General features: G+C 42.1%; 3 protein-coding genes across 4 annotated transcripts; 1 reads left to right on the top strand and 2 right to left on the bottom strand.

Moving 5' to 3' along the window:
- Nucleotides 1-519: 519 nt before the first annotated feature.
- On the bottom strand, nt 520-7,657 carry polr1f (RNA polymerase I subunit F). The gene is made up of 4 exons (XM_034241096.1): nt 7,338-7,657; nt 6,472-6,613; nt 5,932-6,140; nt 520-1,771 (listed from the first exon to the last, which is right to left on the bottom strand). Exons 1-4 carry the CDS (start codon nt 7,637-7,639, stop codon nt 1,348-1,350), a joined length of 1,077 nt encoding a protein of 358 aa, XP_034096987.1. The 5' UTR covers nt 7,640-7,657; the 3' UTR covers nt 520-1,347.
- Nucleotides 7,658-11,247: 3,590 nt separating this feature from the next.
- LOC117562999 (transmembrane protein 196) lies at nt 11,248-25,768 on the bottom strand. 2 transcript variants are annotated; one of them, XM_034241098.1, is made up of 6 exons: nt 25,709-25,768; nt 17,187-17,425; nt 15,089-15,145; nt 13,103-13,238; nt 12,361-12,479; nt 11,248-12,105 (listed from the first exon to the last, which is right to left on the bottom strand). In XM_034241098.1, exons 2-6 carry the CDS (start codon nt 17,349-17,351, stop codon nt 12,034-12,036), a joined length of 549 nt encoding a protein of 182 aa, XP_034096989.1. In that variant the 5' UTR covers nt 17,352-17,425; nt 25,709-25,768; the 3' UTR covers nt 11,248-12,033. The 2 variants fall into 2 exon arrangements, with proteins under 2 accessions (XP_034096989.1, XP_034096988.1); XM_034241097.1 differs by lacking the exon at nt 25,709-25,768 and having other exon boundaries at nt 17,187-17,720.
- LOC117562878 lies at nt 23,084-24,297 on the top strand. Its single transcript, XM_034240824.1, has 3 exons — nt 23,084-23,182; nt 23,456-23,656; nt 23,851-24,297. Exons 1-3 carry the CDS (start codon nt 23,084-23,086, stop codon nt 24,295-24,297), a joined length of 747 nt encoding a protein of 248 aa, XP_034096715.1.
- Nucleotides 25,769-72,089: the final 46,321 nt, after the last annotated feature.

Here is a 72,089-nt window from a genome sequence, read left to right on the forward strand (position 1 = left end):
GGGGTGACGTCACGCTTCGCCAAACTGCATTGTGGGAGCGAAGCGTAGCTTTGCTCGCTGCAAAAGTTGAGCAATGTTCAACTTTTGAAGCTTCGGCGGAAGCGTCAGCCAATCGAATCATATGCCAGTACAAGCTCTAGCCAATCAAACCACGTGCTTGTGTGTCCGGGGCGGGAGATTCATGTGATTGATTGTTGGTCGAGTTTCAGCCCCCCCTGCCGGCAAGCTTCAACGCACGCCGCTGTGTGGACAGGCCATTACAAGACTCGCGTCTTGTGCTGCATTCACTTGCACATTAGAGATTTTCTCTCATAAATGTCCGATGAGAAACAATTTTTCTTTCAAAACAAAGCTGCCAACTGGGGTGGCAAGGCATTTTTCTGAGGTGGCAGCTGCCACCCCGTAGAACCGCCACTGCATATTGGTAACCGTTATCGTGACAGGGATGTACTTTTGTCCCAATCAATGTTTTCTGAATCAAACATTGTGATTGTTAATAAAAAGAAAATGGAAGCAGGGTTAACTTTTCAAAATATAGAACTCTTTAATCAGGATTGGTTATGAATATTTAACATTTATTTTGGTTTCAGTTACAACAATGGAAGGTAAACACACATTTTTGACTGAACAGTTTTGTTCTTTAAAAAGCGTGAATATTTGAGTAAAAAGCTTTGTCCTTAGACCGCAGCTGTAATTCAAGACAAACTTTTCAAAAGAGGCACATTAGACAAAAGAAAAGTTGAGTGCCTTAAACTGAGCTCAGCAGTCTGAGGAGTTGCTCAGCAGTCTGAGGAGTTGCTCAGCAGTCTGAGGAGTTGCTCAGCAGTCTGAGGAGTTGCTCAGCAGTCTGAGGAGTTGATGAGCCCTGCTTCAGTATCCAAGCAGGAGAAATTGTACCAAAGTAAGCAATGATATTCATATGTTTGTTCCCTATTTGGCTCTGTAAATCCAATATACAAGGCCTTTTTACTCTCAGATCCATGTTAAGACAGTGGGAGTTGTTGAGGTATCACTCCTGTTGGTGCCCCAGTGTTGCAGTATGAAGCAGTGTTGCTCCCTCCTCAGGCTGTATGAGTGAGTTGCAGTCTGATAGAGACAGACCCGTCGTCTAAGCTTTTAAAAATGTTCAACATGTGATTGTAGAATGGCTTTTTTAAGCAAGTTGGTCTGCAATTTTTTTTAAGGAGTTTAAAGGAACCAACCAGAGATCTTGCTTGCTAAAATGGTTGGTCATTCCTTAAGGCACGTCTGTATATTCTCCCAGAACCGTTGTTGTCATTAATGTTGTCTGAATTATTACACACAATCGACCTGATTTCCAAACAGTGGAAACATTTTCAGACAATGTTATATTTTTCTCTTCTTCTTGGATTTGGGTGCTTCTTCACTTAAGCTGGATGGGACATCTGTGTCAGTTTCAAGTTTCCTCTTCGTGCTCGGCTTGTCACTAAGGTAACCGCTCGAGTCACTGCCGTTGACCTCCATGCGAGAGAGCTCAACCTCCACCTCCTCTTCTTTCAAATGTTTTTTCTTTTTCTTCTTCTTCTTTTTCTCACCAGCTTTATTGCCATTTTCTTCGTTCATTGTTCCGTTCAGCTCTGCTGTTGTGTCTTGGCAGGAGGGTGTGGTCATCTCCTCTTTGACTTTGTCCTTCTTTTTCTTCTTCGGGGTGTCTTCAGGAGACTCCTCCATGGGTTCTGGTTCAGGTTCTGGCTGGTCTGCAGGGACGCCGGACTCTGAACTCTCAGCCATAGCCAGCAGCTCTTGAACCCTGAAACACAGTCAATCAATCAAGAGTTTAATTACACCTTTCAAAAGCACTTTACAACCAGTAAAAAAATTCACGTGGGTAGTAAAAAAAAGACGCATCCCCACGAGCATAAAAAAAAACTGGTTTTATAACATTGCAACTTAAATATCTTTTGTCGCTTGAAGACATCACCGTGGACCCTAGAATCCAAATGGATGTGGCAGACTTATTATAATCATGTACCTCTTTTGACAGTCTTTGTTCTAGGGCTGTGCGATTATGGCAAAAATCATAATCACGATTATTTGGGTCAATAATTGATATCACGATTATTTTGACGATTATTCATTGACCATTTATTGAACTTTAAAACAAATAATATTTTACCAATAAACAAGATCAAATATGTTGGAGCGCACTTCCAAAACCATACTAAACATATATTATTAATATGATAAATAAAAATAAATTAGACCAAAATAAATGAAATCAAACATGTTGCAGTGCACTGTCACAACCTACTGAAAACTCCTTAACATATAGCCAACATTTTGGTAAAACATATTCAACATATTCCACTCAGTTAAACGTTGAAGGCTGGCCAACCGTCATGGTCCAGAAGTAACAGGAAATAAATGTTGAACTACAATTTAAGACCAAATAAAAATGTTTAGGCCACCATGGCAAATGCTGGTAGGGCTGCTCATGTCATCTCTTAAAGATTGTTCGCAAGAAACACCAGCCTGTTTACATGGTCTGGTTTTAGAGATGAGCGCAGGCAGGTGACGATATTGCCACCTGTACTGAAGACCCTCAGCCACGCCCCGACACATGGGGTGACGCCGGCCAATCACAAAGCTTTGATGCGTTCAAGTGCATTATTCTGGCACAGGAAGATTATGTTACAGGACATTAACGATAAAACTGAATATTGTTGTTCTATTTTTAGACACATCTCGCGATCGACTGGTTGGGCACCCCTGGGCTAGACCATAGGTCTGTTGTGGTAGCAAAGTAGTCAGCTGAAGCCACATCTCTCTCAACTTCCCCACGGCATTTGTCATATAGCGCAGGCAGCGCAGACCTGCTGAAATAATACCGAGACGGCATCGCGTAACGCTTGTCCAACGTGTTGACAAGTTGCTTAAAGCCCTGGTTGCTAACAGTGCTAACTGGGCACATATCTTTAGCGATGTGAAATGTAATGGCACCTGTAATATCTCTGTGTCTCTGCGAGCTCGTCGCGTAGGCCGTTGCTCTGTACAATGCGTCCTGAATCGATGACTGTGATGATGTGGTGGATGAAGTCGAGCGGGCATCTGCTTTTTGTTGTATTACTGCCCGGTCGTATTGCACTTTGTGGTTGTATTTCAGCTGATTAAAGAGATTGGTTGTGTTAGCGTGTGGTGCCAACACAACCTGGTAACAAATCCTGCACTGTACTTTGTTTTGCTCCACGTCGGACTCCTGAAAGCCAAAGTACTTCCAAATAGTGGAAATAGTTGTACCCTTCTTTTAAACGAGTTGCTGCTCTTGATCTGACATCTTCGCTCGCGCTGAACACTCACAACACATGTCACTCCCACGTGGCCGAGTGGGCTTTCAGAGAGGGGCGAAAGCGCACCCAGCAAAAATAATCGTATTTTGTCAATTATGCTGTTTTCATAATCGTCGCAAACCATAATCGTAATCGCGATTAATTGCACAGCCCTACTTTGTTCCTCAACCACTTCTTCGCTATTACACGTGAGGATGACAAGCAGCAAACTTTCGACTCATGATACTGACAGGAGTAGCAGTCAAGTACTTTTCCCTTTTAGTTCCTGGGATTTTGCGTTCACACCAAAAAGAGAACTTAGTTCATGAGAACTTTTCACCCCTTTTCAGTCCCTGCTAGAGAGCAGGTACTTTCCTGGGGAGAAAAAAAGTTCCCATTTCTGATTGGCTGGGTGAATTGCAAACCACGTCCTGTAAAACTCGGAAAGGTGTTGTGAAGCCGCCATTGTATTTGCTGGCATTAGCATTAGCCCAGCGCACCAACAGAGAGAGACTAACTCATGGCAATACAAAAAAAAACATGGGAGCGGTGGAGTGATGTGGAGGTGTCGGCGTTCTGGCGATTTACTCGAAAGTGCAACATGCACCAGGGCTCGACATTAACGACTGCCCGATGGCCCGGGGCCATCTAGTATTTAGCTCGGGCAATGAAGCCTCACCTGCTGGTTGCCCGATCGGGCAATCTATTATGCCAGTATCATGCAGCTCACGGATCCAGTAATGAGTGACCCGACAGTAAAACTAAACATATCTATAACTAGTTTAGGTAGTTTGAGAGCTAATTAAAATAGCTACGTGTGATATTCTAACCTGAAGTGTGTGTTTTGTCCGCTCACCGCTGCATGTGATTATGCAGAGCTGCGTGTCGACTCGTCAGCAGCAGCTGATCTCTCTCTCCCGTCAGATTAGACTTCACTCGCGTTTATGTCCATATCGATCAGATCCAGCTAGTTCTAGCTAATGATATGACTACCTGCTTATTAAAAGACACCTAAACAATAAGTGTCACTATGCAACCGGGTGAGGCCGCAAAGTATAGCGCAGCATTATGCATTTGTTTACATGCCCACCGGAACCCCGAGGCATTACCAACAGATCAACGCACAATCAACCCATACAGGACATCTCTTTCTCCACATGAAGTGTTAGACATTATAATGGACTATTCTTGTCTGTCACATACTCTTCTTGTCTGTCACATAAGTGGCGCAACTGAAGCGGTATTGCGCTAAAGGGAAATTATTTTTGACCGGACATTTTGATCGGAGAGATTTAGATTTACCGGCTAACGGGAACTCTGACGTCGCCATTTTGTGTGCTTTGCGGATGCGCTCGGCTCCTCTCGACTGCTGCTCCGGTCTGCTCGGTCAGCTTCCGGATGAGGAGGCATTCGTTCGACCAACTTACAGTAGATAACATTACAAACATTTTTAACAGGGGCCATAATAGTGTAAATAATGTTTGTTTTGGCAGTTATAACTGAATGTCATGTTTTCTACTTTTTTACATCTGGGAAGGCATTTGCCTTCATCAGATGGAAAGTGTCTTGACCAACAACTTAAGTATTTATTTTAGCTATGCAGGGCATGCAAGCAAGCAAACACAAACAAGAACAAACAAACAAGTGAAATGAAGAATAAAATTGAAATTGTACAATATAATATTGTGGTGGTTCATCTTATAATTCAGTCTAGAGAATGCACCAGACAGCATCTAAGACCTGCACAAATCTAAATGTTCTAGGGGGACGGAGGCCCCCCAAACCCTTCGTGCGTCATTTCGTCCGCGCGCATTTTTCAGGGCAATCTCTATTGGGCTCAGGGCCATCTGTAAATTAGATTAGATGCACCCATACGCCGCAGGACATCGTGTTGAAGAAAAGACGCCGCCTTGAGATGTGAATATGTCAATAACTGCAGACTATCATTATGATGACAACGTATGCTTCGTCTCGTGTTGGCAGATATTGTAAATAAAGCTAAAGTTAGCTCGACTTTGGATAAGCTACATTAAAGGTGGGGTAGGTAAGTTTGAGAAACCGGCTCGAGATACACTTTTTGTTATATTACATGGAATGCTCTTAACATCCCGATAGCAATGAATACATTAAGTGCTTTGACAAAAAATCCATTAAAAAACTTCATCTGTAGAAGCCGTAGTACTGTAAAAAGCACGACCAATCATCTGAGCCGGCCCGGCTAAAATAGCTGGATGGCCTACCTGCCTGTCAGCCTTCCATCTGTGCACAAACTTATCTCGTGCCCTCATTGGTCATGTGTGCGTTCGTGTGTGTTGGAGGAGGGGCTCTGTAAGGAAGTGGCAGATTTTTTCCAGCTGTGTATTTTCAAATTCTAGCGATCTCGAGCTGGTTTCTCCAAAATTACCTACCCCACCTTTACTATATCTCAATCAGCCAAAAACTTGAATTTGTTGTTTGACACTTATTTTAGGTCGTGTTAGATAAAAGCGTCAGCTAAATGAAATGTTATATTGTTAGTGTGAGTGAAATGCGTGTCCGAGATTTCTTCATATGTAGAATTGAGCAAATTAGGTTTGCAGCTATGTATCAAAAGAGAACCCTGATTAGTTTTCTTTCACTGTAACAGCCACCTTTGCACTCTTACCTGGTCCTGTTCAGTCGTCCTCTGATCAGCAGCACCCCCATCATGTCAGCGTCGAGTGCGGTCACTTCAAACTCCAGTTCTGCTCCAATTCTCGGCCCTGCGTCCCGCCACGTCTCCACGGAAACCAGGTTAGGTCTGGGTATGCTGGCGTTAAAGCAGCCGTGCACAAGGCAGCCCACATGGCTTACTCCTAGCTTGTTGACGTTACCCTGGGAAGAGAAACACAGTAGGAATTAAATGACATGCAACAAATGTGGCCAGAGGTAAAGTTCTGCATGGGGTTAGTAGATTGTCTGCCATATTGTTTTAGTTTTTCCAGATTAATGCAATAATAATAATAATATGTTCCCCCAAAGCAAGTACATCACACATTTCTGTTATATAGTCCCCTGAATATTTAAACTAACCAATGGACTGCACTGCTTATATATTTTCTTTACACAGAGATTGTAAGAATGTGTCCACATGCCAAAACTGAGGATCACTGGAAGATACTGTGAATAAAAAACATCTGCTTAGAGCAGTACATGTAAATCTTACCAGCAGTGTTTGTCCTTTTTCGGGCTGAAAGAGAATAAAGTTGGCCTCTATGTTCATGTGGATGTAGCCGCTGTCATCGTAGATGCTTCCATGATGTCCCAATATGCTGATGTTCTCATAAGCCAGGGGTACTCCCTCCAGACTGCACAGGTAAAACAAGACAAGCTGAATTAGTTTCATACACAAAAATACATTATGAACTTGATTGTTAGACTGAACAGGTGTGATGTGTTCAAGATGTCCCCTTTCACTTATACACACAGTTGAATAATCAATATGTCTGATGTGTGTGTATTTGTCTTTAAGTTAATACAACCAAAATCTTGTAAACGGATGTGAGAAGGACTGCAACCCACCAGACTACTCTATTTACAGTCATGCTGAGATCCTGGATTTGTTTGTGGAAAGTAAGCGACTCAATTTCACTTTCCACTATTTTACATTAAATGGGCAGCTTTATTAACTAGTTTTATTGGAGATCAATGTTTACACACAAAAGGTGAAGCATTGATATTTCAAATAAACTAGTTGTAAAGTAAAGTAGTTAAATAGGCTTCATGGACGCAACAAGTGCTTTTACTTTTAATACTTTAAGTATTAGTTCAGTATTAGTAGCTACGTTTATTTGAGTAACATGTCGAAACAATAATCCACAACTGTCAGAACCAAGCTTTGACTCCAAGTTATTATCAATGACACAGGGAGGTAAACACGTTGCCACTAACTGCAAACCTCAATTGTTAACTAGACATGGGAAGGCTACGCAGACAGTAGAGACAGGCTACACCTTTCATGATGATAGCAATGGCTAGCATGTCGACAGAGCTGAAGGAGTTATGTTGCTAAACCGTGTCAGGTGTTGTTACCTCTGAGAGAACTTGAGCAGCTCTCCCTCCAGCTCCTCCTGGATGCCGGTCCTCTTCTTGCTCAGGTACATGGGCGGCAGTGCGATGTGTCTCCGGTGCGTGTTCATCACCAGGCACGAGTACGGTGCTGACAGCAGCTCCACGGCGGCGGAGAACGACGGGATTGCGCACGAGAGCGCGCCCCCGTCTCTGCCCGGTGCCGAGGAATCTGCGGCCGGCTGGACTTCAGCGCTACTGGCGCTTATTTCACTGGATATTTTCACATGTTGTGAGTCGTCTTCTGCATGCTCCAATTTCGCCATGCTGTTTGTGATACCGGAAGAGGAAGGCACGCAATTTCCGCTTTAATGAAGGCTCGAAAGTCAAAATATGCCTTTACATTGCCACCTGGTGGACAGGAGGTGAAATTACAATTGGAAATTATATTTTTTAAATAAGATTGATAGCCTTATTATGACTACTGAATTTGTATTTCAATTACATCACATTTTCATTTCAGTTTTGCATAATGTCATAATAGCATAGAAACAAGTAGCCTACAAATATTAACATATTAACATAGAACTAGAAAATGCAATTCCTGAAGAAATTGCTAGTGGGAATGCTTTATGCTGAAAAGCTGACGCTAAACTGCTATGCTGAAATGTAATGTGTAAGAAGAAAGTGAAGAATTTAGATTATACATGAACACTGGGGGCTTGAATGTGTGATGAGAGAAGAAAAGAAAGTAAAAAGGCTTGGAAAAGCAGCAGAATATTTGAACTGCAACCTTTTGAACTAACTTGATAGTGAATGATCTGTCGCCATGCCAACGGCATTTGATGACATCCCATAATACGCTTAGATGCGTTGATGGCTGCATCGTTACCAAACCTGTGAAGTTTTGGGCCGTTTGGAGCATTTTCACTGAAGTTAAAGCATTGTGTTGCCATGGCAACGGCATTTGAAGAAATCTCAAAACTGGCCTGTAGATGTCTTCATGGCTGGACTGTTAGCACACATGTGAAGTTTGAGCACTTTTTAAATATTTTCATAGGAGTTATAGCGACATCGTCTTTTATGGCGAGGGATGCATTTCCATGGAAACGGCATATGATGAAACCCCATAATTGACGTAGAGCTGTTGAGGGCTGGACCGTTAACCATTATCTGAAGTGTGGTGCTGTTTTGACCCTTTTCATAGGCGTTACGACAACATCGTGTTTTATGGCGAGGGATGCGTTTCCTTAGAAACGGCAAATGGTGAGATGTCAGATTTGACGTAGAGCTGTTGAGGCATGGAGAGGTGATATACAGGTGAAGATTGCGGTGAATATTTGTGTAACACATCACATTTGTGATGTGTTACACAAATAATGTCAGAAAGATGTGTAACATTTTAAAGTTGGAATGAGGTTTCTGAGTGAAAATATGAAGGAGCAATTAGCAGTTGAAGAAGGAGCAGTTAGCAGTTGAAGTTGCATGAAGATTGTTGAAATCTGAAGAGTTCTCCATTGACTTCCATGTTAAAAATGGGATGTATCTCTGGAATTATGAAAGTTATGAATGATAAAAGTAATAGCCATTGATTCCCGTTTGAACGGAGTTTCTGCGATGTTCAATGTGGGAGAAGAAGCAGCGCAAAATAACCCGGCGGAATAATAAAGAATTTCGTGCGTAGCATAACAGATAGTTGGAATGCTGTATCAGCATTCCCACTAAATTACAGGAAAATTAGATGAGATAAGATTAAACATGATAAATAACAAAGCACAAATACACCAACCAATTGGTATACAAAACAATGCATCCACTTAAATATCTTGTAGTAAACCATAGGACTCCACCTTTTATCACATTTCAAATGTTGTAACCCCAGAGATACGTTATCTGCTCCATCTCATAGATATTGTAGGAGCCATTTTATGGGTGTTGTTGGTGTCTCAGTTTACTTTAATTTATATGTATAGTGCAATATTATTTAGAACACTTGGTGGCGGGGTTTAGCTGCACCAGGTGTATAAAGGGGTCACAGGTGACAGGAAATGACGAGGACACAGGAGGAAGAGCATACCGATTCTACCAACCCGGCAGATGCTCATACCTTTGACACAGTATAACTAAACCTTGGTATGTAAAGCAATAAAACATCATTCTAAACTGCAGCAAAAGACCGGAAATGCATCTGTTTGTGTCTGCGTCAGGATCACTCTAAACCCTCCTGTGAAGTAATGGCAATAGGATATAGGACATTAGAACATTAAAATTGCCATTACAGATATCCTGGATTATTTGATGCCACAAGTTAAGTAAGAAGTAAAATGATTAAACTTATTTTTACATCTTTAATATGCATGTCAACTAATATACAATGTGACATGTTGCTTTCACATGTTGTAAAATGGAAATATGTTAATAATATGAATGCCCTGGAATTGTATTTACCGACCATAAGTTAGCAAAAGGCACAAACACTGTTCCTACACAGCGGACAGTGTGCAACTTTTTCAAGGCCAGTGAAAGCCCCAGGTTGACAGTATGGAAATTGGTTTGTGATTCAGACAGAAAAGCTTGGACCAGCATAGTGTTAATGTTCACACTGCAAGGAGAATGGGAGGTACAGCAGTTAAGTCTGTCTTTTATTCCTGTATTAAAAAAAAGCATGGTAACCTTTTGATTACTGACAGGCATCTTTCATGTTGTGTAAAACCCCTGAGTATGATGCCTTTTCCCAGCATCATGCCCTTCATTATGTAAAACTGCAGGGCGTGCACCAGGGTTGCTGGTTCCTGGCAGGGTTGCTGTTAAGCTGTTCATCTGATAAGAGACGGGTTAGGGTTATTGATTCTGTATCCTGTTCTCACCTGCCATGGCATATTCAGATCATTAGGGTGACCTAAGGTGTCAATTAGGTCATGCACACACGCACACACACACACACACACACACACACACACACACACACACACACACACACACACACACACACACACACACACACACACACACACACACACACACACACACACACACACACACAGTGTGTTCTAGTGTTACTGTTTTCTGACAGAGCAGCACCCCAGGATGTCACATGATTCAGCATATCACACACGCACGCAATTTTTATCGTGCGCGCACACACACACACACACACAGTGTGTTCTAGTGTTACTGTTTTCTGACAGAGCAGCACCCCAGGATATCACATGATTCAGCATATCACACACGCACGCAAGGTTTATCACACACACACACACACACACACACACACACACACACACACACACACACACACACACTTTCTTGCACTCCTGCTTATTGTCTCAGTGATAAATTGTGACGTGGTTTCTTAGTCAGCAAGAGCTCCCAGTAGCTACAGTATGTGAGCTATATTTAAAACACACACATGCACAAACACACACAAGACAAACACCATAATGAGGTATTGAGCAGCCATGATGTTGCCAGAGTAATTGCGTATCTTCATTAAAGGTCACAGCTGTGTGTCTGTCTGTTTGACTGTATATGATACTGTTAAGTATTGCTTGAGAGGTGCTATTAAAGAGATTTACCTCATCGCTTAGCTTTACGATGACTATGTAAACCTTGAGCAGAGCCAAATCCACCTCTGAGCTCCCATAGGAATGAAGAGACTCCCTAAATCTTGCTCCTCATTGATCACAAGTGACAGCCTGATGTGCAGGTTGTCAGTAATATTGTACACTTGGTTTTAAAGATTTATTACATTTATTTAATGGAAATTAAACATTTAGTGCATTGATTAGAATGCTGTCAGGGGGCAACTTGTTATGTGATAACTCAAAACACCTGCATATTGACAGAAATGTGCAAAAATCCTTAGGCTTGTTCAATCTAATAAATATTTTGGGATCACAAGACTAAACTCATTTTGCTGCATCTTGTGTGTTTGTGTGTTTTTTGTGTCTGTGTGTAAATTAATCTGAATCTCAATTAAACTGACATAATCCATGCAAGATAAACCATCACTCAGATTAGTCATACTTTAATTCACTTTTTATAAGAAGCATTTATAAAAATATGTTTGATTTGTGGTTACAGCTAGAGTCCTGATATATATATATATATATATAAGCATGGATATACAATACAGTACACTGTGCATCACCGTATTTCATATCAAAGCATTCCTAATCAGACGATACATACGGTTTACTGTAAGCTATCTCAAGGTCTGCATTCCATAAACCCATAACAAGACACAGAGAGAATAAAGACATTGAGACTGAAATAGCAGTGGCTATTCAACTGAATCACTTGCATGCTTGGTTTGTGCTCATTACTTTGAGGGCATCTCATTGGATAAAATCTATCCTTCAAACTCGTTACTTTAAAGGTCAGATACCGAACGCCGAGGTTCGTCACCTGAATTATGACCCTAACAGCAGCTCTCCATCCCGGCTTTGGTTTGAGTTGATCAAAGGGGGTTTGAACCTGTGTTTGCATAATCATTCAGAGGCTCAAACACCTTCCTCCTGTTGTCAGAATGTTCTTCTATTAAACAGGTGGCAGAAAAAAGGCGTCCAAGTTGAGAGACCTGGACTCACTCCCTGCGGTCAAGATGTAGTTACTGCTTATGCCGCAGGATGTGTGGAAAAAACGACATGCAGTATTTTTCATCTGAGAGCACAGCGAGCGATTCATGAACCGTCTCTGTGTCGTCTTTGGTGATAGGTCGTCATGGTGATGCTTGGTTGTGTCCGTTGTAGGAGATCTGAGGGATGCCGTTACTGGAGTTGTCCAGGATCTCCTGTTAGGGAGACACACAGACACACTTGGTCACTACAAAGTAACTTTTATTTTTATTTTGGTGGTCACTGTGGACAAAAAGGGGTATTGTTTCCAAGCACTACAGTGTCTTATGAAAACTTCTACCGCTTCCTCAGCATGGTCTGACAGATCCAGCAGGTTCAGGCGGAGCAGTGAGACAAAGATCTGCTTAGTATTGGCCATGAAACATACACTGTTAGCATACGGTTGACAAGCTGACCAATTAGAAGCTCACCTTCTCGGTCATCTCGTGCGAGTGGTGCAGCGAGTGCTCCCTCTCCAGGAACATCCTCTGCTGCTCAGAGCTGGCCAGGCGACAGGTGAGCCACGTGGATAAGGTACAGGAAGAGATCCCTGGACAAGACAGGAAAAGGGAAACAATGGAAGATATCTTTATTCTATATGAAAGAGTTTTTTTTCCTCATGTTTCATGTTTTATCCATTGACATTTCTTACCAGCTATTGGATGCATTGCTGGGAAATTAGGTACAGAGCTGTATGTCACCCTCACGTGATCCCTTCATTTTATACAGTGGAAATAACAGGTATTTTATTATGTATGCTGTTGTAATTTGTGCAAATAAGCAAATGTTTACAAAAGCAAATGTAATAAACTTGCACACCAAATTAAGATGGTGAACATGGTAAACATTATGCCAGTTTGAAATCAGCATTTTAGCATTGTCACTGCTGTTTCATTACTGTAAGCCCACCCTTAACTGTTTTATGTGGAGAAAGAGATGACAACGCCACTTCCTGTGACAGTGGTGGAGCTATGATGTCTGATAGTAACAGGTTGGAGTTATTTAACAGTGCTAATAGGTGGCATATTAAAAGCTGCTTTACCCTTCAGTAAAACCTTTGAATATACATATAAACCCCTCAAACAAATATACTTACTAACAACATCCCTTCATTATGATAGCATACTTGTCACATGAAGAAGACATTAACAATTGTGTTATGTTATATTATACCCAGACAGGCCAGCGTCATGGCAGCCAGATGGATGGAGTGCATGGAGTCTGGTCGTTTGTTCAGAGCCCGGACAAACTGGAAGTTGAGGATCCCACCAATCAGACCACAGATACAGCATGCCGAAAATAGGATCATCTGGGGAACAGGGAGAATGGTTTATGTCAATGCAAATGGCAGAATTGATATCTTCTCCACAAAACTGTAAACAAACTGACAAAAAGGGATGAGATGGGAGATATACAAGCTACCATTGAGATTCATCTCCATCATTTTCTGTTTTGGACGACGGCTGCTCTGATGAGTAATGCGTATCAGTCAAAATAAATCAAATTTCCTATTAGAAAATTGGATGGCTCTCAAAGCATACTGTCTCTTCCAGAAATATTGCACAGCTTGTAAATATGCTTGCATCACTCACTTGTTTTTGTGTTTGTGTTTGTGTGTCTGATTTGTGTGTGTTAGACAGTACGTGAGATTTTCCTTTCAGTGTCTAATAAATCACATTTTATGGATTACCTTAGAAAAAAGCAGTTGGAAAATTCAAACTCAGTAAGAGAATCAAATTTCCCTCCCACCAGGATGTGATGGGAGAATGACTGCAGTCGCTTTGCAATCAGAATAATAAAATACAATCGATTCACTTCTACTTCCTGTTTATTGTGCAGGCATGCTTGTGTTTGTGTGTGTGTTGTGTCAGGAGTTCAGGTTCTCTTATTGCTCCCAGTAGAGATGCCTTTAGTGCCTTTAACCACATGGAAAAAGGCTTCTCCAATTTCAGTCATTACTCTGTAAAGTGTGGAAAGCGGCTGGCAGGACTCCGGAGCAAAACCAACATAATGCAATCATCACCCCGCAGGCAAACAAGGAAGGAGGAGATGGAGAGAGTCAGAGCATCGAAACGACCGGGGAGGATGAGATTGGACAGAGAAGGTGGAGAGATGAGAGCGATGAAAAAGGGAAAGTCACGAGGAGGCGACAGAGACAATAGGCAGGGATGGATAGGGTGAGACAGAGGGAGAGAAAGGTTGAGGGATGTCTCTGTTACAGCAGATTGTGCTGACATTGATCCATCATTAGTGCCCTCCCTGTAGGAGAGGCACAGAGAGGCTGCGATGGGATCACTATGTATAAAAGATGGAGGGAACGACAGAAAGAGAAGAGGAGAGGTGACTGCCTGTCTCCTCTGATTTCCGCAAATGTCTTTTTCAGAGCACACTGTAGGCCAACGCACCTGCAGGACAACGAGCACCTTTGGGTGTTTCACATGATCAGACAGACATCACTTGTAAACTTGTAAGGGAATGTATGCAGGCCTTGTTTGTACAGTCATACTTATTAACATTTTGACTCCAATTTCTAACTCATGTTTGCTCGTTTGTGAGTTTGTTGATGAGAAGGTTAATAGCTCCCTCATCTGTTTGTTATATATGAAGCTAGCAGGTGGTTAGCTTAGCTTAGCATAAAGCCTGGAAGCAGCACTGTGCAGCACTGTGGAGTTTACTCATCACAACTATATATTTCAGGGTTATTTGCCAGACTTTTCATTGGACAGTATCCAGTTGCCAGGCAACCAGCTGTCCAATACATATTTGACCACACTCTTTTTTTGTGCAGAATAAACAAACAAGATTGAGTATTAATCTGTGAATTTTAGAGGTGCCGATAGTGGGACAGGGACATATTTCCCCTTTCTTCCAGTGTTAAAGCTAAGCTAAGCTATGCAATGCTAAGCTTAGATATGCAATGGATGCAGGCTGTGGTCTTAATTGTATAAGAGTAGTAATGATCTTTGCATGCAATACTTTGCAAAAATGCAAAAGGACAGATTCCCAAAAATGTGGAATCGTTTTCTTTAAATCACTTTTGCTCCCAATGTGCCACTGGAGGGCATTTCCTGTTTGCCGCAGCAGGAGAGTCCAAAAACATATCACAAAAGGACAACAAAAGATGCCACTGGGAAAGTAGCCAACTAAATATATACTTACAATAAGACCTGTCCTCTTTCGAGCACACAGCATCCCGCACATCCCACAGACCAGAAACTGGATAGAGAGAGAACAACAAACGAGTTAATGAGCAGTTTCTTCTTAAATTGTAGCCTTAAGAAAGTTACTGCTTACAAACTCTTTGAAATGTAAACTATTTGCATCACCCCCTCCTCCACATGTGTTGACAGCAGGAAAGGATGATTGTATTCTTTACACCCACGATGCACGATGAGAAATAAGCTGCATTGGAAGTAGCTGGAGGCATACGTTTGTGTGTACTGGGTGTACTGTATACCTGTACTTCTGTATTAACTCATTGAAAAGTTGGAAGCAGCTCAAAATGACTGTATCAGTTCAAGTTGAGGTTTTAAGGTTCACGTACTAGATTTATTTCAGAGCTTTCAGACCTTATTGGTTTGCCTTAAACAGAAGAAAATAGACTGAGTGGATCTTAATTTAAGTTGTTTTGTTTGAAGTTGCTTTCAGGTAATTGTATTATATCTGTTGTAAAGTAAAGATGTAAATGTGAATTAGAGTTTCTCAGTTTCACTCTGAAAATATTCTTATTATTTCAGTACAAAAATATAAAAACCCTTAAATGTATATATGTCACATCTGAATACATGGTGTCTAGGCTTATTTCCTTTAAAGGCAAACTTGTATTTGTTTAAAAAGAAATTGGTGCTTTTGATTTAGAAATGATAAACTCCAAATCATTATGGATTAAGTCAGAAATGTAACAGATGACATTTGTTTTTTAAAGGGCTGCCTAATAACTTTTAACAATATATGACAAAATGTAGCAAAACATTCATAACTCAAAAAGTCCTGATAGATATATTTAGATATGAAGAGGATCATTTTCCAGATTCAGCAGCACACTAAATCTGTGCAAAAGTTGGACATTCAATCTACTTTGGGGGGAACAGTCAGTCACTACTAATAACTTCCAGTTCCTGAGAGGAGATATAAAACCTCTTGGATAGTCAGAAGAGACAAGGGCTGACTGAGCAGACAGCTGTGAGGTTAAACACACAGATGTCACACTGAATTACAGCTTTTTACACACACACTATGCACCCACACAAAAACATAGAAAGTAATATAACTAAGTTCTTTCTTTGCAGATATTTACACATCAAGAGATACTGAAACCAGATTCAGATACTTTAATATATGACTTATAGTTGAGCTCCACACACTCACAGCAGTAATATTGCGCTCATTGTCGATTCAAGACTATATATATCTTCTAAAAATGTCAGAAATTGAACTTTTCATTGCTCTGCAGAAAATCAAGAAAATGAGGAAGAGAGTGCACTGTAAAAGGAGGAGACATATGCAGAGGGGAGAGTCGATATTTGTGCGTAAAAGCTTAAGAACCAAGCAGCAATTCAAGCATGAATGAATGAAACTGACCCCTAACTGTGGCACAGAGGAACCTATACCAAATGTCCGTTTGTATCTCTCTAACATCGCATTAAACTAACTAACACATTAAGTCACAGAAAGGACGAATGTATAGTATGTGACCAACAAGTCTTATCCACATCATAGGTCTTAAAACTGGCAACTTCAGCTTCCAGTTCGTAATTAATATTAGATAAACCACCACCAGTATGACGACATATCAATTGAATACCTTTTAAAGCTTTATACTGTGACTTCAAAATCAACTTCAGTGTGTGATGTAAAAGTTAAAAGTGTCCTGGACCACAGAAACAACACTTAATTGGTAGACTTTTAAGAAAAACGTTGATGTGTAGCCTGATTTTTTGGTGTACATGTTTTTATTAAGAGTTATTAGGAAGAATAAAACTAATAAAAAAAGTAAAAACTATTTATCATGGTTTCCATTTAAAAGGCCAAATTAGTTTACCTCACTTTAATATACCGATTTGTACCGCCCATTCTCTGTGAGAAACGTTTTAGTATGTACATTCAATGTTGAATAAGAACAGAGACAGATAATTCCCCTGAGTTTTAGCCGTGCAACTTCCTTTAACAACATCCCTGAGATATTTATCCTAACCTGACGTGGATATGCTGTCCGAAAGTAAACGCAGGAAAGAAGAGAAGTTGTTTCAGGACTTACGCAGAGTCCGCTCCACACCGGGGACGCGTCGCCCTGCTGGGTCTTGTGCTCTCCGCGGACCCAGCTGATGCCCACGGCTCCCAGGACGATGCTCGCTACACCCAGGCCGACCTCCACCACGGACAGCAGGAGCAGGCTCCACAGGATCTTGCGGCTGGAACACATCCCGTCCCGGGCATCTCCTCAGCTCCAGCCGGAGGGCGAGAGAGGAGTCCGCGTCTCTACTGCTCCATACCGGGCTGTAAAGGAGGGGTTATCCGAAAAAAGTAGGCATAGAGTGAAAAGGTCAAAGTAAACTAAACTGGAGGAGGTGAGCTGGCTCTGTGGTTGGAAATTGTTTTAAAGAGAGAGTATCTCCGCTTGCTCAAGTGCGTGTGTGCTGCCTGGAGCTGTCCAAGGTAGCATCACCGCGAGCACACACTTGATGTGGAGATTCGCGCGCACACTCAGACACGCGCGCAATACAGGGACAAAAGAGTCACAGCCTCCGCCCTCATGTGGAAAACTCAAACAGCATGATAGTTATAAAGCTCAGAGTGCTCAGATTCTATATTGTATAAGGCAGGGGTCACCAACCTTTTTTAGGATGAGGGCTACTTTCAAAAAATAAAACAAGTCGGGGGCTACTTTTACTCCTCTTTTTTTTGTTTTTTGCAATGTATATATTTAGCACATTTTAACATTATTATATGCTTACCTTTAACCTTTGTGCTGTTTGGGTCTGTGGGACCCGTTTTCAAGAGCATGTATGCAATTTAATTATTTTAACCTGCTTTATTTGGGGGTGGACCTCACATCCTCTAGGGGGGACCTCCTCTGGGGTCCTCACCTCCTAGGCGGGTCCGGGAGCATGCACCCCCGGGAAGATTTTTTTTTTTTAAATGTTGAAGTGAAATGCATCAATCTGGTGCACTTTGAGCACAAAATGAATCAGCTCTCAACACTCAGATGAAAGGGAGCTGTATACTTTTCAATAATCCAAACATCTTTAGAATATCATCACAACCAATAGCAAATCATTTAAACTTGTTTATTCTTATCTTGTGTTACCTACACTGTAAAACCTGACAAGTTAATAGAACTCAAACGTTTTGTTGAAACCGATTACATCGAAATGTTTGAGTACCTTAACTTAAATGTTTGAAGTTAAAGTATAATCTTATCAATTGAGTTCTATTTACTAGTAATTTTTAAGTGACACAAACATATTGTTTTAAGTTAAAGAAACATGGATATATTAAGTTATTTAAACTAATAATTTTTGTTAACACTGTACATATAAAGATCAAGTATCTTTAACTTAAACATTTTCATATCTCTTCAACTAGCTATTTTGTGAGCACAGTAGATATGAAAATCAGGTAGATTTAACTTAAATATTTGTATTATCTCTAAACCCCAATATGAATTAAAAATGTCAATTGAGTAGTACTCAAAACGGAATGTCGAATACTTAAAACGTTTGTTGAAACCGATTACATCGACATTTTTAGTTAACTGTAACTCAAAATCCCTAAGTTAACATTTTGACTAAACATTAAAAAGCACTTTAACACTGACAATTTAAATGCAAATTACTGTTTTATTAATTGACATACACTTTACCAAACAATATAGATAAATTATAGCAAATAACTAACTTTTCAATACAAAATAAATTAAACAGTGCTAAGGCCTTGACAAATATCTATGATATATTTTCTTAAAAGTATAAAATAATGGGAAACAGTCCTTCAACTTGAAGCTGAACAGTAACAGTTTTCAATGAACATATTTAAAGTGCAGGATGTAAACAGAGAACTGTGCAGCGACGTGCAGTCAGGGGAGGCATGCCTCCACTGTCATACTCCAATGTAACGAAAAAACAACTAAAGAAAAACGAAATAGTAATAATAATAAAATGTCTCCACTGATCTGTGTTGTAAGTGTGATTTATGTATGATTCCAATCGCTTTTTATAGTCAAAATCAGCAAATTTGCCGAGCTCCGCTACAACTACGGGTAGCGATGAGAAGTGAGGCAGAGACGAGCTCTGCCTCTCGTAAGCCCACAGTAACTTGCTGGAGCGCGGGCACTAATGTAGCGCGGGCACTTATTTTGTGAGCGCGCTCAAGCCAGTTACTGTGGGGTGAGGTGAGGCACAGATGAGCTCTGCCTCACCTCAGAATGCGTCACCCCACAGAAACTGGCTGGAAAGCGGGCACTAAGCGCATGCCTGTTACCATCTCACTGTATGTCACCAATGTAATGTTTGTAGATCCCTTTATTACATTTATCCTCGCCATCCATAGTCTCTAAATAACTTATTTCACGTATATGATATTTAGGCTCGCTGGTCTCATCATACAACGGCAATGAAAAAAGCACCAGGGGAGGCAGCCATAACCTCTGCCGCACTGAAGGGGGCGCAAGTGAGCCCACAGGTTCTTGTTGCTACTGTTATTCTACGCAGAGACGGTAGCAAACAACAAACTAGACTTTTGAAACTAGAGGAAGATAAGGAGGACTTTTACAAAAATGTAATGGAGATTGTTGTCCAGAAGGATAGCATGGACTTCATCTTCAAGTCAAGGTAAGACCAGAATTGTAATGCAAATGGAATCTTAATAAGAAAGAACAATCCAATATTTAGATGTTGGGTATCCTTTTGTTGAACGGTCTGTTTCAAATGAATTGAAGCATCAGACTAAAAAAGCTTTTGAAAATAACCGAATATTTCGATTAAGGTCAAAATATAATATTTGTAAATCTGACTCTGAAAGAGTCAGTGCCTCACCATCCATGAACCTCACCGCACGTCACTGGAACTGTGTGTGTGTGTGTGTGTGTGTGTGTGTGTGTGTGTGTGTAATATGTATTGTAAGGTATCAAAATGTATGTGAAAATGTTTTCCATCCTTTAACATTTACAAACAAACAAACTTGAACAGTAACACACTACAATGCATAGAACACATTTAAAGCAGCAGTATGTAAACAGAGAACATTGTGTGTGTGTGTGTGTGTGTGTGTGTGTGTGTGTGTGTGTGTGTGTGTGTGTGTGTGTGTGTGTGTGTGTGTGTGTGTGTGTGTAAAATATGTATTGTAAGGTATCAAAATGTTGTCCATCCTTTTTTAACATTTACAAACAAACAAACAAACTTGAACAGTAACACATATTACAATGCATATTTCAGATTTAAAGAGTGTGTGTGTGTGTGGCAGAGGTGTGGACTCGAGTCACATGACTTGGACTCGAGTCACAAATTTGATGACTTGAGACTCGACTTGACAACATCACAAAACACTTGCGACTCGACTTGGACTTGAACACCAATGACTCGGGACTTGACTTGGACTTGAGCCTTCTGACTTGAGGTGACTTGATACTTTAATTCAGAGGTCTCCAACACGCCGATCGCGAGCTGCCGTTGGAAGAGCAGAATCCCGTCGGGGAAAGCAGAATCTTCAGCCACTCCTACTTTTGTTGAGAATCCTTGCAGGCAGGGGCGGGTCTTTATTTAGCTGGGCCACCATGCGGCCAATCATATGCGAGGACACACTAGGATCATACCATTATGTGAAAGAAGGGTGGGGGCACAGCATGTGTAGTGGTACAGGCCAGCTGCACAGAGCGACGGATTTAAATGCAAGCGCGTCGGGAACATGAGCGAAAACTAAAAAAAGAAGCAGCATCTGGCTGCTTTTCAATGATATTGGAGAAAGCAAAGCTGAGTGCAGGATTTGTAAAATGGAAATAACCTTCAGAGCAGGTTTTTTTTTTGGTAACCACTCAGGATTTATTGACAGAAGTGGGAAAAGTTCAGACAATTAAAAAAGTTACAATCAGGGTTCCCGCGGGGTCTTAACAAGTCTTAAATTTGATAATCTGAATTTAAGGCCTAAATATGATTCAGAAGGTCTTAAAAATTATCGGATTTGAAAGGTACTTCTGTGTTGCGATAGCGTCTAAATGTGTTTTGGGGGAAATGTCCGGGCTGCAAAGTAACCAGTACGGTAATAGCCTTTCAGTTCCCCCCAACAATTTGTATTGAATTAAATCAACATGGAACCAGTAATCACTAACTTTGTTTCCCCCGGCCCCTTATTGGAGAACACCCAGCTAGTAACCTAGCAACCAAGCTTCATGTAGCCTATCTTCGAATCTACTTACAAATAAATATGGCGAAGTGTAAGTTCAACCGTATTTGGTTGGAAAACATCTAATTTAGTGCTTGGTTGAAACCAGTGGAGGGAACGTGTTTGAAGCCCGCTGCATCTTTTGCAAAAGAAATTAGCGTTTGTTTGGCTAATGTAGGGTTAGCTAGTGCAGCAGCAGCTAATGCAGCGTTAGCTAGTGCAGCAGCTCCCGCAACAACACCGGGGGACCTCCGGGTGAAGTTTGGGTCTACGTCAACCCTAAAAGCGGAGGTGCTGTAGACGCTAAATACCGCAGCTAAACACCAATCATACAACAGCAACGATGAAAGATTGTAGCCAAGGCAGCAGAGCTCTGAATATAGCTCTTGTCACTCTCAGAGACACACATACACACACACACTAGGGTTGCTCGATTATGGCAATAATCAAGATTATGTTGGTCAATAATTAATATCACGATTATTAAATATGATTATTCATTGACTTTGAAAACATCAATTTATTGAACTTTAAAACAAATAATAATTTGAACAGTATCTTTTTAACTGTTGATTACCCTGAACGTATAATTCAACTGAAAAACCAATACAAAAATTAATTAAATAAACAGTGGCGAGCCGTCAGGGCCCTCTAGGCCCTCTGTGAGGGCCTAAGATATTCTAAAAAATAATATTTAAAAACATTTTTTTTAAATATTATTTAAAAAAAAAAAAAAATTTTTAAATATTATTTGTGTTATATTTTTACCGAAAAAACTTGATTTAATTGTATTTAAAATAAAATTTCCAAAGAAATAAATCCTTCGAATCTTCCTGTTCAGTTTCTGTTTGAATGTGAAGGGTTACATGAAAAAAGCTCGTCTGGCCCTCTATGCGATTCACAGAGGGCCCGCTATAGTAAAACAACGAGAGAGTAATGTCAAGTGACAGTACAATTGACCAATCATATCTTCCCTCTAAATGGGAGGGCTTTATTATCGCGGACTTTATGACAAGTTCCGCCCGCTGCGCTGCCAAGTTTATGCATGTGATATATCAACGGGTCAAGCTAGGCGGAATTAGCATACGTTCATTCACGATGGCTCACGTTAGTGATAGTGATGACATCGTTGCGAAACTACTAACCGAGTCTTTTTCAAGAATGAGTTACACGGATAAATTGGAGTTAATTACCACAGGGCGACCAACACCACAGCTTAATTTGGTTCAAAAAACCAAACGGTTCGAGAGGCATTTTAATATCGGCAATTACGCCAGATACAACTGGATGACCGGATCAACCAGGGAACAAAAGCTGTACTGCTGGGATTGCTTGCTTTTTGGTGCGGACAGTGGGTCATGGGCCAGAGATGGATATTCTGATTTAGGAAGTTTATCCAAATCAGCACATCGCCATCAGAATGCTTCAGGTCACCTCAGAGCTACTATTCGGCTTAAAACATTTGGGGACACCAGGATAGAGCTCCAGCTGGATGAGCAACAACGCCGGGGTGTCATCCTTCATAATGAAAAGGTGAAGAGGAACCGAGGAATTTTGAAACGCCTGATAAATTGTGTGGTGTACTTGGGCAAGCAGGAGTTGCCGTTCCGAGGTCACGATGAGAGTGTAACTTCATCAAACAAGGGGAATTACATAGAGTTGCTGGATTTAGTGGCAGAATATGACAGCGACCTGCACACACACCTCGCCACATCAACAGTATTTACCGGCACATCTTCAAGGATTCAGAATGACCTGATCAGCGCTGTCGCTAGTGTAATGACGGATAGCATGAAAGAGGAGCTGAGGAAGGCACCTTTTGTTGCGGTCATGTTGGATGAAACGACAGACATTAGCAACGTGGCGCAGATGTCATATGTGCTTTGATATGTCACTGACGATGGGATAAAAGAGCGTTTCTTCAAGTACGAAGATGTGACAGAGGACAAACGAGCAGAGGCCATAGCTACACGGCTGCTGGAGTTCCTGAGGGAGAGTGGCTGTATTGACAAAGTGGTCGCGCAGTGCTACGATGGAGCAGCTGTTATGGCCTCTGGATTGAATGGGGTGCAAGCGAAAGTTAAGGAAACAATTCCACAGGCCCTTTTCATTCACTGCTATGCTCACATCTTAAATCTCGTCTTGTCAAAGGGAGCTTCCAAGATAAGAGAGTGTAAGGTCTTCTTCTCCCACCTCTCTGGCTTGGCCACCTTTTTCAGCCGCTCAGCAAAGCGCACCAAGCTACTGGATTTTATTTGCCAGCATAGGCTTCCACGGGCAGCTCCTACTCGCTGGTGCTTTCATTCTCGCTTGGTGTGCACAGTGGCAGAGAAGACCAGGGAATTGAGAGAGGTAAGATAATAATAACAATGAACGTAATGGAAATATTAACAATAATAAAGAAATTATTTAGTGTTGGAAACTACCCACTCATAAAAACATGAAGGTAAAGAACTATGCTAGTATTACATTAAATGGAAAGCTAATCTTAGTGTTTACTGGAGGTCTATAAGTTGTTTTTTCTAAACTAAGCATTACTCTCGTAGGTGTTCGAGCACATCGTAGACCATCACACAGAGTTTGATGACGAAACTGTTCATTGCTCTGATGGATACATCACCCTCCTTACCAGCTTCGATTTCAGCTTTTGGTTGAAAACCTTCCACGCTATCTTCTCCTACTCGGATGTTGTTTTTGAAATACTTCAGAACAAAGGTTTTGATATGCAGTTCTGCCTGGCCAGAGTGGATCAGCTACAGCGACAAATTGAACAGGAGAAGGGGAACTTTGACAGCGTCTACGATGAAACCCAGGCTTTGGTTGGTCCTCCGCGCGGCCGTGGAGCTCAAGGAGACGTTCGTGCACGGTACAGGGAGCTCCACTGCAGCGTAATTGACAGCCTGCTAACCCAGATTTCCAACCGCTTCAGTGACCACAAAAAGCTGGAATTCCTGGCCCTTCTGGACCCGCAACAGTTTCGGGCATTACTGTAACTATTTCCCAACTGCTGCCTTGAACAGTTTGATGGAGAGCTATGGCGGATATTTCGACCAGCCTCGACTGCACACGGAACTCGCCGTGATGTACGGCATGTCTGACATTTTGGGGAAAAGCCCAGCCGACATTCATCAGTTTCTCCTCAAAAAAGGACTGAGTGAAAGCATGAAACAGGTGTACACCCTCTCATGCATCATCCTGACAATACCTGTGTCCACTGCCTCTGTGGAGAGGTCCTTCTCTGCGCTGAAGCGCATAAAAAGCTACTCGAGGTCCACGACTGGGCAAGTCCGACTGTCAGACTTGGCCTTAATTTCGATCGAGAAGGAATTGCTGATTGCTTTAAAAGCAAAGGATCAGCTGCATGACGACGCCATCAAGTTCTTCATCCAAAAAGACAGGAGGATGGACTTTGTGTTTAGGTGATTTGATCATCAAAGGTAAGTCAAAGTGATTTTCAATGTGGGCCGCCGTGCCGACTTAATTCATTTGTAATTGTTACTTGGCTGTGGGTGTCCTGTCATGATAGGTGTTTATATAAATGGTGTTGTTTTGTGTGGTAGAGGGTCGCTGTCATTGATGCGTTTTGCACCCCGGGCCGCTGTTTTGATATTCCGCTGAAGTATACTATAGGCTGTGACGTAAACACGTTTTCTTTTCTTTTTTTCGAGGGAAGAGGGGGGTGGGGTCAGAGGGCCTAGGTAGAAAAGTCACGGCTCGCCACTGTAAATAAATGATACATTACTAAAAAATTAATTAGATCAAATATGTTGTAGTGCACTGTCACAACCTAGCAAAGCAAAATAATCGTTTTTTCCGATGTTGTTTTCGTAATTGTGGCAGGCCAAAATCGTAATTGCGATTAAAATATGATTAATTGCACAACCCTAACACACAAGCACACAGACACTTTTTGTCTAACACGCTAACACAGTTCTGTACTGTTATGCTGTTATGTTCAGTCACTGTTCTTATGTTGAACATGAATACATTTACTTTGTAAGTGATTATGGGACGTATTTCTTCTTTCATATACATTTTCCTTCATACTTTATTGCCGTGAAATAGTTCTTAAATTCTATTCAAAGTGGTCTTAAAAAGGTGTTATTTGAGTTGGCGAAACCTGCAGGAACCCTGTACAATAAAAAGTCCTGCATTCAAAATGTTACAAGTAAAAGTACAAAAGTATTAGCATCAAAATATAGTTAAAGTACCACCTGCAGAGGGATCTAGATGCAGGTGTTCTTTATAGAGACCGCCTCGCTGCACATTATCCCTTGCATAAAGATAGATTGTGGCTCCCTTACAACATGTTGTACACAGTGGAAATAAACATTCTGGTTACCTCAACATCAGGGATCTTATACATTAAACTCCTTCTGAGTCAAACCGTCACGGTAGCCTTACCTTACTGATCCCTCTTAAGGCGAGACACGGCAGGCAAAAACATCGTTTTTCAAGTACTGGTCAATTTTGAGATTTTGTGCTATTTTGATTCCATAACATGTTTTCTTTCAGGCTTTTGGAAGGAAAACGTACAAAATACACATTTAAGTGTTTATTTTACTATAGTTTGTCTATTTGCGTCTGTAGATTTCTCCTAAATTCACCAAAAGTTAGCATTCTAACGTAACATAAAGTACCGCGACCGCTGTGTGCACCATGTCAACAGAGGTATCGCTGGAAAGCTCCGCAGTGTGGCCAACTCCATAGTAAGGAAAGTAGCTATTGGCTGTCCGAAAAGTCGCCAGAAGTCGCTAAATGACGCCATCGCCTAATTTGCATATCATGTAATGGCGGCTGTAGGCAAAAAACGTTCCCAACCCTTCAAGGATCAAAACTTGTTAAATCCAGACGACAGTAGATCAGAAATGTATTTGCCTTTTGAGTATGTTTTGGGGTTTTAACGTGACAGTTTGGCATAGAAATCCCCCTTACAATAAAGGCAGTATGCCCGTGTGTCATCTCCAATAAATGGCTTCAACCATCCTTTATACTCAGGGTTTGATTCCCACTTTCTGTATTTTTGAGAATACAATTTAGACTGTGCCATGAATGATGTTTAGCTTGTCACAGAGAGGCACACACACAGTGGACGAGGTGATTGAGTGACTGAGGCTGTGTGAGGCAAAGCAAAGGCAGTTATTTATTATAGTGTGAAAGTGAGTGAAGAAACATTTACATTCAACATTTAAATCCCGCTCAAAACCAGGACGGCTTGGCAGTTGGCGCATGCGCAATTCATTTGCAGTCTCGACGCGGGTGAGTGTGGTTGTCTCCTCTCTGCTCTGACTGCAGCAGCAGCTCTGCTGCGGCCAGGCAACTGTCAGTCTGAGCGCCTGTGAGTACTATGGGAGGGAGGCGGGGCTCACGGCAGCACCCGCGGCTCGTTAACTGCAGAACAATGTGAGTCTCCAAACACCAGAAAAGTCGCTAATAACACCATTATAAATCGCTAGATACGTCGTTAGTCGCTTTTGACACAAATAAGTCGCCGGAGGGTTTGGAAATCCGCCAAATTTAACGAGAAAATCGCCAAGTTGGCAACACTGAAGCTCCGTCTCTCCTGCACAATCTCATCGGATCCAAATATGGTCATTTCCTTTGTATCAGCAACCAATCGTGAAAGCACAAAGGGGTCTTAAACCAAGAAATGAAATCTCATTGGCTGGTGTCAATTTCTGACAACGTGATTCGTTCAGATGCGTCACGTGGTGTGCTAAAACACTTCCTGGTTAGCTTTCAGCTAGAAATTGAAATCTCAAAATGCCAAAAGAACGGCGAAAAAAACGTTCACAGAGAAGACGCCAACAATTGTCACTTGCACGAAGCAAGGTTATAAAAAAAAAAATGACCCTGAACATGAAATACCTTCACGGAGTGCGTCGATGCGCAAGCTGTCATCCAAAGAACAGGAGGGTTTAGCTAGCACCTCACTGCAATCTTTAAAGGTCGTTTTCTCAAAATGAGTTTTTTCTCCTACTCTGAGTCCGAAATTTCCACTTCAGTTGCACGTACATACACCAAACCTTCCAGTTATATTCCCATCAATATTATGAAGGCTTTTACAGAAGGGTTTGTTCATATATAATTCATAGCCTGAATTATACAACATTGTATACCTAAAAACATGGCGAAAATTGATATTTTAGGGCTGTTGACAGTATTTTCTGATTTATGGAGTGATAAAAAGAGATATCCAATATCCCTTCTGTAAAAGCCTTAGATACTAATATGACTACAAAATGAAACAAGAATTTTGAATCTGGCTATATCCAAAGTTCAGATTTCGATTCCTGAAATGTGTTAAAATATGTGCATATTTTATGAGATAATGGTTCATTTGCATATTTAAACATGCTATTTCAGAAAACTTTTAATACAAAAGACAATTGCCTTATTGTAAGTAATTAACTGGAGAAATTTCTAGCTGATACCTTTAAGTTAAAAAAATTACCCTATTCACCTGGGGTGTCTCGCCTTAAATTAGAAAAACACACGTTACTTTACCAGCAGAGAGAAAATGGATTATTAAATGATTAATGTGACTAATAAAGAGCAGTTTGATTATTAAGTATTATTCTGTTGATCGATGTCATTACATTTGGTGAAAAACACATAATGACTTGTTTATGACTCGTTTTGTCAAAGTTTAGGACTTGAACTTGACTTGCCCATCCTGACTTGAGACTCGACTTGGACTTGAGCGCAAAGACTTGAGACTTGACTCGGACTTGAGCGCAAAGACTTGAGACTTGACTCGGACTTGCAAAACAATGACTTGGTCCCACCTCTGGTGTGTGGGGCACAACGCCAGCGTCCAGCCACAAGGGAGTGTGGTGTGTGTGTGTGGGGCACAATGCCAGCGTCCAGCCACAGGGGAGTGTGGTGTGTGTGTGTGTGTTATATTATAGGATGACTAAAATGTGAGAAGCTCATTTTTTAGGCTCAATACCCTGGGCCTCATGTTCCCTTCATCCAGGCCCATCAATACTTTCTGGATGAAGTCGAAAGTGTTTGCCAACTCTTTCGGGTAACTCAGAGGGAGGGCATAGATCAGTGCGAAAAGATGGATGAATGCCTCAGCCAGTGTGGGGAGTTCGATAACTTTGTCCCCCTCTATGACGACAGCGATCTTCTCTGGGCAGAAGAGCGTGGCATTTGTCGACCTGGCACTGATCAGGAGAAGTCCGACCGCGACGTCATCTACTTCAGGATCCTCAGACTGCTCTACCTGATGACAAGAACAGATACACGTTACCTATTACCTCAAATTGCCTTAGCTATCTCAGAAATATGTTTGCTGAAAAATACATCAGTGACATATCACATCAAATAACCTAATGTTTTGTGCATAACGTGGGTTTAAGGAAACGCCTATTCGCATTGCACCAGAAACGTCAGCCTCTAAAATAACCAATCAGTTGACATCAATTCTTTCTACAGAAAAAACATGTATAACCTTCATAAGGGTATTATTTATTGCATCACTGTATTAGACTGTGTTACTAGTAGCTAGTTGTACCTAATAAACTGGAAACTGAATATGTATAGTATAATCTCTCCCTACTACACATACAAAAATATATGGGGAACACTAGAGATTATTTTGTATTAAACACTGATGCTGCAGGAAAGAAAGCCCTCTCTTGATTGTGTGTGTGTATTAGGGCTGTCCCGAATAAAAAATGTCGGGCTCCGGATATTCGGTAGTAATCAGCAGCGAATATTCGGTGCGGAGAGATTTTATTTTATTTTATTTTTTTAAATAACATTTTTTTTCATAACACGCTCCGAGACACCTGACAACAAGCTGTTAAGCAGAAGCGCAGAAAGAGCATACTATTACGATTTATATTTATTTATTGTCTCAGTACTAGGGCTGGGCGATATGGCCAAAAAAAGAAATCCCCGATCTTTTCACAAAAAATCCGATTTACGATTTAAATCGAGTTTCTCCCCCCCCCCCAATTAATATGCAGATGACAAAGTAATTGTTCCAATTTTAACCAATGACATATCACTGGAAAGACCAGGATGTCTTCTGTACAGCACATCAGGGATTGATAGAGTAGCTCAAAAGAGTAAAAGGAGATGCATGTTAACAAAATGTCTACTACAGTGGACATTTTCAATGGGCTGGGTCCCAGGAGGATATATTGGCACCATATCCTTTGCTATATACATACCGACCGCATCTGTAATGGCTTTACAGCGGGCCGAATTCTTGTCATATGGGATTAGTGCTGCGTACCTGGACAGGACTCACATTCAGGTTCAGGTCCGGACTCAAGTCCAGAGGTTCAGGTTCAGGTCCGGACTTATAAGTCCGGACCTGAACCCATGGCTTGTGTCAAGTTGTGTGAGTAACTAAAATGAACTTATTGTGAGCTAATTATCAATTAAAAATGAACTCATAATTAACTCAAATTCAAACTCATCAGGTTTATTGTTCTCCCTTCCAACTTGTGTCTACATTTCTCTACAAAGTACAAATGTAAAAAAAACACTTTTTGCCACTTAGTCTACAAATGACTTATGACAGCAACTACAGTGAACTACTACAAAGTTCAAACATTTATTTCATTTACCAAACTAAAGTAACCAAACAGTCCCTGAGCTGACTGAGCCTAAATCCCTAAAACGTTGCTGAAAGGTAGAGTGTAGAGTAGACTATACGCATTACACTGTTACACACCTACTATACAGTATAGGCTACACTGTAGTGACTGACTGTACAGTCAGAGTGTACTGTACTGTCTGTACACCATGTATTTTCTACAACTCTACATGTGTACATTATACAGTGTATACTACATACATAGTGATGTACATACATACTTTTAGAAATTAAAATCAATGTTGATATGGCGTAATTTTGAATTAAATACACTATTTAATTTAAATCAGTTTTATTCTGGAAAAAAACGGAAGTTGACACTATTAACTTAATACTTTTATTCTGAAAATTCTTCACTTCCGGTTAGCATTAGCATGTGGTGAAATGCTACGTTTTCAAACCGTGAATCGAAGGTGAAATGACATATGATGTTGTACACTGAGCACACTGGGATTAGCACTCATTTATTGACGCTGAATAACGTTTATCAGGGAATGTTTAAATAACCACAGACACCAGAATATACGTAAGTGCTAGTTTTTTTTGCGAGTCCACGTACCGGTTCCCGACGTTCCGGTTTTAACCGGACTTGAACCGAAACTTTTTACAAGTCCAGTACCGGTTCGGCGTACCGGTACGCAGCACTATATGGGATGCAGTTTGAAAATGTCTGTGTTACGGTAGACTGTATTTTGGCGGCTGTGCGTGAGGTGCTTGTAGTGCCGCGGTCTTTTTCATTCCGCTGCGCGGAACATTTCTCCCATTCAGCAGGATGCTTTTGTTTGAGGTGCTGCAGTAAATTTGTCGTACTGCTGCCTTTGCTAGCAACAGACTTCAAACATACTTTGCAGCGGGGTGTTGTCTGGTCTAAATCTGACCTCGCGAACGCAAACCAATTCCAAATAACGGATGACACCGTGCCTTTCTTTGGAACAAGTTCTTCCCTGCTCGTTGTCATGTTGTTTGTGTAATGTGTATCACTCTATTTGGTAAATGCGCGCACTGTGCGGGGGGAGGGCTGAGGCGAACTACGGGAACCCAGAGGGAAAAGTTGGCGGATGTTGAAGAGAAAACTGATTTTCATTTTAACAAGTTGACGTGAACTACACACTCGAGTTAATCGATAAAATCGATTTATCGCCCAGCCCTACTCAGTACTCGCATACATTAAAACTAAATGTGTCCTCTGCATTTAACCCAGCCGCAGCGCAGCGCCCGGGGACCAAATCTGGTTCCAAATTCCGTCTATAACGTTTTACAACCTGAAGATACAAAACACATATTTCTGTTATAACAACAATACTTTTAATAACATAGCCGTAACAGTAGGCCTAACAGGGTAACACTTGTTACCGATACAGTAAACAGTATTTAAATAAATGAAGAACGAAAAATAAATGAACGAACTGTATGCTAATAATTGCCTTAGCCCCGGATGTTCCCACATAAAAAAACAATTCGGTTGCTTGCTTGCAACTATTTTCCAAGCAAAGTAAGAGCACGATTTTATCATGTGTAACGTTACTGTTTAAACGGCGGATAAAGCAGCTTCATCATGGCCATAGCCGCGGGAAGTCATTTTGCTCAGGGGGTGCTGCCAAAAGTGGGGATGGAGCCGTTTACATTTTTAAAAAAAAGGCGGTGCCGGGCCGGGCCCGGCTGTCAGCGATACGAGCCGCATAAATTGTTTGTTAAAGGTGAGACACGGCAGGCAAAAACATCGTTTTTCATGCACTGGTCAATTTTTAGATGTTGTGCTATTTTGATTCCATAACATGTTTTCTTTCAGGCTTTTGGAAGGAAAACGTACAAAATACACATTTAAGTGTTCATTTTACTATAGTTTGTCTATTTGCATCTGTATATTTCTCCTAAATTCACCAAAAGTTAGCATTTCTAACGTAACATAAAGTACCGCGATCGCTGTTTGCACAATGTCATCATTGGAAAAGCTCCGTCTCTCCTGCACAATGATCTCATCGGATCCAAATATGGTCATTTCCTTTGTATCAGCAACCAATCGTGAAAGTACAAAAGGGTCTTAAACCAAGAAACGAAATCTCATTGGCTGGTGTCAATTTCTGACAACGTGATTCGTTCAGATGCATCACGTGGTGTGCAAAAACACTTCCTGATTAGCTTTCCGCTAGAAATGTAAATCTCAAAATGGCAAAAGAACGGCGGAAAAAAACGTTCACAGAGAAGACAACAACAATTGTTACTTGCACGAAGCAAGGTTATACAAAACACAAATGACCCCGAACATGAAATACCTTCACGGAGTGCGTCGATGCGCAAGCTGTCATCCAAAGAACAGAGGGTTTAGCTAGCGCCTCACTGCAATCTTTAAAGTTCGTTTTCTCAAAATGAGTTTTTTCTCCTACTCTGAGTCAGAAATTTCCACTTCAGTTGCAATTACATACACCAGACCTTCCAGTTATATTCCTATCAATATTATGAAGGCTTTTACAGAAGGGTTTGTTCATATGTCATTCATAGCCTGAATTATATAAGATTGTATACGTAGAAACATGGCGAAAATTGATATTTTAGGGCTGTTGACAATATTTTCTGATTTATGGAGTGATAAAGAGAGATATCCAAAATCCCTTCGGATTTTGGATATCCTTACAGTAGATGCTAATATGACTACAAAATGAAACGAAAATTTTGAACCTGGCTTTATCCAAAGTTCAGATTTCGGTTCCTGAAATGTGTTAAAATATGCGCAAATGTAATGAGATAATGGATAATTTATATATATTACTCTAGTTGTAGAGGTGGTGGGCTGAGGAGTAGCTGGTGGTCCACTCTTTTTATTGGGTTGTTTGCAAGGGCGCCGGAAGCGGGGGGGCCATTGGCCCCCCCACTTTACGGCCCTGCCCCACATTTTCGCAGCAGCGGATGCCGCGGAACCCTGTACACATCCCGTTTCAATAATTCCCCTCTACTCTAAAGTCGCATCTAAAAAGAACGCCATCTGATCTAGCTGTGTATATTTTGTTATTGTTGAGCTACAGGCATTTTTTAAGCTTGTAAAGGGAAGAACACAGCTGGCCTCTCACTCGCCACTCTGCTCTTCTAGCGCCGCTTCCCCTCCCTCCGCTGACATTATGAATGTAAGGCATAGTAATCATAGATAACACCGCAGGGTCCGTTACAGTTTGTTTTCATCTGATTTCAAATAAACAAAGTCTTGGCTTTCAGAATATTAAACTTGTTTCGGCAAATTCAGATGATAAATACAGCTTTGAAGCTTTTAACGGCATAATTACAAGCGGAGAACGGAGTAATTTGACGTCACAGCAAGCATAACAACAGCCGGTGTTTCTCCTGAAAGTTTTCCCCGGGAAACAAACGCAAAAATACACAAACACACACACGTGGTATACACGCACACACTCGCGAGCTCCCCCCAGACCAGTAATCCAAACGAAAATATCTTCCCTCCGTACTACTTTGATCATTTGCTCCGCTAATAATCAATCAGATCGATCCAGAGAAGAGGAAACTTTAAGGCCTTTTTCTCAAAATGATGACTCGGTGACAGTCATTATATAATGTGACATATTTTGCTTAATATAGTACAAAAACAATCCTGATATCATTAGAAAGCTAGGAATCTCCTCTTTCCAACAGTGTATACAACTCAAAATGTGTCTTCGGATCAATGCGACTGATTTCGATGGAGCAGCAGGTCACTTTGCATTAGGTAAAATACAGCAGGCAGACATAACAGGAAGAATATGTACATTTTAATCCAATCAAATAGGACATTGTCCCACCATTCAAATGTATCCATGTACATTACAACCAATAACAAAGCTTAGATGTGTTTATTTGTTACGTTGTTTACGTTATGTGTTACGTTGTTCAGTGTGTGTCAGCCGTTAACCTAGATAGATAAACTTGCAAACATGTCAGAAGAACCGGCGCATAAGAAAACAAAATACAGTCAAACTAAGCTGAAATTCAACAACTTGAATGTCACATCCCTGACATCCACAACTCCAGAGCCTGGTCCTTTAAACATAGAACCAGCGCAGCCAGATGAACCCCAGCAGCAGCTCTGCGGCCGCAGAGGCTGTCAAAACCGCCGCCGCCGGCATCGTTGAACCGAAACAGGCTGGTTCCGACTGCATGGAGGTTTGTTGTCGGGACATTGTGACGGGCCAATAAAAGCTTATTTGGGCAAAGAGAAGGTACTTCAATGCAGAATGGTACAAAAACAGAGAGTGGTTAATTATTTGCAAAACCACTAAACGAGCCTTCTGTGAAATATGCAGATGTGATGCTGTCAACCGGCTTGTAACTTTCTCCAAATGTGGAGATGACAGCTTTGTAAATACCGAGTTAATAACTGGAACTTTTCACAGAGCTTACTTCAGTCAAACACCAGTCAACATTCAGCTTGTCAAACAAGAGCGTAGCAGGAAAAAAGAAGAGATGGAATGAGCAACTGCGCTGTCATATGTGGGCTGGTCTGTATAGTTTAATGTACAGGAAAGGAGTGAGCAGAGGGTTGAGTTGTCCATTCTTGTTCTGTTTTCTCTGACTATCTTCCTCCTGAAGACCCTCTCAGACTTTCATTTGCTCGCGCTACTAAAGAGACACGTTACCATGGAAACCAAACAATGGTGTAGCTGTATTGAAATCCGAGTGGAAACAGTAACATTTGGTGCGTTATGTTAGAATGAAACAAATCAGATTTAGTCAGAAAACGGGAGAAATATGACCCCGGGAGGAAAACGGGAGTCTCCCGCGAAAATCGTGAGGGTTGGCAAGTAGGCTATGTCACATACACACGCACTTTTTGCCCCCCCCCCCCCCACTTCTGAAATGAATCCGGCGCCGCTGGTTGTTTGTTGGAGAAAAAAATCCAAAATCCTTTTTTGCGCCATTCTAGAAAGTTGTTACTCTGCAGTGTGTGTGTCGCGTCAATTACGTCACTCTCCCAAGACCTACGACCTAGATGACTCGGATTTTACTTATTTGGAAAATAAATTCAAGCCACCTGATATATACAAATATATACTATGACTATTATATGCTACTGTATACAGCTAATTTTATTTTAAGTAAAATCATAACTATTTTATGTAGTTTAATCATTTTTATTTAGGTGGTCACTCAGTTTTTCAAATGTACACCACTCGCCAACAGGGGGTGCTGCAGCACCCCCAGTACCCCTACTTCCCGCGGCTATGATCATGGCAACAGCTAAGCTAAGCTACTACTTAAGTAGTAGCATCCAGGTGACTTTTCAGAGTTGTTGTGCCACCGTGGTAGTAGGCCAGTTTCTTGTCGAATATTTGGCACACTGCCTTCTTCTTACCGTCGTCCAATTTAAAATGGTCCCACACAGCTGAAGTTTTCGGCATTTTGTGTTCAGGTGTGTGAAACGAGGTGAAGCGTGCCGTTTGTGTTCGTGACTGTGAGTGAACGCGATGTCAGGAGCACAGGCTGAGATTGTATATATTTCCGCATTTTAACAGTGCAATTCAAAAGTATAAATATAGTATAAGAATATGGCAATTCGCCTTTATTGATAGCATAGATTTGAAAAAAAATCTATGCTATTTTTTGAAAAAAAATAAAAAAACGAATATCCGAATAATGAAATTGAAACCCGAATAGTTGGCCAACGAACGAATATTCGAATAGTCGAATATTCGGGTACAGCCCTAGTGTGTATGTGTCTGTTTGTCTGTGTGTGTATGTGTCTATGTGTGTCTATGTATGTGTGTGTGTGTGTCTGTGTGTATGCATGTGTGTCTGTTTGTTTGTATGTATGTGTGTCTGTTCGTGTGTCTATGTATGTGTGTGTCTATATGTGTGTGTGTGTCTATGTGTGTCTATGTGTGTATGTGTGTGTCTGTGTGTATGCATGTGTGTCTGTTTGTATGTATGTCTGTTTGTGTGTCTATGTATGTGTGTGTCTGTCTGTGTGTCTGTTTGTGTGCATATGTATATTTATAAGATAAACTATATTTTTTGATGATCTGTCACATACATTCAAAACAGTTATTATGCTGACTTACATGACACAGCCTCAGAAACCTGGAGTCATCCTCATGCAGAAATCCAGGCAGACCATGGAGGACAGCAGCACGTCGGCTATGGACGTCACCTTGATCCTTGAGTGCGAAAACATATCTTTGTTTTACTTTGGATGCTAAACAGCATAGCCACACAACAATTTATATCACAAGGGCTCTTCCATGACTGAAGAGATTAACATTTTGAAGCAATTGAGGCGTCTGCGATCCCACCTGTATCTCATTAGCACAACAACAAGGTGCAATAACATTAACACTGCTGTTCCCTGCCCAAACACAAGTATCTTAATAATAAATCTAAATCTATCAGGCTGCCCCCCGCCCCCCAACACACACACACAGAAAATCCACTCTAGTATGATAATAAAACACCAAGAGGCTTAACCGACTCACCTGGAGGTCATAGGCGGTGAAGAGCTGATCCAGAACTTCAGACAATTTTCCTTTGCATGCCGCCTTCTTCCTGAACAAGCTCAACAGACATGCCGATCCAACTCCGCGTAAAAGTGGTTCTTCAGGTTGAAGTTCGTTATTCTATGAAACTCTGCACAAATCTGCCAAAATATAAAATGACTATTTAATTCAGAGTACAATGTATATGTGGACTGTGTGGACTATGTGGATGCAAGGCTTACCAGGCTGAAGAAGCCCTTTATCTGCCAGTTGCTCCTAAAGAGAAAAAACATTGAAGGTTAGCTGGGTTGCAAAGTTTTCACAAAATGATCAGAGAAACACTATTTTCGAGCATAAAATGGCGGCAGGCGGGGCGCTTTCTTCTTTTGTTACCGCATGCATGTCTGGGCATGTTTTATTAACTTAGCGGCAAAGAGGATTTAGGTTAATTTTATCCACATTCATTTTATCCACTAACGTTGTACCATAACCGTGCGTTCTGCATGTTTTGTAAAAGCAAGCTAACTTGAAACCCATTGTAAAATGAATAGTCTAGTATTTCAAGTTAGCTTGCTTTTACAAACATGCAGAACGCACGGTTATGGTAATTGTAGTGGATGAAATGAACTTAAATTCTCTATGCCTCTAATGGCGCATTTCCACTGCAGCGGGTAGCCCCGTTTAAGCGTCCTTAACCGTTCTCAAGCGGCCAGGCCAGTTTTTGGTGGCCTTTCCAAAATAGCCTAGTACCGGCTAGCGGGTACTTTTTCCCTCTTTTTCCGGCCCCATAAAATCTTGGTTCTATCAGACCAGGGCTGAACTAGTGACGTCAACACTCTCGACTGCTGATTCGTCAGAGAGAATCGTCACAAGATCGCGCGCGAGTTCATCCCTAGCGTTGCATATATATTTAGAAGCAAGCTTGCAGCATTTTTATAAACAGCATTTTGTAAACGGATGAGCTACAAAAATGGCTACGTCTAATAAGAAAAGCACACCGTGGTCGACCGAGGAGGTGACGACGTTCCTACATCTCATTGGGGATGATCAAATCCAGCGGGAGCTCGACGGAACAACTCGAAATGTGAACAAAAACAAAGCCGATCGCCCCGCCTACACTGCGTTGCTACCCCAGGTCCTAAACTGTAATGGAAATGCGCCACGGCCTCGGACGAGATGGGTCTGGCTGCAGACCGCAGCAAGGAGGCGGATCGTATAGGGGCGGATCGTATAGGGGCGGATCGTATAGGGGCGTTTCCTAACTTTTTTTATCCAATAGAATGACACTCAGCAGAAATACATACTGTAGGTTGCAGTAATGCAATTTAACAGATTCCAGCTGCTTTTATAAATCCTCGCAGAATAAGTCATTCGTTCTTTCACGATGGCCGAACAACAAGTTGAAACAGCGGTAATAGTATTTTCCAGAGATGCATGTTTATATTTATTGTAATGTCATTTTTCTTAACACACAATTGTCTCGTTATCAAAGTACAACATTGACTGTCCAACCTCGTTAAGCGTTAATAAAGTAAATAATAGTTGTATGTGGTAAAAATGTTTGTGGTATTAAATGCTAACTTAGCATGATGCTATAAACACGTTGGCCTATAGTCCCGTTTGCAACCAGGCCTACTCTACTGTTGTAATAACGTTAAGTTTAGATAGGTCAATAGAGTATCAGGCTCGGTAACAATACTGATTTGTGTTACCAAAGCTGATCATCTAATTGACCTAAGGTTAGCGTATATGCTGTGATGCTAACCAGCACTTAGCATGATGCTAGTGTACTGTTGTATTATCTTGGAAATATAAGTAGGCCTGCCCTACATACTGTAACTTAATCAAATAATATAGTATGGATTCGGATAGACAACATGGCTAGCTTGGTTGGTTGAATTGAGTAATAAGATGTGCGGTACTGATTAAGGTTGTAACTGTAACAGTTTGTAACTACTAGTTGTAATGAACCAGACGAGAGACGGAAGCATCCTTTCAGTACATGTCGGCTGCTAATCAATATGTAAAAATAACACTTCGGATGTGTCTTCTATAATTATGTAACATTAGTTATGGTATCATCAGAAAAGATGAGCTGGCAGGATTCTGCAGCATTGACTGTTTCTATGATGCTGGAGGCACCTTCCAAGAATAAAATGTTTGTTTAATAAAGACTTTCTTCTTTGTATGTACTGTATATATTTTTAATTTTTATTTATTAATCTTACCACCAGACATAACATGAACAAACGAATGATACACATCAGGACAGTAACTTAAACTTCAGTATTTTAGGTGTACAGAAACCTCTACTCATGTTGTTAAATGATATACAGCAATATCTTCCATAAAACGTAGTTGATTGATTTGAATAATAATTACTACCACTGCACAAACAGTGAAAAATGATATGCCTACAATTTATGAATTTGTCTTCATCTGGACCCGGTAACGACATTACCTATTGACGCAGAAACCACTGTAAGTTATATTCTTGTTTAATTAGACTTCTCTGTTTCATTTATTCGACTCTGTATAAATTGTTATTGTAGCTTTAACGGCTAAATCGCGTTTGAGAGATTTTAAATCTCAGATCTGCTCAGGCGAAACCTGCTTTACAGGTCTCAGCACTCAAGCCTGCATTAATATAGGCACGGCCAGTCTACTGATAGCGTGAAGTACAACCGCGTGACTCAGTCATTTTGTACCTTAAAAAGCATTTAAATACCGCATTTAAAATCTGATGAACTCAGTGTGCATCTGGACCCGGTAACGACATTACCTATTGACGCAGCAACCACTGTAAGTTATATTCTTGTTTAATTAGACTTCTCTGTTTCATTTATTCGACTCTGTATAAATTGTTATTGTAGCTTTAACGGCTAAATCGCGTTTGAGAGATTTTAAATCTCAGATCTGCTCAGGCGAAACCTGCTTTACAGGTCTCAGCACTCAAGCCTGCATTAATATAGGCACGGCCAGTCTATTGTCACCCATCAGCTGTAGATAGTTAACTAATTAGAGGGCCGTGGCCCTACAGCTGTGTGAACTGAGCAATCAGGCGTCCATTTTTGGGTAGCTCTTTCCTGGAGCGTCAGCTTCAGCGTCAGACAGCCGAAGACTGACAAAGACATTGGAGTCCTGCGGGAGTAAGACTGACAAAGACATTGGAGTCCTGCGGGAGTCACGAGGGAGGCAAAGAGGAGGCAAATCCTACTCTGATTGAGCTGGTGTCTTATTTATCTTTTCTTTAGTTTTCTAGCCCCTCATGCTATAATCATGTGTATTTTCTCCATTCCTGTTCATGTGTCTTCTCGCAATTATCACTGGCCCCGTGTATCTCCTAATCGATATAACCGGCCTGCTCTCGTCTATCCCACGTGCTCCACTGAGATCCAACATCTAGTTTCAGGTGGCCTGTGGAACTGCCAGTCAGCTGTTCCTAAGGCTGACTTAATCTCTGGCTACGCCTCCCTGCAGTCTCTGGATTTCCTTGCTCTCACTGAGACCTGGATTACTCCATCCAACACATCCACCCCAGCAGCTCTCTCCACTGCATATTCCTTCTCCCATACACCCAGACCCACTGGCAGAGGAGGTGGCACTGGTCTCCTGCTATCTCCCAAATGGAGCTTTTCCCTCTTCAAGCTACCTAACTTCACTCCTTCCACCTTTGAATTCCATGCCGTCACAGTAACCCATCCTATACAGTTAACCATTGTTGTTCTCTACCGTCCACCAGGCGCCTTGGGGGACTTCTTGGAGGAATTACATAATCTCCTCTCACTCATCCCTGAAACTGGCCCTCCCGCTGTACTTCTCGGAGACTTCAACCTCCAGACGGGGAAGATAGACGAACTAACATCTCTGTTAACCGCCTTTGCTTTCTCACTGTCTCCGTCCCCACCGACTCATAAAGCTGGCAATGTCCTTGATCTCATATTCTCAAGGAACTGCTCTACTTCTAACCTCTCTGTAAACCCGCTCCACACATCCGATCACTTCTTCATTTCATTCTCTCTATCCCTTTCCAAACATAACAAACTAATCTCTTCCCATCCTGCACTTGTCCGCCGTAACCTTCGCTCCCTCTCCCCCCCTACCTTCGCCTCGTCGGTGCTCTCAGCCCTCCCTTCCTCTGATTCGTTCCATCTCCTGCCTCCAAACTCTGCTGCAGAAACTCTCCTCTCTACTCTCTCATCCACTCTGGACTCGCTCTGTCCTCTCACATCTCGGCAGGCTCGTCAGTCCCCTCCTGCTCCCTGGCTAAATGATGCACTGCGTGCTAATAGAACCGTCCTTAGGGCAGCAGAGCGGAAATGGTGAAAATCCAAACACCGTGACGACCTCCTAACCTATCAAGCTCTCCTCTCCTCTTTCTCTGCTTCGATCTCTCAGGCAAAAAGCACTTTCTTTCAAGATAAGATCCAATCTTCCTATTCCAATCCTAAAAAACTATTTTCCATCTTCTCCACCCTCTTGGACCCTCCAAAAGCTCCTCCCCCCTCCTCACTTCTGTCAAGCGACTTTGTTACCCACTTTGAAAAAAAGGTTGATGATATTCGCTCTTCTTTTTCTGACTCACCTTTACTCACCGCTGGGTCACCAGACCCTCCTTCCACCAACACACTTACCTCCTTTTCCCCTCTCTCTCCAAGTGAGGTTATTACCCTCATTACCTCTGCCCGCCCTACCACCTGTCCTCTGGACCCTATCCCTTCAAACCTCCTTCAGACTATCGCTCCTGATATTCTACCGTTTCTCACCCATTTCATCAACACTTCTCTAACTTCTGGTCACTTTCCAAACAGTCTCAAGGAGGCAAGAGTAAACCCTCTCCTAAAGAAACCCACTCTCAACCCGTCTGATGTTATAAACTACAGGCCTGTCTCTCTCCTCCCGTTCCTGTCTAAATCACTTGAACGCGCTGTCTTTAAACAACTCTCCTGTTATCTCAATCAGAACAACCTTCTGGATCCGCACCAGTCTGGTTTCAAGGCAGGTCACTCCACAGAAACTGCTCTCATTGCTGTCACGGAGGAACTGCACACTGCCAAAACTGCATCCCTCTCCTCTGTCATCATCCTATTGGACCTGTCTGCCGCATTCGACACGGTGAATCATCAGATCCTCCTTCGCACTCTCCAAAAACTTGGAGTTTCAGGCTCTGCACTTTCCCTCCTCACCTCATAGGCAAGGCAAGGCAAGGCAAGTTTATTTATATAGCACTTTCCAACACAAGGCAATTCAAAGTGCTTTACAAAAAATGAAAGAGATTAAGAAAATGGCATTTAAAATCAGTCATTAAAAAGAAAAGCTAATAAAATAAACATTAAAAGAAAAAATACATGGATAAAAGTTACAGTGCAATTAAACATTCAAAGAAAAAGTACATGGATAAAAGTTACAGTGCAGTCTAAGATATGAATAGTTCAATTAAAAGCAGCGACAAAAAGAAAAGTCTTCAGCCTGGATTTAAAAGTAGTCAGAGTTGCAGCGGACCTGCAGGTTTCTGGGAGTTTGTTCCAGATATTTGGAGCATAATAACTGAACGCTGCTTTACCATGTTTAGTTCTGACTCTGGGGACAGAAAGCTGACCAGTCCCTGAAGACCTGAGAGATCTGGATGGTTCATAATTTAGCAGGAGGTCAGAAATGTATTTTGGGCCTAAACCATTCAGTGCTTTATAAACCAGCAGCAGTATTTTGAAATCTATTCTTTGACACACAGGAAGCCAGTGTAAAGACTTCAGAACTGGAGTGATGTGATCCACTTTCTTAGTGTTAGTGAGGACTCGAGCAGCAGCGTTCTGAATTAGCTGCAGCTTCCTAATAGATTTTTTAGTGAGACCTGTGAAGACACCATTGCAGTAGTCGAGTCTACTGAAGATAAAAGCATGGACAAGTTTTTCCAAATCCTGCTGTGACATTAGTCTTTTAATCCTAGATATATTCTTTAGGTGATAGTAGGCTGATTTAGTAACAGTTTTAATGTGACTGTTGAAACTCAGGTCAGAGTCCATGACTACACCTAGATTTCTGGCTTTATCTGTTGTTTTGAACATTGCACACTGAAGCTCAGCGCTAACTTTTATACGTTCTGCCTTGGCTCCAAAAACCATTACCTCAGTTTTATCTTTGTTTAATTGGAGAAAGTTCTGACACATCCAGTCATTGATTTGTTCAATGCACTTACTCAGTGTTTGAATTGGAGCATAGTCTCCTGGTGAAATTGTTACGTAAATTTGTGTGTCATCTGCATAGCTATGGTAACTTATTTTGTTGTTCTTCATTATCTGAGCCAGTGGTAGCATGTAGATGTTAAAGAGAAGAGGCCCCAAGATGGAGCCTTGAGGAACCCCACATGTCATATTTGTCAACTCAGATGTGTATTTACCTATAGAAACAAAGTTGTTTCTGTCCTTTAAGTAGGATTCAAACCAATTCAGAACTGTTTCCGAAAGTCCCACCCAGTTCTCCAGTCGGTCTAGTAATATGCTGTGGTCAACAGTGTCAAACGCAGCACTGAGATCTAATAATACTAACACTGAAGTTCTGCCACTGTCTGTGTTTAAGTGGATGTCATTAAAGACCTTTACAAGAGCAGTCTCAGTGCTGTGGTTTGGACGAAAGCCTGACTGGAACACATCGAAACAGTTATTTAAATGCAAGAAATTACTCAACTGTTGAAAAACAACTTTTTCAATGATTTTACCTAGAAATGGGAGGTTTGATATGGGCCTGTAATTGTTCATTACTGAAGCATCTAGATTATTCTTTTTTAAGAGCGGTTTAATGACTGCAGTTTTCAGGGCCTGTGGAAAAATACCTGAGTGAAGAGATTTGTTTACTATATGAAGTAGATCTGAGGCCATGCAAGGCAAAACATCTTTGAAAAATCCTGTTGGAATAATATCAAGGCAGCAAGAGGAGGATTTCAGAAGTTGAATAATGTCCTCTAGGTTTTTATCATTAATCTGATGGAATTGTGTCATGATGTCTGAATTGTTGTTAAGTGGAGATAGGGACAACACATTTGCTGTTCCTGATGCAGAGGCACTGACTGCTTGTCTGATTTTCTGAATTTTGTCAGTGAAAAAGGAGGCAAAATCATTGCACGCCCTGGTGGATAGAAATTCAGAGGCTACTGACACTGGGGGGTTAGTTAGTCTGTCGACGGTAGCAAACAAGGCACGTGCATTGTTTTTGTTTTTGGTAATGATGTCAGAGAAGAACGATTGTCGTGCGTTTTTCAATTCCAAATTATAAAGGCCAAGTCTCTCTTTATAGATTTCAAAGTGAACCTGGAGATTTGTTTTTCGCCACCTGCGTTCAGCTTTTCGACATTCTCTTTTTTCTGTTTTCACGGTCATGGCCTTTCTCCATGGAGATATTTTCTTGCCAGACACTTCCTTTACCTTAGTTGGAGCAATGGCATCTATAACATTTTTAATTTTTGAATTAAAATGATCTACTAGCTCATTTACTGAGATGTTGGCAGGGGCAAGTGTGGAAGAGAAATTCTGAGTAAACATTTCCCTAGTATTTTCAGTTAAACATCGCTTTGTGGTTACCTCTTTTTGAACATTTTTGTGAACAGAAATAGAGCTCTCAAAGAAAACACAGGAATGGTCAGAGAGTGCAACATCAGTCACCACAACCTTAGAGATATTCAGACCCTTTGAGATAATTAAGTCCAGAGTGTGCCCCTTATTGTGCGTGGGCTCCGTCACATGCTGAGTCAGTCCATAGCTATCAAGAACACAAAACAGTTCTTTAGCCCCTCTGTCCTGGGGGTTGTCAACATGGATGTTAAAATCACCAACAATGACTAGACGGTCAAAGTCAATACACACTATAGACAGCAGTTCAGTAAAGTCATCAAAAAAGCTTGCACAGTATTTGGGTGGTCTATAGATATTTAGGAACAGAGCTCGAGAGGAGCATTTCAGCCGAAGGGCCACATATTCAAAAGAATCAAAGTTTCCATACGATGTCTTCCTGCATTGAAGGGAATCATTGAACAGAATAGCAACTCCACCCCCTTTCTTATGCATTCTTTCCTGACTCATAAAACTAAAGTTGGGAGGGGTTGATTCGATAAGAACAGCTGCACTGTTATTTTGTTCAATCCAAGTTTCTGTTAAAAACATAAAATCGAGATTGTGCTCAGTGATTAAATCATTGATTAAAAATGTTTTTCCTGCCAAAGACCTGACATTTAATAAAGCTAGTTTAAGTTTGTTAAACACACTATCAGTCATGTTTTTTGTAACAAGCTGTGGCTGACATGGAATCACTGCTAAATTAGATACACTCACACAAACGTTTGAGCGCTTCCTGTTTCTATGATTCACCGCTCTTAATCTATTACCTATCAACACAGATATCGGCAAAGCTACTGGCAGGCAGGGCCCCGACATGTCCTGGAAAGAGTTGAGAGTGCCATACGCCCTTGAGCCTGGACCCATCACATATCAGTAAGAGTTTGTTGTGTTTTGTACACACACATCCTTATCAGGCTTCGGAGACTGCAGAAGCCCCCTCGAAGGGAGGGGAGGTGGTCGACGTAGGCACGGTGATGGAGACGGGCTAGATGGTGCGGGGGTAGAGGACATGCTGCCAGGGGGGGGGAGGTGGTTGACGTAGGCGCGGTGATGAGGACGGGGGAGATGGTGCGCGTCTCCGCGGTGATTTTGGTGGGCGTCGTTGAGGAGCGGGGGTAAAGGACATGGTGCCAGCCCTGCGTATCGCCTTCGTTTGGTCTTTGAACTCCAGGAAGGAATCGGTGCCAACCCTCTGTATCTCCTTTGTGTGTTCATCGATCTCCAGGAGGGTGGGCGAGGGTGAAAGGGTGAACGGAGTATCCTCAAAGGCGTTGACAGGGGGGGGGGGGGCAGTGGAGACTCCTCCATGTGTCTCATATGTCTCCCATAATCAGAAAATTCCTCAGGCGGGTGCAGTGATAATTCTTCAGGGTTTTCTGCGTGATGTGTTGTGTCTTTCTCGTGTTTTGATTCCTCTTGCCGCTTGTCCTTGGCAGAGGGAACAGATTGATGACGCAGGCAGTTGAATATGTTAGAGATAAACAATTTCACTCCTGACTTGTTCAGGCAAACTCCATTTGCCTTGAAAAGATGTCTGCGATCCCAGAAAAAGTTAAAATTGTCAATAAAATGAACAGAATGGTCAGTACAGGCCGTTGAAAGCCAGGTGTTCAGTGCAAACAATCTGCTGAATCTCTCCACTCCTCTTCTGACTGGCAGTAGAGGGCCACTGATGAACACATCTGCATTTAGAGAGCTGGCAGTTTCCAACAAACATTTAAAGTCTTCTTTCAGCACTTCTGACTGTTGTTTCATAACATCATTTGTTCCAATGTGCAGTACCACATTCTTCACAATCGGATGTTCAGCCCCAATATGCAGGATCTTCTCAGCCAAGTCAGAGACCACATCCTTGGGAAAACAGAGTACTTTGGTGTTGTTCTTATTACACAGACCTTTTACATCTCTTACAGCAGAGTCACCCACAATCAGAGTTTCAGGCCCAGTCGTTAGCTTTCCCTCTAGCCTTTTACTTTTAGAGTAGCTATTGGTCCTTACCCTGCTGCGTGAAGAGGACAGGTTATCCAGGTCATCAGATCTCCGGTTCTCGGTCAGTGGATCGTATCTGTTCTGGATTGGCACACTTGGTGGTTTAGGAGGATTGTTTGTAATTCTCCCTTTAGCAGCTGTCCACTGCTGTTTCCTAGTATGAATAGGGGTTGAAGAGGCGCTCTTCCTGGGTGATAACAATGCAGGCCAGCCGGTCGCATCACAGATTTCGGAGCTCTGGGCTCTGCCTGTTATCCGTCCTCCCAAATCCCATGGAAGTGATTTACTCTTAGGCTTTGCACCCAGAGAGTTCCAGGGAGGACTATCACTTGTAGATTTATTACCCGGTACACAGCCCTCCTGTTCCTTGGAATCCTTGTAGCTGCTAACTAGCTGTGAGTTAGCATACCCTTCTCCATTACTTTGCAACACTGGTAAAGTCGTGTCATTCCCACGACATAGTCCATTCAATTCCACGTTAACTTCCAACCGTTGCATTTTCATTTCCAACACAGCCATCTTCTGTATACGTTTCTGGAAGTCATCTGTAGAGAACGGAGGCATTTTGCTACCAACTAGCTTAAGCTAAATAGCAGTAGCCTACCAGGCTTTAGCTGTTGCTAGGCCACGCTATTGTAAGACTGACGTCGTCGTAAAAATGTTGAAATATGGCTGAAACCCTCCGTCTATTTACGAAGATGAACTGTCCCAGTGATAAGTTAATGTCCAGGAGCCGCTGCTCGAAGTTTTCAGAGAATAAGAATAGGAAAATCAGCATAAAAAGTAAGCAGAGGCAAGAGCAAGCAGAAAAGCGTCTGCACTGTAAGAAAGATAAGGAGGAAGCTCATACCTGAAAGACCGTACCTACAGGGTGACTTGGAGAGGGTCTGAGTCCGACCCTTGTCAATTAACTACGGGGGTCCCTCAGGGCTCTGTTCTTGGTCCCCTCCTCTTCTCCGTGTACACAAACTCGCTCGGATCAGTCATTAGCCCGCATGGTTTTTCTTACCACTGCTACGCTGATGACACCCAATTAATTCTGTCCTTTCCCCGCTCAGAGACCCAGGTCGTTGCACGCATCTCTGCTTGTCTAGCTGACATCTCTCAGTGGATGTCTGCTCACCACCTCAAGCTCAACCTTGACAAGACTGAGCTGCTCTTCCTCCCGGGAAAAGATTGTCCCACTCTTTGTTGTGGAAATAATTATCATAAGACGCCAATTAGTAACATACAGGACAAACCTCGATGTCTGTTTACCTTCTTTAAGGACACAGGCGGCTTAGCCAATAATGTTATTGTTCCCATTCTGTGACCGGTCAATACTGGGATACAGATGGTCTGTGTTGTGGGTACACTGGGACACTTCCTTCTCTGTATTTGTGGACTCCAAGGTAAAATCTTCGAGGTCATAAGTGTCCGAGGCAAGTAGCTCTGTGTTCCCACACTGTTTAGGCTATCTCCTCAAATATGTTGTTTACTCTCTGCGAAACCAGTTAGATGGGCTGGCAAGAGAGAGGCTCTCCAGAATTGACGTGGCAACTCTACCGTGGAGTCAGAACCTCTGACTCTTGGATTTGTGATGTGAATACTCTGGTACCAACTCCAAATAAATCACAGTGGTTTGACATCAAAGCTCCGACTCTTCCCGTGTCTCCTTCCTGAGTCGGTGACTCCACTGCATGCTACACAGAAGTTTCCTCTACACTCTTGACCTAACAATCAACATCGGCACCTCAGTTGTTTCCCCGACTCAGACTGCAAGGAATCTGGGTGTGACCCTAGATAACAACCTGTCCTTCACTGCAAACATCGCTGCTACAACCCGTTGCTGCAGATACACGCTTTACAACATCAGGAAAATACGTCCCCAGCTGACTCAGAAAGCGACTCAGGTTCTGGTCCAGGCTCTCGTCATCTCACGCCTAGACTACTGCAACTCCCTCCTGGCTGGTGTACCTGCATGTGCCATCCGACCTCTGCAGCTCATCCAGAATGCAGCGGCTTGTCTGGTCTTCAACCTTCCTAAATTCTCCCACACCACTCCGCTCCTCCGCTCCCTTCACTGGCTTCCGGTAACTGCTAGAATCCACTTCAAGATACTGGTACTTGCTTACCATGCTGCGAATGGATCTGGCCCTTCCTACATCCAGGACATGGTTAAACCGTACACCCCAGCGCGTGCACTACGCTCTGCATCAGCCAAACGACTCGTTGCGCCCTCGCTGCGAGGGGGACCCAAGTTCCCATCGGCGAAAACACGTGGGTTTGCTGTCCTGGCTCCAAGATGGTGGAATGAGCTCCCCATTGACATCAGGACGGCAGATAGCTTGCACATCTTCCGGCGCAAACTGAAAACTCATCTCTTTCGACTCCACTTCGAGCGTTAGAACTATTAACGAAGCACTTTTATACTAATAAAGGACTGGCTTACCTAAAGCCAGTGGAGTAGCACTTGAAATGTTTGGCTCTATGAAACCTGATGTACTTATATGATTCTGTTTTCTTCAAGGTTGTGTCTTCCTGGTCGAATGTACTTATTGTAAGTCGCTTTGGATAAAAGCGTCAGCTAAATGCAATGTAATGTAATGTCTTCTCTGTGGGTTGTATACTCTTCATTCTTTATGCAAATTAATTATAATTATTATTTTTCAAAGTTCGTTTATGATTCATTCAAAGCATTAAAATAAATGAGAAACAGAGAGCGTCCTATACCTTTAAGAAATACGTGGGGGCGGGGTTCATAACCCTTTAGGAAACGCCCCTATACGATCCGCCCCTATAGAGAGGCGAAGTCCCTCCTCTTCCGAAAGCCTCCATGGGACCCCGGAAGCGGAAAATTATACATTGAAGTCAATGGAGAGAGAAAGGTTATCTTTTGATCCCGTTTCAATTGTGCCACGAATGACACATATGATGTTTGTCAATTTAAAAGAACATTTTGCAATTCAAAAAAATAAAAATGTGTCGTAAAACTGTGAAGTTACACATTTTTTCGTGTGAAACCGCTCAGTGAACTACAGGTCTCTCGTCTCGCACAATACGCGTCACCAACATAAAGATGGCCGTCACGTTAGCACATTTCACCACATTCTTTCAGAATGAGAATAAAAGTATTTTACGAGGTGAAAATCACTACAAGTCTGGGCACGTTGAGAGCTGTACCTATATGAAAGGGGAGTTAGTCGGTTCTGTAAGAGCCAGCATGCGGGACCGGCTTTACAAGGTTTCGGTGAGTAATATGAGTGCAATGTGTAACGTTAATGTCAGCTAGCTAACATTAGCTAACAAGGTACAGTAACGTGTTTTGTTTTAACAACTAGTTTTCTCCTTAAGAACTTCGTGGTCTCTGTGTATGCTGTGGATAACATTAGTGTTCACAAGAACAAGGTACACTCCCGTGTTTTGTTTTAGTTGCTCTTCAGATTGAAGCGGCCAGTTTTATATCGACTATACTGTATGTGTGATCTCCTTTTTCTCGTTGTGTCATTTGAGTTTATTTGCTGTGTGTCGATTCAAGGATTTTGGTTATCTAGATACAGCTGTGTGTGACTCCCTCTGGTACACCGGTATGTGTTTTCCTAATGTAGAGAGCATTGATTAATTAATAAACTACACACTGAGTCTAGATCCTGACCAAATCCTTTTTTATTGTTGATCAAATGTTTTTCAAAAATGTATTCATACACATTTAGAAAAATACAATGTACAATCACAACCAATACAACACAAATTACAAAAAATACAGAAAAAACAAACAATAACAACAGACAAGAGGACAAAACTATGGAAAAATAAACCCTCCCACCCCCAGATCCGGACCATCCTTGTATTATTGCTCATTCAATCTATTATAGCATGCTAACAAATGGTACTTACTTTATTTTTACAGATCTGCATGGGAGACGATGGCGCAATGCAGAGCGCTGTCTGTGATTGTGCACAGGAGATGTACAAATGCAGCCACGCTGCAGCATTGGCAATATTTTCCATGTGGCAGATCAGCTCCACAGATGTTGAGTGCCAGTGGAGGAAGCCTGGCACTTCCAAAGTAGTCCAGCCGGTGTCTCAACTTTACCAACAGCGAGAGGAGACATACAACCCACTGGCCAGAGACATCGCCAACTGTCAACTGGGGGGTTGTAAACGAGGCCGAAGGGGTGAAGGCTTTTGTGGAGGCATCAAGTGACAGTGTTCGAATCGAGTCTGGTCTCTTTGTGAGTGAGTCGGGTGTTTTGGGAGCATCACCCGATGGACTTGTGCAGCCATCTGCCCTGCTGGAGGTGAAGTGTCCACACAGCCAGAGGAACATGACCATCGCAGAGGCAGTCCAGTTACCATCCTTCTGTCTCTGTGAGGAGGGTGGGTCATATATTCTCAAGGAGAATCACCCATACTGGCACCAGGTCCAAGGGCAGCTGCACATCACAGACCGGAGTCTCTGCTACTTTGTTGTGTGGACCACGAAGGAGGCGATCATCATCCCCATCCCCAAAGACCCTGCATGGCATGGAAATCTCCTCCTCCTGGAACAATTCTACACCCAGCATATGCTCCCTGTGTTGGCCAGTAGAGAGGAGGACATTTCAATAAACATACTCTTAACACCCTCGGACTCTGCGTTGTGTTTCGTATGTGTGATGGGGTGTTATGCAGAGGGGAGGAAAACAGGACACAGCAGATTGGGATTGTGGTGGAGATGCTGAGCAGTTATTTAATTGTTGCATGTAATTATTATTATACTGTGTGCTTCTTAGTTATTCCATCTTTTGCTGTAACATGGATCTGTATGTAACTCTATATTTACTTGTTATCTACCACACTTCCTTCTACATCATACACCATCATTATACATGATGGTGTATATAGGATATATATATTTGTATACATATCTGTAAATTGTATAATTTTATTTAAACGTCTTTTTGATCTCTCAAACTGAGTAAGATTGACAATAAAGTTGACTTTGAAAAATATATATATTCTTTATGAAAATAGTTGACTGTTGTCAAATGAATCCAAATGAAACGTTGGACTGAACTACAACTACGCCTTTAAATCTCTACGGACTGTTTTTCAGTGGGATGGCAAGTTCCTATCTTTAAACATTTATTAGTTTTTTCTCAGAACAGATTTGATTTTATGAAGTTAATTTAACTTTGCCGAAGGTCAGGTCTTTGTAAGGTCATCATTAAAAGTTACAATCAATTTGTTTAGGGTTGACTAAAATAATGAAAAACATTCATTTGGATAATTTACTGACAGAATAAGAAACTCAATGATGCTCTACTCACCTGTTCCCTTTTTATAAAGTGAAACAGTTGAAACGATAGATTTTAGTAAACTTAAAAACAACCTTCTCCAAAAGCTATCAAGGAATATACCGAATACTTGTTTTAGAACTTTATTACATATTTTTATATAAATAGTTTGAATGATCCATAATTGACAGAAGCTTGTGTTTACACTGACCTGTTACTCATATATTAATGTCTTTGTAACTTCAGTAAACCACTACCTCACTAATTTCTTTCATTCATCACGGTTCAGTAAACTAAGTGATACATGAAACAGTTTAATCATTATAATAACGTAGGATTGCAACTCTTTGAAAATGTAGGTGGCTCTTAAAAGAGCTGTTGTGTTTGGGTGTGCTGGTCTCAGGTCAGTCTAAGCCCTCTCTCCGCGGATGCGGCGGGCCAGCTGGATGTCCTTGGGAATGATGGGGACCCTCTTTGCTTGGTTCATCTTACTGGGGGGCAGCTACATGGATGTCGGTGCAGTCCACAATCATTGCGCAGTTGAAGGCAGAATGAATTTATTATTGACTCCGAATGAAGCACAACTTCATGTCATACAATACAATGACTTTATTTGTAATTGTGTAAAAAAATATGAGCATTGATTAGCAAGCAGGACCTGCAGGAACAGAGAATGGTGATGGAGCTGGGAAGAGAGAAGAATAAAGAAAACATATCAACTTTATTATCGGATATTAAAAATTCAATTTCAAAACAAGTTGCCGCTCCTACAGTTTTCTAGTATGTAAAGATGATTTCACATGACCTATGCAACATATCACACTCAATACATGTGTGTCTCTGGGGGGTGCATTGTGCCTTTGATGTATATAAATAATATACCATAACCAAATACTATTACGTACAGTGGAAATCAGGTTGCCAAAGCAGGTCAGTGTGCATGTTCCTCAACGTCTCAGCAGTTACAGGTTTGGTAAAGAAAATAAAAGAGAAAAAGGTCAGTAACAACACTTTAAAGTAACAACACTTTGAATAATGATCTCTTCTAACAATTTTCTCTCAATAAGCACACAACGACTGTCTTTCCAACAAACAGATTGTCATCACAATGAAACACGTCCAGAAGAATGACATGCAAAGCTCCATGCCTGCCTTCGACTCTCCCTGAACTGCTTCCTTAGCACCCGGTGGAGGGCGCAGTAGGCTACTCTTCAAAAGTTTCACGAAATACTTACCATCATGTTTGGTTACTGTTTAACATTTTGGTTTACTTCATGTAATAAAATAATAACTTCATGGTAAGGCTACTAAAAATGACAAGGCTAAGTAATGTAATGCTAACTAACGTGCTCGCTACTCGTCACTACTAGCTAGGTAGCTAACTTGACTATGTTCCATGCACAACATGTGTATTACCTATGATATTACCTGATATGTCTGATCCAGCGACTCCTGGTCCTTTCATCAGACGGGAATCGATAGAAGGAGCAAGTGGTATGATCACTTTTATGACTACAACCTGGTACAAAGCACACAGGCATCTTGTAAAAGTGAATTTATTTTTAGCGATCTATCATTTATTGGAGGGAATAAATCAGTAATGAGATCTTCTTCTTCTTCGCTTTAATTACGAGTCTTATTATAAATCACCGAGCATGCCTGTGACATCACTTACGCGACCCAGAATGGGATTTGGGATTTGTAGTCTTTGTAGTAGCGTATTTTTCATAGTATTATATTTCAGCAGTTTTACGACAAAATGTGACTTTTTTGACATGGAAATGATTGTTTAAGATTGACAAACATCATATGTGTAGTTCGTGGCACAATTCAAACGGGATCAAAAGATACGTGTTCTCTCTCCATTGAATTCAATGTAAATTTTTCGCTTCCGGGGTCCCATGGTCCGGAAGTAGATGGGCGTGACTTCGCCTCTCCATACGATCCGCCTCCTTGCTGCGGTCTGCAGCCAGACTCTATAGCTTGGTTTCACGTGACGTCACACCGTTGCGTTCCTTTGGCGCGAAATTCCATTGGAGGTCAGGAAGTAATTTTCTACAGAGGATCTAGCTGCTGTTACCATTGTGAAAATGCCGGTGTGTTGTGTAGTTTACGGTTGTTCCAATCGATCCGGCCGAGAGAAAAACAAGAGGTTTTACCGAGTGCCGAAGGTTGTCGTCCATAAAGCTGAGCAATTTAAGAAGCTAACCGAAGAACGCCGGAAAAAATGGCTTTCAAACCTACATCTGCGATCGGGAGGAGCAGAGTCGTCTAATGCACGGGTCTGCAGCGACCACTTCATCAGAGGTATTAGCTAACTTGGTTTTTGTGGCTTTGTTTAGGTATTATTGGGTTGTGGTTAAATGCGTATTTACTTAGTAATACTGATCATGTTTAAGTTACCTGTAGTCTAATATGGACTTTGTTGGGACTTTTTAGGGTGCCCTAGCGCTTTGGGTGACGTTGAGTCGGTAGACTGGGCTCCCACTGTTAGCCTCGGTTACCACACAACAAGTAAGCCCAGATCAGAGGCATCTCTTCGACGAGAGCAGAGGATGGAGCTCAAGGAAGACCAACAAAGACAATCAGAATTTGCAGAGGCTTTGTTGGATCTCCTGCAGACAACCGAGAGCCCAGAACCGACGCAGCCCCCGTCTGACAGCCCACAACCAGAGGACACCAGTGGGATATTAAATGACCAACAAGGTAAATTAACCACCAGCATTATTATTAAATATTACAAATGTGATTGTCAGAAAATCAATGCAAACTTTGAATTAGGTTTAGAAAATAGAGCACTAATTTGAGAATCTTCAATAATTGGAACAGAGAACTTGCATGTCTTGCGGAAGTTTATGAAGAGTATTATGCAGAAGATGTGATGCAGCATATTTTTGGTATATTCATTTTAATCTCACCAATATATAAGAGGTGTATTGCATCATGTTATCCCTAAATATATCTGTGGGTATATACATTCCTGTGTATTAATAGTTGAAGGAACAAAATACATTTTTCCTCTTAAATATAGAGAGGTTTTTTATAGATTCCTGAAACAATGTTCCCTTTTTCTTTAAAGTAGATTAGCGCAATAGTCTTTTTCTTTCACTTTTACCCTTTTCATCAAAAGGGTGCTTTAGGCTATTTTTGAGGGGTAAAATGCAGAATTACTTGTGAGTTCTGTTTTGAGTGAAAAGATTACCCTTTTGAGTGTTTTTCTTGGTTAACCATTAGATATAGTGGCTAAATTCGTTCTAAGTTAATTATGCGCATCCTGCAGGCCTTGAGAATTTAGTCACACAGTTAAGAGAGACAATGGTCCTTTTAGACTAAGGGTGAGCTTACTTCGGGTGAATAAAAGTTCAGAGATGATTGGGGGGGGTATGAAGACAGTTAAGCGTTGTTGGTGAGCTAGTTCTGAGGATGTCATGGGATAATGACTGTTTTATTCCTAACAAGTATGGCTTTCATAAAGAAACACATGACTTGGGTGATAAGATGTGTTTTGTTGTAAAATGGGCCCGTTTGGTTTTCTGCTGGCCAGCGCTGGGTCACTGTGACAAAGCATATTTTGCGTCTGCCAATGAGAGGACCTGAAAAGATGACCAGCTGACCTCACCCCTTCCTTCTGTCTTCTGGTATATGTTCTGTCGATTCCTGAGTTCGGCCTCTCTTCACATGCTGTCAGGACAGAAGGATCTCCGCAGCAAGTGAACAGGGCAGAAGTGGGCCGGCTACTTCTTAAAACATTACAATATGATTTTAGTATATTGTATTATATGGTATTGTAATGTATTATAGTGCATTGCATTATTACCTTTGATAATTAAAACAGATTGTTTAAACTGGTATCTGGGTGTTCTCAGTCTGATTTCCTTCCTGTTATGATTTTAAGCAGGACTCGTCAAAACGACACGCGGAGCCGAGTGGGGTTGTAAAAACCTCAAAACTCCAACAGTCTGTAAAAAGGTTGTCAAAAAGATAACTTCACAAAAATTCACATTCATATTTGACTATTTTAAATAACTAATTATGCTTGCTACTGCTATATTGTATGCAGATGCAGGATGCCAGACTGATTTAACGATGGAGGACATCGAGAGGATGGTGGATGTTCTGAGACAGAACACAACAGAGCTGGGAGATCTTCGGACAAAGGCACTGGACACAAAGTTCAACCAGGAGTCCTTTGAGAACAACGAAGAGAAAACAAAGTTTTACACCGGGCTCCCCAACTTCTTAGCTTTACTTCAGGTTTTTCAACTGTGCGAGCCCTACATCACCTGTGGCCCTATTGTAACAACCGGTGTTTATGTGACCGGTAGTCACTCACGGTAACGCCCACCCAGCCAGTGATTCGCTGTTGGTTGGCGCCTCATTTCCTTTTCCCCCTATTTAGTTAGACGGAGCCGGAAGGAAAAGGTGTGTGTGCAGCAAGAGGGATCGGCGGAGCAACACGCTCATCTGTTAGCAACCAGCAGTTAGGTCGTTTACAGTCCGTACCGTTTGTCTGGTCCACCGTCATCCGGCATCATACCCTTGCTTCACGTTCCTGGATTATTGCATACAAAGCTGAAAGGAGCCGCTCATCTCACAAAACCTTAAAAACCAGGACTGGATTGCTCAAACCGACTGACATTCTCCTGTGGTAATTGACTGTTTTATTTATTTTGAAGGACACCCAGAGTGGAACGTTTTGGATTTACATTTTGAACTGTGGGAAGACAAATTTGTTTGTATTCAAAAATACACTTACTACTTGTGATTATGATTTTGAGTTGTGTCTTTTCTTATATTTTAATGTCATTCAATGTGGGGTGTTTATAGAGAGATGTATACACCTTTGTGCAGATTTACAAAAACTGACTGACTAAGCCAAATCTGAAACGTCAGGAGAGAGACCTGACTGGCACCCCAAATAAGTAAACTGTTACATAAAAAATGGCACCCCAGATGGGACTCGACGATGAAAATACCGTTGAATGACAAAGATAAAAGAAAAAAACTAAATAAAGAAACCCACCCCTGTGGCTAGTAGACCTATACTTTATTTTTGGGAAAAAGAGAACAGAGGACAACAAAATGGCTGCCTATTCAGAATCCTTGTTGTGGGAAATGGAAGGAGAATTAGTGGTGTCCCCTACTACAAATACAGTACCTTCTCACGAGTCTCCTCCCACAACATATTCACTGTTGGACATGGACCTCACTAGATTCTCAGAGTTGGCTAATCCCTTAACTCCTCAAACTGCTGTAAAAGACGACATCAATGGAAATGAAGGACCTCAACCTGTAACTTCTGACTTAGAGGAAAATAATTCTGGCTGTAGGATTCAACAGCAGCTTCAGAAAATGATTGAGGACCAACATCACCATCGCCAGGAGCTAAAGGATAACATGGAACAAATGACAGACAAAATCACAACTCATAATGAACAAGTAAACAAAGCCCTGACAAGCCTATTTCATGAAAAACAACAAGAAGTTGTCAAACATATGGATAAGCAGTTTGAATATCTGCAAACACAGCTCAATGCATCCATTAGCTGGCGGTTAAATCACTATCATACTGACCTGCTCAAGGATCTTTGTTCTGCTCTCACCCCAATGTCTGTTACCATAACTAACCTACATGAGGAGCTTTCCAAATGCAAGAAAACTATAGATACATTATCAGAAGAAATGACGGCAGCCAAAGTTAGCACCACCTTTGGCCATGTGAGTGTTCAAACCCACCCTGTGGTTTTACAGGAAGATAAGCTCCTGCCCATTCCAAACCGCCCCAGATTACAATCCACCGTACAGCCTGGACTGTCAGAGAACAATTTTGGGTCACCTGGGGAGTCTACCATTCATGAGGAAGTAAAGAGCAGGTTCATGGGAAAGAGTCCTGTTAAACTTCAATTTCCATCATTTGGGAAATTGAATGATACACCTGACCCTCTCCAATATCTGGAAAGGTGTGATGATTTCCTGGCTCTAAATCCGCTCACGGATGAGGAGCTTATTGCCACCCTGCGTAATGTGCTTCACGGGACTGCAAGAGATTGGTGGGATGTTGGCCGCCATAAAATTCACACTTGGAGAGAATTCCATGACCAGTTCCGTGCTGCCTTCCTGTCAGAGGACTATGAGGATGAACTGGCAGAGAGGGTGCGCAATAGAGTTCAGGGAGAGGGTGAAAGCGTCAGAGACTTTGCCTACATGTACCAGTCATTATGCAAGCGCTGGAAACCCGATATTGATGAAGAGGAGATCATAAAGTTGATTTTGAAAAACATCAACCCCCAACTGGCCAGTCAGCTGAGAAGTAGCAGAGTCACCTCTGTCGATGGACTTGTCCGCCTTGGTCAGCAACTGGAGAAGGACCGGGAGAACCAGATGCAATATGAACAAAGAAATAATTTACTAAGTAAAACACCTCAGCATGTTGCCTCTAAATCTGCTACTATGCCTCCTAACAGAGAAAACCCTGTCCGACCAAGCCAACCTAATCACAACCGACCCCCCCAAGTGTTCTGTTGGCGCTGTAAGGGAAGTCATGCCCCAGATTCCTGCCCGCACTGGAACTCTAACAGGGCTACTTCTCAGAAAACCCCATATCAACAACCAAAAACTCCCCATGATGGCCGTGCTACACTTGGGTTCCTAGGACCAACTACTCCTGCAAACACTTCTTCAATACCACCAGGGGGCACTCTTCCCTGTCAGTTGATAGTTCCATTGCACATTGGTCCATGGATGGGAACTGCAATTCTTGACACCGGTTCATCTTACACCCTGGTAAACGAAAAAATATGGAAAGGAATTAAAGGACAGCAAGATGCGCTCAAACCCTGGACAAGGGGACCCTTGTACTTGGCAGATGGCGAAGCGAGACAGCCTTTAGGATGGAGCGATATGGACCTCACATTAAAGACACAAACGGTTACATTACCTTGTGTCGTCCTGCCTGCTTCCAGTCTTGCTTTCCCTGCAGTGGTCGGGCTTGACTTCATTTTCTTTTCCGGCTTGCAGTTTGATGTATCAGAGAACAGTTACTGGTTTAAGTGCAATAAGAAGCGCCAGTATCAGTTCTTAAAAGAAAGTCAGAGTACAGGCTTTTCACCACAACTCGCCTTCTTCTCTGCTGTGCCTCCTGGTAGCGTGGTTGATCTACCACCATGCCCTGACCTCCTACAGGCTGCAACCCTCACTTCTCACCTAGACGATTTCGGAAAAAAACAACTGTTACGTCGACTACAAGCAAACTCTGATGTTTGTACAGAAAAACTTGGAAACACAAATATTCTGACGCACAAAATGTTCCTCACCCACAATATGCCCATCAAACAGAAGGCCTATCGTGTGTCCCCATCCAAACTTCAGGTCATAAAAGACCATGTAGAAGAAATGTTAGAAAAATACATTATTGAGCCATCTTCCTCTCCATATGCTGCTCCCGTTGTCCTGGTGCCTAAAAAACAGGATAGCAAACCAAGGTTTTGTGTGGACTACAGAAAGATGAATACAGCTACCCACACTGACGCCTATCCCTTACCAAACATCCAGGAAATACTAGAGTCATTGGCTGGATCTGTAGTATTCACTTCCTTGGACCTCAACAGTGGCTACTGGCAAGTTCAAATGGATAAGGATAGCCGAGAAAAAACTGCCTTCATATGCCCTTTTGGCCTGTATCAGTTCAAAGTAATGCCATTTGGACTTAAGAACGCCCCAGCTACTTTCCAACGGCTGATGGAGATAGTACTTCGGGACCTACAGGGAAACACATGCTTTGTATATTTAGATGACATCATCATCTATTCTGACACCTTCGAAAAACACACATCTGATATACAAGCGGTGCTAGACAAACTACGTGAGGCTAATCTTACAGTCAACATGAAAAAGAGTCAGTTTTTTCGAACCTCTCTGAAGTTTCTGGGCCATGTTGTTTCCTCTGTTGGTATTGAAGTTGACCCTGAAAAGACAAAGGCAGTACAGCATTTCCCTGTTCCCCAGAACATCAAGGAACTCCAAAGGGTTCTTGGGATGGCTGGATGGTATCATCGCTTTGTGCCTGGATTCTCACAGTTAACCGAACCACTCAATGCCCTTAAACGGAAAGGAGCCAAGTTCCTCTGGACTTCTCAATGTCAGACTGCTTTTGAGGTTCTAAAAAAACATCTGGTTTCACCGCCAATCCTGGGTCATCCTGACTTTAAACTCCCCTTTATCGTCTATACTGACGCCAGTGATGTCGGTTTGGGGGCAGTCTTGGCTCAACAGACTGGTCTCGGTACAGAGCAGGTCCTGGCTTTTGCCAGCCGAACTTTAAACCAGGCAGAGTGGAACTACTCGACCACAGAGCAAGAATGCCTCGCTGTCGTATGGGCCCTAGAGAAGTGGAGGTACTACTTGGAAGGCAGACACTTTACAGTAGTGACCGATCATTCCTCACTTGTCTGGGTTTTCAAAACGCAAAAAACCAGCACTCGACTTATTCGTTGGGCTCTCCGTCTCCAGGAGTTTTCCTTCACTGTGGAGTACCGTAAAGGAAAATACAACACAGTTCCAGATGCGCTGTCAAGAGCTCCTGTGGATGATGCCCAGACACAACCTGCCACCTATGCTGCTGTGCTGCTCTCCAAGAGGGACACCTATAGAAACCTCCAAATTACTGATGAGGACATCTGGAAAGCCCAGCAGGAGGATTCTGTCATCCAGACTCTGTACGATGCAATCATGGAAAAAGGAGAAGTCGTTGAAAACGCAACTACCAAGTTTACTGTTTTGGAGGACAAGGTATACAGAGTAGTGCACTTAACTCACAAAACGTTATACCAGGTGTATATTCCATCTTCACTACGCCAACAACTACTCTACCATTATCATAATGATCCTGTGTCCGGCCATTTCGTAAGATATAAAACGTATAAAAGACTACAAGCCCTGGTGTATTGGCCTAAAATGAGCATTGATGTGAGAGAGTATGTACGTTGTTGTCAGGTTTGCCAGCTCTACAAACCTCAGACTCGAAAACCTCCAGGGAAACTTCAGCAGACTGTGGTACATGGACCTTGGGAGATGTTAGGAGTTGATCTCATGGGACCCTTCCCAAGAAGCTCTAGTGGTAACCTCTATCTCATTGTCTTTGTGGACTACTACACCAGATGGGTTGAGATGTTTCCACTTCGTAAAGCAACAGCAGAGGCAGTATCCCAGATATTAACAAAGGAGATTCTGACTCGCTGGGGTGTACCGACCTTCATCCTCTCGGACCAAGGTCCCCAGTTTGTTTCAGCTGTTTTTGGAGAAACATGCAAGCGGTGGAACCTTCAGCAGAAACGGACCTCACCGTACCACCCTCAAACCAATCTGACTGAGAGAGTTAACCGGAATGTGAAAGCTATGATAGCTTCCTATGTGGAAGAAAAACACAAAGCTTGGGACAAATACTTACCAGAATTCCACTTTGCACTGAATTCAGCGGTGCATGAGTCCACAGGAGTCACCCCTGCAGAGCTAAACCTTTGTCGTCCTTTGAAAGGCCCATTGGATGTCGAGCTAAAGCCCCATCTCTGTGATCCTGACACCTCTGCATACACTACAGCTAAACAGATAGCCGAGTTTCAGAAAATGGTAAACGGCAACATGGAAAAAGCAAGGCAGAGACAAAAAATAAACTATGACAAAGGAAGAAGAGATGTGGATTTCTCAGAGAAAGATCGTGTGTGGATAAAAGCACATCCTTACTCAAGGGCTGATAAATCCTATATGGCCAAATTGGCACCTAGGTGGAAAGGTCCCTATCGTGTCATCAGGCAAGTCGGACCTCTAAACTTTGAGGTGGTCCTAGAAGAGACTGGAGAGAACATTCGTGTTGTTAATGTGGCTCAAATCAAACCATGCTTCCCCACTGCTGAAGAGATGGACAGAAAGCAACATCAGCGTATCCTCAAGATTTTTGAAGAGGAAAGCGATGAAGAGGATTTTGTGGGTTTTCCAGCTTAAAGTTGGAACAACAATATCGGAAATAAAATAAGGAGGGATAAGGGAAATAAAAAAGCCTTCCTATGTCAGGCTTCTCTCATGGGGGAAGGAGTGTAACAACCGGTGTTTATGTGACCGGTAGTCACTCACGGTAACGCCCACCCAGCCAGTGATTCGCTGTTGGTTGGCGCCTCATTTCCTTTTCCCCCTATTTAGTTAGACGGAGCCGGAAGGAAAAGGTGTGTGTGCAGCAAGAGGGATCGGCGGAGCAACACGCTCATCTGTTAGCAACACGCTCATCTGTTAGCAACCAGCAGTTAGGTCGTTTACAGTCCGTACCGTTTGTCTGGTCCACCGTCATCCGGCATCATACCCTTGCTTCACGTTCCTGGATTATTGCATACAAAGCTGAAAGGAGCCGCTCATCTCACAAAACCTTAAAAACCAGGACTGGATTGCTCAAACCGACTGACATTCTCCTGTGGTAATTGACTGTTTTATTTATTTTGAAGGACACCCAGAGTGGAACGTTTTGGATTTACATTTTGAACTGTGGGAAGACAAATTTGTTCGTATTCAAAAATACACTTACTACTTGTGATTATGATTTTGAGTTGTGTCTTTTCTTATATTTTAATGTCATTCAATGTGGGGTGTTTATAGAGAGATATATACACCTTTGTGCAGATTTACAAAAACTGACTGACTAAGCCAAATCTGAAACGTCAGGAGAGAGACCTGACTGGCACCCCAAATAAGTAAACTGTTACACTATGTCTGTGCTCTCCAAATTTGAACAGTTCATTTTAGTTTTGCTGAGGCTGAGACTAAATCTCCCTCTTAAAGATTTGGCTTTCAGGTTCAACATCTCTCTCTCCACTGCTTCTAGAATTTGGCATAAGTTAATTGACATACTTCACGAGAGTACAGAATTTATAATTGAGTGGCCAGAGCGACATGTACTTCAAGCTACAATGCCAATGGGATTCAGACAGGCATTTGGATGTAGAGTTGCTGTGATTGTTGACTGTTTTGAAGTTTTTATTGAGAGGCCCTCTAATTTACTAGCTAGAGCACAAACATGGTCCAACTACAAGTATCACCATACTGTTAAATTTCTGATTGGTGTTGCTCCCCAAGGCTATGTTACCTACATATCTTGTGCCTGGGGAGGAAGAGTTAGTGATAAACAGATCACAATACAGAGTGGGCTCCTAAAAAACCTGTTACCTGGAGATATTGTCCTAGCAGACCGTGGGTTCGATATTGCCGATAGTGTGGGATTTGACTGTGCTTCACTAAAGATGCCTGCATTCACCAGGGGGAAAAGTCAGCCGTCAGCATACGAGGTGGAAGAGACAAGAAAAATAGCTAATGTGCGTATTCATGTTGAAAGAGTCATAGGATTAGTCAGAAGAAAATATCAGATTCTGCAAAGCAGGGCTGTGCCCATAGAGCACATGCTAACAAAACTAGGTGAGGCACTAGCATTAATTGACAAGATTGGGGTTATTTGCTGTGCCTTGTCTAATCTGTCAGTGTCTGTCGTCCCATTGGAGTAAAGTCATGGAGCTGTAGTCTTGTAAATAAGAAACCATGTATTATTCAGTATCATTTAATCTTTTCAGTAAACATCTTTTTGTGTTCAAACATCTTGTGTTCAAGTCTTTTTGTGTTGAAAATTGTGTAGCCCTACTCAATATGCAACTTTCATCTACATTCAGGCTTAATTCATTCAACAATATTCTAGAGATGACAATTGGTCAGGTGACGCTCCCATGTATGGCCATTGAGGGTTATTGTAAATGTAAATAAGAAACCATGTATTATTCAGTCTTAGTATCATTTAATCTTTTCAGTAAACATCTTTTTTACAATAGCAATATATCACACAGCCCTACTTCCTCTAGTGAGTGTGGTCAGTGAATATGAAGGTGCTGTAATGCAGGTTAAAGAGCTGCCACTGTGCAAATGTTACGTTCCCTTGTAAATATAGGGGTACAAAGGGAAGTAGCGACACAAAACATAACCGGCCGAGAGAAAAAGGAGAGGAAACTGATCTCTGACGCCATAAAGTGGTCTTTTAATTAACACAACGAAAAAGGGCTCACCGCCAACTTGTCAAACAAAGCTTAAGATAAGGGGAGAGCGACTGCAACCTTCCTCATGTCCTATATGGAGGCGCTGATTGGAGATTGGGAGCACCTGGGGAGATCAGAGGGAGAGAGAAAAAGACACACACCCAAACACCAGCACCCACTACGGCACGTAATAATAATGCAACAAGGAGAGAACCACAATTTCCGGGACCAGGACAGACCACAGGTGCTGGTAATCACGCCTTCTCTCCCTCCTGATCATCTTGCAACTGAAACTGAAAAATTGAACAGCAGACAGGGAGAGGAGGCTTTTAGTCACCTGATAGTTATGCACTAACATGTTCTTGTGGAAAAAAATGAGCACACCAACTCTTTATGACTTTTACCTTTCCCCTTGTAAGTTGCTGTCCCAACACTTCAGGGAGAACAAATAGTCTGAAGAAACGCTCAACTCTGGGAATGATGTTGTCCCACAGGTCCACATCACGCACAATTCTCTCTACAAAGAGGTCATTTTTAGTCCAGACAACAAAGTCGCAGTAGTCAACATCAACGAGGTGGAGCTGAGCCTGTACTTGATGGTAGTAGGCATGTCTCCTGTCCAACTTCACAGTGCCCCCATCGTTGACGAGACAGAAGCCCTGTTCTCCAGCACACAGGCGAAGATTGGCCTCCTCTTGTTTGCTGTGTGGGCACTAAAAGTTCAATGAAAAGAAAAGTAATATATTGTACTGTAAATAAGTGTCTGCAGCTCAAAATGTATTGGGAGAGGATCCCCAGACTCAGGATCACGTCACAATCCTATACTTACCCGCTTTACTGTAGCACAATACTGAACAAATAACTTACCTTTATCTCACAGATACCAGTTCCATGGCAGGTGCACGTGACACCTCCGTCTGGCGACGCTCCCATGTATGGCCATTGAGGGTTCAGCCAAAGCCCGCTGTCTTTACAGCTGAAACCCTGGTGGTGCAGACTTTGTACTCCTTCATACTGCTTTCAGGCAGTTGCCTCGTATTTGCATCCATACCTGTCTCTCACACAGACACACACACACACACACACACACACACACACACACACACACACACACACACACACACACACACACACACACACACACACACACACACACACACACACACACACACACACACACACACTGCTCAAAGTCTTGAAAAACTGCATATACCTCTCTGATCCTCGCTCCAATTTTGAACCCTGGACTGTGGGACGCTGAAATGTGTGCTTCTCACCTGTCCTTCCAGCAATGGCATCATCCAGTTTTTGCTTTTTGGATTTTGCGGATGAAAAGTCTATCATCGCAACTGGAGCATCAGGAATCTGCACATGTGAGAGACAGACCAACATGTATGTGAACATACATGTAGGTGCAGTGTAACAATGAGACAGGCAAGGACGGCATGAACAGCTGACTGACCACTGGGGTCTGAATACCTTTTTGACATGTGATGGCATTAGCCACTTGCACTTCTCAGTGGTGCAGGATGCAGTCTCTCTCATCTCCACACCTGCTTCGATTGCAAACAGAACTGCTCCAACATGTGAGCAGGAATCTGACAAACTGTATAGACAGAGACATACTAGAATAACTAGATTGATCGTAAAAGCTAGTAATGGTATAACATGAATATTATAGCAGGCATTATTTTGTCTGAGCTTAAGTGTTGTGTCAAATATGCTTTAGGTTGGGATATTTATTTTATGACTTACCCAGCCATACAGTTACAGTGTGCTGTAACAACCTCCATCTTCTTTAGCTACAATCCACGTTTTTAAATGGTGTTTCTCCAGACCTCTGGGAATGGTTGACCTACACAATTGAAGCTCCAGTTCACAACTTGCGAGTTGGTAACATACATTTAACAACATCACAAGCAACACATAACCAGATGGTCTTGGTAAAGAGGTTGTTTTTAATATTAACCTCAACATAGAGTGATATAAACAACGTGCAGGCTGTTCAAAGGCTCTGTGCTGTCTATACACACAAAACACAATATATCCTAAGCTAAACACATAACAAACATACACATATATACACACACAACACACTCACAGGCCAGTTAATGCTGAAGGCAAGGCGACAGCCGTAACACTGCCTTACATGAGTCCATGTAGCTAAAGTTAGCTAGCTAGAGGTCTCCTAATAATGCTACTTAGAGGTAAGAAGGTATAGGTAGTTAACACTCACCCGGGCAAAAACAAGGCGACATTTGTTTAATGCCTCTTTGGTGCCGAGGTCATTCACCCATCCACACACGAAGTAGTTGAAAGCTTCCAGGCTTTTATACGCTTTCATCTGGCTAGCCGTGTAGTAAAGGAGGTATGAAGGACGAGGTAGCTGGTGATATCCATCGCCTGGACAGCGGGCAAATCGGATAAATCACAAGAAAAGTCGTTTTTTTTCAGCTGATACGGATCGTATCCGATGTGTGCTGTGATTTTTTCACGATATCTGCGGCGTGCAGGTTCATTTAATTGTTTGACATAGTCGGTGTCCTCCATGATTCCTGCGTTGATGAATGATTGCGTTTTCACTTCCTGACCTCCACTTGAATTTCGCGCGTCATAGAAGTCACGTGACTGAAACCAAGCTATTGCCTCGGACGGCCAGCGAGGCAGCCCGAGGCCTGAGCGAGGACGCTTAGGGACGCTTAAACGGGGCTACCCCGTTGCAGTGGAAATGCGCCATAAGTTAATAAAATATGACCATACATTGCATGCAGTAACAAAAGAGAAGAAAAAAAACTCCCGCCATTTGTGGTTTGAATTTTCCGGAGAACTTTTGCAACACAAACGTTCCACTTTGAGATATAACTTAAAGCAATATAAAATACTGTCTTACAGGTTTAAATCATTTTTCAAGTGAGGCAGATATTAAATCTAGGCTAGCTAACAAGAGCTCAAATCAAACTAACACACCATGCGACACAAAGAGCATTAGATGCAGAAATTAATAACAAATCATTTAAATACTGTGCAAAGGCAAGACGTGACTTACCGCGGTAGCGCGGTCAAATTCCGGCAGTGAGACTCGAGGGCACGGTGGGCAAAGTATACTTCTGGAAGTTTGAGTGATTTCATCCGAGAGGAGCTATAATGGCGGACTCAAATGAACGAACGCGGGTGAGAGCAGTGAGGCACGTCGGGGGCGGAGCACATACGTGATGACGTCAGACAGATTCAGTAAAAACATTTGAGTACAATCCCCAATATGACCCAAAGTGGATGAATACTGTATACACAATATTACAAATCAGTTCATAGTCATCAGAACATTTGCGGTGAAATAACTTTTATAAATGTTTGGGTTAAAACAACCCATATTCTTCAAGAAGCTTGTACTGTTCGGTCTTACAGTGTAGTTAGCATTCTTTCTTTTTATTTATGCATATTTTACTAATCACACCCCTTTTAAACTGTTTTTTGTACTGTCCTATTGTACACATTGGAATGATTTCTTACTTTATCTATATTAAGGGGTGCTCTCACACACACACACACACACACACACACACACACACACACACACACACACACACACACACACACACACACACAGGCTGTGTGCTCCTCCGTGGCGATGACGGCTTGCGTTAAAAAATAATAATAAACATATTTGTAAAGTGGGAGGACACAAACGGGATTTCGAAAAGTGCAGGGGACATGTCCCCCCTGGAGATTACGCCATGCGTGTGTGTGCGTCAAGTGGAATAAATATATATGCAAGTTGCAACACACAGAGTAAAACTCTGGCCCTCATGTGTTGGCTGGCATGATAGGCTGTTCAATGGGGCTGATGTGTAGATTCTGCCAGAAGGAAAATCAGCGGGGAGGTGCCACATTGCTTTTCTTCCCGACTGCAACGCAAGAACGTGATTGGTCGATATTCTTTGGGTGGGTGGTGGGAGGAGGGGTGTTAGATAGATATAGAGTTGTAGTAAGTAGATAGAGTTCGCTATGATTTAAGTTTTGTTTATGCATGGGGTAGATTCTTCTAATTACATTTCCTTTTTTGTTTTGTGTATTTTATACATTTTGGATTTTCTTGGTGAGCTATTTTTAGAACGTGCCCGGCGGGCGCCTCACGTTGCCCCTGCAGGGGGCTGATGCCCCTTTCACACCAACGCGTTTTCAGCTCCGGCTCGGAGCTGGAGCCTGAAAAGTGCCGGTTTTTCCTGTTCACACCGCAGCGGCGCCGCCTCTTAGCTCCGGAATCCGGTTCACTTCCAGCTCCAAATTGTCGGTCTAGACGGCAAGAGCTTCGGAGCTAGTAAAGGCCCTGACACACCAACCCGATTTTGGGAGTCAGAGGCCGTCAGAGGCTGTCGGGCATTCGCGGCGCCGTAGTCAGGTTGGTGTGTCCCGCACCGTCTGCCGTGACCAGTGGCGTAGCCATCATAGGGCCAGGGTGGGCCCAGGCCCACCCAGTTTACTCATTGGCCCACCCTGAGAAAGCTTCGGTGTCATTTAAAAAAAAAAATGTTTTTTATTTTTTTTAATTATTTTATTATTATTATTATAAAAAAAAGTATTCACCCATTGAGAATATCCAAGAATTCAAAGTGAAATTCAAGTGAACAAATATCGAGTTTAATTAATGTTGTATGTGTTTTATCCTCTGAACCGAACTCATTTACAGTAAAAACTGATTGTTGGTTCCGGCGCGCGCCATAATAACGTGAGAGAGGCAGAGAGCTGCCTGAAAAATAAATGATGGCTCAAAGTTCACTAATGAACTTTGTTTTTTTTTTAAAAAGCCAAACTCCAAGAAGAGCCCTCACCTAGCAGCGATCTATACAATCATTTTCTGATAACGATGAAATAGCCCCGCCTCCCTCTCCCCACCTCTCCCTCTCCCCACCTCTCCTGCTGCTGGGCTGTCAGAAGAAAAACAATGTTAACGGAAACTCTGCTGCACGGTTCCCTTGTCCCTTGGAAAAGGTGGAGAGGTGGGTGTTTTTCATTTGCTGGTGGACAGTTCGGAGAGATATACACAGGGTTGGGTTGTAACGGAATACATGTAACGGCGTTACGTAATCAGAATACAAAAATCAAGTGTATTCAGCTGGCGTTACATTTGAAAAATGAGTAATCTGATTACACTTTCGTAAACCTGAAGTGAATACATTTTGGAATACTTATTGGAATTATTGGTAGAAAAGTTTCCTCAGAAAATGTAATATTCATTGCCGGCAGAACCAGGACGAAATGACTGAGGGGGCTGATAAAAAATACGAGGGGGCGATTTTTTTTTCACAACAACGAAAAATCCTGGCAATGTAATGAATTGACACACCAAGCGTTTTTCCTTCTCACTGCTATTCTGGATTGACCCCTCTCATTCTGTTCTTTTCCTCTGATCTTTAACGATAGATAGTACATTATCAGATGGCTGCACTTTGGTTAACAGATTAACATTGATTTCCTCAATGTATAAATTGACAGGCTCTGTAATTATACCATAACCGTTTCTCCTCTATCTTCTTATCAGATTTACTATCTACTCTATATCAGGATTAAAAAACAAATAATCTGGGGATTTTTTATTTCCAGGATTGAATGTTCAAATCAAGGCCTAAAACCTGGCATTTCATAACAAAGTGACTAATATATAAACCAAATGTAATATTAGATCAAATACTACACCAAATGGACAGTCCCCTGGTTTGTCTCTAACTGCCATGAGAAAAATCAGATCAATGTTCCAAAATCCATCACTAGATGTCGCTCATTGTCCCGATACGGTCAGAGCCGGCCCGACCCATTAAGCGATATAATCGACATAATCATATATAATACATTAACCGTACTTTACCTGAACCTCATCATGACACTAGAGGACGGCAGGACTGACGGCAGGATTGTAATTTCCCGTGTTCAGTGAATTCAAAGGCAAGACACCACCAGACCAACCAGAGAGTTGAATGGAAATGTAATTGCTATAGCAACTCCAACAATAGACCTATCGCTAAACCACGCCCCAAATAGAATTTGTCCAATCATATCACAGCGAAAATCCCTCCTGACAGAAAACTCGGACATCACCAGAAAAGCCGTTTGTGGGGCGCATCAAACCACTGTGAAGAGTTCAGTTTCTATGTTTATTATCTAGCTAATATCTGATGGTGAAACGCTGTGCGTGGGGTACCTGTAATTTCGGACACCAGGTACCCTGAAAGACTGGATGGAGGAGTATATTTCGTACCTTTTCCGAAGCCCAAAAGAAAACTCGACAAATGCAAGCGGTGGATTATGCTGTGTCGTCAACCACATACACAACTGAATGTGAAGACAATTATCAAGGACACTTATGTTTGCTCAAAGGTAAGGTCAATTCATAAAGACATCATATTTGACGGTATGTATTAGAAACGTAGACCAAACTATTAGTTTGCTAACGATTGACTTTGACTGCCAACTAGCTAGCGTATATCCAGCCCAGCTAGCTAACGTTAGCTGCCAACTTGTTAGCCAGCTAACTAGCTACAGTGTTATCAACATCAACGTTTGCTGTCTGACTTTTCGTCCTCGCTAGTTAGCTGGTGTTTTTAGCTAACTTTTGCTAACTGTCTTTTCACCTCAAAGCACTTCAGAGATGGGAAGCCAACTCTGGAATATCAGATCCCATCCGGGCTCTCGTGTGTGCTGCTCCGAAAAGACACAGACCCTCACCCAAAAAAAGGTAACGCTACAGTCAGCCAGGTGCATAACAGTGAAAATGATGACCAACAAGGACAGTTATAGTTATAGATTTAATGTAGTGACCACCACTGCTAACATTCAACATCATATTATCATTTCAATGGTTACACAACAGTCACCACTACACACGACAGGCAACAAGATTAGATATTTTATATAAAGAAATACATGGCTACCTTTTTACTCTTGCTTTTAACTGTTAACTTTCATCTGCTGTTGCTTTTATTAGCTCTTGCTTCTATTTTAATGTTATTTTAACTTGAACTCCTCCCGCGGCCATTGTCAAGAGTCATTCACGGTCGGCTTTGTTTGTCCGAGTTTTCAAAGGGGGCGTGGCTTAGCGATAGGTCTATTGGCCTAGCAACGGCTTAGCAACCCCATTGTTTTGTTATGAAAATGCATCTATATATATTTATACACATTCTCGCGAGATCTATCAGGGGTCGTTGTAAGTTAAAGCGTGAACTGTTACTTGGCTAATGTTGTTATAATTCTCAGTATGTGAACACAGATCGAAAATGGAAAGATTTCTCACAAGTCGCTTGCCAGTGTAAACGACCGCAATCTCCAACGGAGCCGGACATCCGTGTGTGGGTGTGTCTGTCTGTTTGCGGTGTGGTTAAATGCCACAGCATGCCAGTTGAAACAGTGAACGATCGCGATTGTGTACTTGTATGCTTAGGGTGTAACGGTATTACATTACATGTCACTTGTTAAACACTTTTATCCAAAGCGACTTACATACTCAATACTGTGGGAAATCCCCACAGGAGCAATTTAGGGTGAAGTGTTTTGCCGAGGGACACAACGACATGCTGACTGCAGTGGGGTTTGAACCTGTGACCCCTTGATCCGAACACCAACACTCAACCCACTGCACCACACGCCTATTATACACAAATATTGTAGGAGCCCAGAAACAGTGTTCAAATTTTGCTTTTACCAACTTATGTTGGTTGTGCTTACCTTGCAAAGTAATGTTATAAGTGTCAAAGGAATGTTTTAATGTAAATATTAATGATATTATTGTAGCGTGTCCAAGTTAATAGTTATGTCAGTTATCAGATGTGCACAGTTTAGTACATTTGTAAAGTTATTTAGGCAATGTTGTTTGTGGGAGTTAGTGAGAGACCGCCCCTTCCAGGTGTGTGTGTGTGTGCGTTTTCCGGTGTGTGTGGAGGGAGTATGAGACGGTAGGAGTTGTGTTCGAGTGTGGGGAAAAGTCATAATGAGTGTTATTGATTGGTTCTGTAAGGTGTGGCTGTGGCCGTCAATAGGCCTACCAGAAAATAAAGAGAACATTTTCAACATTGAAGGCTCGTGATCTGTGATTTTGAATAGCTACAATATGAACAGGCTCGTGCTTGGCCCACTGGTATTGTTTGTTTATTTATTTTGAAAATTAACTAGCAACGCCGTGCTGTCATATAGCAACTGCTAAGCTACTGCAGCAAAAAAAATCCTGGCGCCGCCCATGCTGCCTGCCCACATATCTGATCTAAACGTGTGTTGGGGGAAATAATTATTTAAAGTTATTTAATAATTGTGACATTTATTTTACTTTTCGATGGATGAATGATGCTCAAAGTGAGGGGGCAAAGAATACAACTGAGGGGGCAATGCCCCCTTTTGCCCCCTTGTGGCGCCGGGCCCGGGCAGAACTGTGTGCACACTGCACACTGCACAGCGCTGCAGCATGTCTGTGAGCGAGAGAGAGATGCAGCGTGTCTGTGAGGCCCCGCCCCCGCACGCAGATGAGAAAGAGAGATCTCTTTTAAAATATAATGAAAGTTAGAAACGGAGATGGTTAGATAAAAATGTGCAAGATAACGTTTATGTAGCATTTCTTTATTGTCGAAATGATGACATTTATAACGGGATGAAATCAAAGTGAATGGCCTGCTGCTGCTGAATGCATGGGGCAAGTGACTGGAAACAGTTTAAAAAGTTATTACATCGTTTCAGATAATAATAATGATAATTCATTCTATTTAGGGGCGCCTTTCAAAGCACCCAAGGACACCTTACAATTCACAACATATTCTAAGGAAAGGTT

This window comes from Gymnodraco acuticeps, unplaced genomic scaffold, assembly GCF_902827175.1.
Source record: "Gymnodraco acuticeps unplaced genomic scaffold, fGymAcu1.1, whole genome shotgun sequence".
NCBI lineage: Eukaryota > Metazoa > Chordata > Actinopteri > Perciformes > Bathydraconidae > Gymnodraco > Gymnodraco acuticeps.

Excerpts from the sequence above, each read along its gene's own strand:
- LOC117562999 (XM_034241098.1), bottom strand. The coding sequence starts at position 17,351 with ATGTGTTCCAGCCGCAAGATCCTGTGGAGCCTGCTCCTGCTGTCCGTG. Across the intron at positions 15,146-17,186 it reads CGGTGTGGAGCGGACTCTGC|TTTCTGGTCTGTGGGATGTG; the intron begins GTAAGTCCTGAA and ends CTCTCTATCCAG. Across the intron at positions 12,480-13,102 it reads CATGACGCTGGCCTGTCTGG|GGATCTCTTCCTGTACCTTA; the intron begins GTATAATATAAC and ends TGTCTTGTCCAG.
- LOC117562878 (XM_034240824.1), top strand. The coding sequence starts at position 23,084 with ATGACGGATAGCATGAAAGAGGAGCTGAGGAAGGCACCTTTTGTTGCG. Across the intron at positions 23,183-23,455 it reads ACGTGGCGCAGATGTCATAT|GGAGCTTCCAAGATAAGAGA; the intron begins GTGCTTTGATAT and ends GTCTTGTCAAAG. Across the intron at positions 23,657-23,850 it reads AGACCAGGGAATTGAGAGAG|GTGTTCGAGCACATCGTAGA; the intron begins GTAAGATAATAA and ends TTACTCTCGTAG.
- polr1f (XM_034241096.1), bottom strand. The coding sequence starts at position 7,639 with ATGGCGAAATTGGAGCATGCAGAAGACGACTCACAACATGTGAAAATA. Across the intron at positions 6,614-7,337 it reads CTGCTCAAGTTCTCTCAGAG|TCTGGAGGGAGTACCCCTGG; the intron begins GTAACAACACCT and ends TTACCTGTGCAG. Across the intron at positions 1,772-5,931 it reads GGACGACTGAACAGGACCAG|GGTTCAAGAGCTGCTGGCTA; the intron begins GTAAGAGTGCAA and ends ACTGTGTTTCAG.